This window comes from Salmo salar, chromosome ssa10 (assembly GCF_905237065.1).
Source record: "Salmo salar chromosome ssa10, Ssal_v3.1, whole genome shotgun sequence".
Lineage (NCBI taxonomy): Eukaryota > Metazoa > Chordata > Actinopteri > Salmoniformes > Salmonidae > Salmo > Salmo salar.
Genome location: NC_059451.1, coordinates 93,548,358 through 93,620,446, shown reverse-complemented (window position 1 = coordinate 93,620,446; position 72,089 = coordinate 93,548,358). Strand labels below are relative to the sequence as shown.

Sequence of the window (72,089 nt, the reverse complement as noted above, 5' to 3'; positions counted from 1 at the left end):
AAGAAAGTCATTGCTTAAAGAAAAGAATAAGCAACACCTTTGGTGCACGCCAAAAGGCATGTGGAGACTCCCCAAACATATGGAAAAAGGTACTCTGGTCAGATGAGACTAAATTGAGCTTTTGGGCCATCAAGGAAAACACTATGTCTGGCACAAATCTAACACCTGTCATCACCACAAGAACACCATGCCAACAGTGAAGCACGGTGGTGGCAGCATCATGCTGTGGGGATGTTTTCATCGGCAGGGACTGGGAAACTAGTCAGAATTGAAGGAATGATGGATGGCGCTAAACACAGGGAAATTCTTGAGGAAACCTGTTTCACTCTTTCAGAGATTTGAGACTGGGACAGAGGTTCACCTTCCAGCAGGACAATGACCCGAAGCATACTGCTAAAGTAACACTCGAGTGGTTTAAGGAAAACATTTAAATGTCTTGGAATGGCCTAGTCAAGCCCAGACCTCAATCCAATTGAGAATCTGTGGTATGACTTAAAGATTGCTGTACACCAGCGGAACCCATCCAACTTGTAGGAGCTGGAGCAGTTTTGCCTTGAAGAACGGGCAAAAATCCCAGTGGCTAGATGTGCCAAGCTTATAGAGACGTACCCCAAGAGACTTGCAGCTGTAATTTCTGCAAAATGTGGCTCTACAAAGTATTCACTTTGAATCGTTATGTAGTTTTCTGTTTTTTTTCTATTATTTCTTGTTTTTTTCACAATAAAAAATATTTAGCATCTTCAATGTAGTTGGCATGTTGTGTAAATCAAATGATACAAACCCCTAATAATCCATTTTAATTCCAGGTTGTAAGGCAACAAAATAGGAAAAATGCCAAGGGGGGTGAATACTTTCGCAAGCCACTGTATATTCTTATATAGTGTACAATGAGGAATTCAACTACAAAATACTAGATTTCTCCCATTTTTTTAACCATTGCCCCCACCCACCCACAAGGTGTATAAACAACAACAATAAATAAGAATAAAATAAGGTAATACATACAAAACAAAAACCTGTAGAACATAAATCAATCAACTCTAATTAGCACATGTAGGACAGTATGCAAATGTGTGTGCATGGACTTTGCAGATGTATTTCTCACATGTGCAGCACATAGTATTTGTTTTACAGTCCTTCTTTGGGGGGAAGAATTGGCATCTCCTCCTCTTGCCTGCCCCAGCTGCAGCTTCAGGTGGATTAGGACAAGATTCAGCTCCCCTGAACAGCTTTCACAAGTGCTGCAGAGGCTGCTGTGCAGGGGAGGCACTCCCTTCTTTGAATGTGTGGGGTTACAAGTGCCTTTCCCAGCTGCTCCAGGAACACCCTTCTCTTGTTCCGCTTATCAGGAATCCAGGTAGGATTGATCTTGTTCCGTATCACGAAGGCATTGTAAGTGGAGACATCAATGATGTTATGGAAGATGACCAGAGGCCAGCGGGCAGTCATCCTCCTGCAGCTGTAAGTTCCAATCACCTTGTCCAGGTTGTCCACACCTCCTTTGTTGTGGTTGTAGTCCAGGATGATGGCTGGCTTCCTGTCTTCACGATCACTGATCTCAGACGTTTTGTGGAGTGTGCTCAGGAGGACCACATTCTTGTTCCTCTTTGGGAGGTAAGAAACTAGAGTGGTGGTGGGGGTGAAGGCAACTTTGATGAGAAGGCCTCTCTCCCCCTTGTTGCGAGGAGTGCAGGGGGGAGCTCAGGCTTGTTTTTTCTAACTGTGCCAACCATGGTGATCTTCCTCTTCAGGAGCTGCTGGCTGAGTTCATAAGAGGTGAAGAAATTGTCACACGTGACATTGTGCCCCCCTCAGTCCATCTTTTTATAACTGCTGGGTCAAAAATGACAATCTTTGATGCTGGTGGTGTACAGCTTTCATGGAAATATGAACAAAGGCGATGTTTCACTTTTTCTAATGTCGGGGTCACTAGGAAAAGACATCAAATTTAAAGTTGAAAAAATATCATTTAGGGTGTTTTCTCTGCTGTTAAACATAGAGACGGGTCATTTTTTACCCTTAAGACAGCACAAGGGTTAATGCAGTTCAAAAGACAAGACAATTACATTATGTACAATGCTTTTAAGGCGTCTGAAACTCGAGGTCTGTAGTATGAGTCCTGTGGTTTAAATATCTCTCCTCCTGTCTGTCTCAGAACTCATTGTGCACCCACACAAACTAAATTATTTGCCTTGTGTACGTTTAAGAAACATTGCCCTGTGCCTTGAAATTCCATTACCAAAAACCCTCATATCTTTAATATAGTTTATAATTTCTCTCCCTCATGAGGATGGAGAATAATGAAAGTTCACAGAAGAAACAAGTAAAGGCAGACCTACCAATTAGTTACAGTGTTTTTACTGGTATCTATTTGGTTTATTAAATTGGTAGCAAAATTGCAAAACAAAAATGGTAATGGAATTACTGCAACTGAATTGGCTACAATGGGAAGTCATAGTAGTCACAAACCACAGTTGTGTCACCTGCTACTGTCCTCCCTTCCACTGGCATACTGTTATATTCAGCTCAGAACTGTTTTCTTTCTCTTTCTGTCGTCTGGTGGTCAAACCAAGTCTGAAAATCCTTCCCTCTCTCTCCCACTTTCTGCCTCTTTCTCATCCTTCTCTCTCTCTCTCCCCAGTTAATGTCATCTCTCCCTGCTCTTACTGACACCTACTCATGAGCCCCCTCTCTTTTTCCATTTACTGTAACCAGCATCCTTACCCACTAAGCACCGACCGACATTGGACGTCCATAGACGTTGGAAAGTAGTTGAAATTTGATCAGTCTGTCTACAGACGTCATTTTTTGGTACGATCTGGACCAGCTTTAATTTCAACGTCCATCATCCACAGATGTAGATTGGTCTGGGCCAGGACCGTTATTGATTTGGGCCAAACATAGAAGTCCATGATTGGTTCAGACTGAACTCTACTGTAAAAAGACATTTTCAAAATATTGTCACATACTCCAGATAGGTGCAGTGAAAATGTGTTGTTTGGTACTGTACTATACTTTACTCTACTGTGCTGTACTGTACTGATACGGTACTTTGCTGTACTCTACTGTGCTGTATTTTGATCTCCAAACTTGTGAAACATAGAGGTCTATGATTGGTTCAGATTAGGTCCGGTCCAGACCAACCAAATCTGTTTGGGGAAGGAGATCATTAAAATAAGTACCTTACTGTAATGTTTTCAATTAAAATGGTCAAAAATTAACAAAAATAGCTTCTTAGCAAAGAGGAATTCTCAAGCAAGAATTTTGCTAGGACTCTCTGAGAATGATCTGAATGGGGAGGGGAAAACTGAAAACTAACTGTTATTGGCAGAGAGGTTTGGAACTCTCTTTCTTATCGGTCTATTAACTAATTTACCCATCAAAACAGGCTGAAATTGTAGGCAGTCTTTTCAAACAGCTCTTACACTAAAAAGGCATTTTCATAATTTTCACAATTTCACAGTATTATTCCAAACTCAATTGTGAGGAAATATAAATAAAACATAGGAAACCACGTTTTTGATTGCACTTGGCCTTTAAACCAAGAGTTAATATTGTAATCATAGAGAGCACTTTCATCAGCCATATAGCCCTCTCTATCTCTCTCTCTCTTCCCTCTCCGTCCTTCCTTCATTCCCTCCCTCCTACATGTATGAGCAGTCAGCAGTCAGCCAGGCATGATGGTCCGTGACAGTAGCTGTGTGCTACGGGTCGTTAAGCAGACAGGAGCCATGGCAGTCACGCTGCTCTCTGCCTCTAGATGAGACACCAAGGGGCAATACTCGCAAACTTTTTCTTAGATCCAAGGTTTAGACCGGTGGTCTAAAATGGCTAGCTGCTATCTTTTCTCATAGGGCAACCTGGCACAATAAGCCACTATGCTGAGGACGACCAACTGAGCACATGATTATATCCGATAACAGATTCCGTATCAGCCAATTAAAATCGTTGATGTAGCTGGACGTGATCCAAAACTTTTTCACAAAATGAACTACACTGAACAAAAATATAAACACAACATGCAACAATTTTAAAGATTTTACTGAGTTACAGTTCATATAAGGAAATCAGTTAATTGAAATAAATTAATTAGAACCTTATCTATAGATTTCACATGACTGGGAATACAGATATGCATTTGTTGGTCACAGATACCTTAAAAAAGTAGGGTGTGGATCAGAAAACCAGTCAGTATCTGGTGTGACCACCATTTGCCTCATGCAGGCTGTTGATTGTGGCCTGTGAAATATTGTCCCACTCCTCTTCAATGGCTGTGTGAAGTTGTTGGATATTGGCAGGTACTGGAACACTCTGTCGTACACGACGATCCAGAGCATCCCAAACATGCTCAATGAATGGGTTACATGTCTAGTGAGTATGCAGGCCGTGAAAGAACTGGGAAATGTTCAGCTTCCAGAAATTGTGTACAGATCCTTACCACAAGGGGCCGTGCATTTTCATGATGAAACAGGAGGTGATGGTGGCGGATGAATGACACAACATTGTCCTCAGGATATCATCACGGTATCTCTATGCATTCAAATAGCCATTGATAAAATGCAATTGTGTTCGTTGTCCGTAGCTTATGCCTGCCTATACCATAACCCCACCACCACCGTGGGGCACTCTGTTCACAACGTTGACATCAGAAAACCTCTCGCCCACACGACGCCATACACGCTGTCTGCCATCTGCCTGATACAGTTGAAACTGGGATTCATCCGTGAAGAGCATACTTCTCCAGCATGCCAGTGGCCATCGAAGGTGAGCATTCACCCACTGAAGTCGGTTAGGACGCCAAACTGCAGTCAGGTCAAGCCCCTGGTGAGGACGATGAGCACTCAGATGAGCTTCCCTGAGATGGTTTCTGATAGTTTGTGCAGAAAATCTTCAGTTGTTAAAATCCGCCGTTTCATCAGCTGTCCGGGTGGCACGTCTGAGACCATCCTGCAGGTGAAGAAGCTGGATGTGGAGGTCCTGGGCTGGCGTGTTTATACGTGGTCTGCGGATGTGAAGCCGGTTGGACGTACTGCCAAATTCTCTAAAATGACAATGGAGGTAGTTTATGGTAGAGAAATTAAGATTAAATTCTCTGGCAACTATCCTGCAGTCAGCATGCCAATTGCAGGCTCCCTCAAAACATGAGACATCTGTGGCATTGTGTTGTGTGGCAAAACTGCACATTTTAGAGTGGCATTTTATTGTCCCCAGCACAAGGTGCACCTGTGTACTGATCATGGTGTTTAATCAGCTTATTGATATGCCACACCTGTCAGGTGGATGGAGGAATGCTCACTAACAAGGATGTAAACAAATTTGTGAACCAAATTTGAGAGAAATAAGCTTTTTGTGCATATGGAACATTTCTGGGATCTTTTATTTCAGCTCAAGAAACAATGAACCCCACTTTACATGTTGCGTTTATATTTTTGTTCAGTATAGATCATGAGTGACTGCACAAAAGCTGTCACGACTCCCACCGAAGGTGGCTCCCCCTCCTGCTCGGGTGGCGCTCGGCGGTCGTCGTCACCGGCCTATTAGCTGCCACTGATTCCCTTTTTGTTTTCCCTCCTTTTCGTTATTAGGTGCACCTGTTCTTAGTTGGGCTAATTAGCTGGCTTTATTAGCCAGCAGGCCCGCCTGCTCTGTGTGCGGGATTATTTTTCCATTGTATGCTGTGCGTGATTACACACGGTTTGTTGCACATTCTTCAGTGGTGCGTATGTTTGCGCAAGCTGTGTTTTGTCCCGTGTGTTTGGGGCACTTTGCTTTGTTGTGCGCTCTGTGCGCTGTTTGGGGTTGGCTGTCGTTTTGTGTGGAAGCGTATTAAAGCCCATACACTGAATCGCTGTTCTCACCTTACAAAAGCTCACAGTGTAGAGTACCCAGCATAGATTTGAATCTCTAATGGATGTATTTTTTCCCCTTTTGAAATGTAGAATTACATTTATGTTGTTAGGGTGTTGAAGGGAAGTGGAATTAACACCTTGAAAATAAAGTTTAAGAATGATTTAATAAGGAGCTACAGTTGAAGTCGAAACTTTACATACACTTAATCCAAATATACTCAGTTTTTCACAATTCCTGACATTAAATTATAGTAAAAATTCCCTGTCTTAGGTCAGTTAGGATCACCACTTTATTTTAAGAATGTGAAATGTCAGAATAATAGTAGAGAGAATGATTTATTTCAGCTTTTATTTCTTTCATCACATTCCCAGTGGGTCAGACGTTTACATACGCTCAATTAGTATTTAGTAGCATTGCCTTTAAATTGTTTAAATTGGGTCAAACGTTTCAGGTAGCCTTCCATAAGCTTCCCACAATAAATTGGGTGAATTTCGGCCCATTCCTCCTGACAGAGCTGGTGTAACAGAATCAGGTTGTAGGCCTCCTTGCTTGCACACACTTTTTCAGTTCTACCCACACATTTTCTATAGGATTGAGGTCAGGGCTTTGTTATGGCCACTCCAATGCCTTGACTTTGTTGTCCTTAAGCCATTTTGCCACAACTTTGGAAGTATGCTTGGGGTCATTGTCCATTTGGAAGACCCATTTGCGACCAAGCTTTAACTTCCTGACTGATGTCTTGAGATGTTGCTTCAATATATCCACATAATTTTCCTCCTCATGATGCCATCTCTTTTGTGAAGTGCACCAGTCCCTCCTGCAGCAAAGCACACCCACAACATGATGCTGCCACCCCGTGTTTCACAGTTGGGATGGTGTTCTTCGGCTTGCAAGCATCCCCCTTTTTCCTCCAAACATAGCAATGGTCATTATGGCCAAAAGGTCTATTTTTGTTTCCCAAGGAGGATCCAGACTTGTGGAGGTATACAATTTTTTTCTGAGGTCTCGGCTGAATTTTGGGGGATTTTCCCATAATGTCAAGCAAAGAGGCACAAGCAAAGAGGAAATACATTCACAGGTACACCTCCAGTTGACTCGAATGATGTCAATTAGCCTATCAGAAGCTTCTAAAGCCATGACATAATTTTCAGAAATTTTGCAAGCTGTTTAAAGGCACAGTCAACTTAGTGTATGTAAACTTCTGACCCACTGGAATTGTGATACAGTGAGTTATAAGTGAAATAATGTGTCTGTAAACAAATTACTTTTGTCATGCAGAAAGTAGATGTCCTAACCGACTTGCCAAAACTATAGTTTGTTAATAACAAGAAATTTGGGGAGTAGTTGAAAAACAAGTTTTAATGACTCCAACCTAAGTGTATGTAAACTTCCGACTTCAACTGTACATATTTTTTCAGCCTTGTAGAGAAACACACTGATATGATAGGGCCTAATAATTATATTACATTTTACATATAGGCCTACATTGTTTTCTATGCATTGGTATAATTATGTACTTTGTCACATATGCGTTATTTGACCTGAGGACCAGGAGTGGAGTGTTATTTCCTTTAAACAACAAATGACCCCAAGTGGGGTTTGAACTTACAGCTGTGGTATCTCTCAAACTTCAGGCAAACTGTCTTAGCATACTGCAACACCAATTTGGAATAGTAGTAGGGATGAAATACAGCTATTTGACAAGACCACCATCTTCTTTTACTATTTTTTACAGTGTAGCTACAAATATACAAGTATAATCCTTTTACTTGTTTTATCACTAAAAGCAAATCGATGTGTGTGAAACAGTAAGCAAAAAGTTTGCATTTTCTCATATATGCAAAAACGTGCCTTTAGAATTTTGTGTAACATCAGTAGCCTAGTCAAGGAAGCGTCATGTAATGTATATTATATATTATTATTATTATTATTATTATTATATTATATATTATATATATCGGGCAGCCGAGCGGAAATGGAGGAAAACTCGCCTCCCTGCGGACCTGGCATCCTTTCACTCACTCCTCTCTACATTCTCCTCTTCTGTCTCTGCTGCTAAAGCCACTTTCTACCACTCTAAATTCCAAGCATCTGCCTCTAACCCTAGGAAGCTCTTTGCTACCTTCTCCTCCCCTCCTGAATCCTCCTCCCCCTCCCCCTCCTCCCTCTCTGCGGATGACTTCGTCAACCATTTTGAAAAGAAGGTTGACGATATCCGATCCTCGTTTGCTAAGTCAAACGACACCGCTGGTCCTGCTCACACTGCCCTACCCTGTGCTTTGACCTCTTTCTCCCCTCTCTCTCCAGATGAAATCTCGCGTCTTGTGACGGCCGGCCGCCCAACAACCTGCCCACTTGACCCTATCCCCTCCTCTCTTCTCCAGACCATTTCCGGAGACCTTCTCCCCTTCCTCACCTCGCTCATCAACTCATCCTTGACCGCTGGCTACGTCCCTTCCGTCTTCAAGAGAGCGAGAGTTGCACCCCTTCTGAAAAAAACCTACACTCGATCCCTCCGATGTCAACAACTACAGACCAGTATCCCTTCTTTCTTTTCTCTCCAAAACTCTTGAACGTGCCGTCCTTGGCCAGCTCTCCTGCTATCTCTCTCAGAATGACCTTCTTGATCCTAATCAGTCAGGTTTCAAGACTGGGCATTCAACTGAGACTGCTCTTCTCTGTGTCACGGAGGCTCTCCGCACTGCTAATGCTAACTCTCTCTCCTCTGCTCTCATCCTTCTAGACCTATCTGCTGCCTTTGATACTGTGAACCATCAGATCCTCCTCTCCACCCTCTCCGAGTTGGGCATCTCCGGCGCGGCCCACGCTTGGATTGCGTCCCTACCTGACAGGTCGCTCCTACCAGGTGGCGTGGCGAGAATCTGTCTCCGCACCATGCGCTCTCACCACTGGTGTCCCCCAGGGCTCTGTTCTAGGCCCTCTCCTATTCTCGCTATACACCAAGTCACTTGGCTCTGTCATATCCTCACATGGTCTCTCCTATCATTGCTATGCAGACGACACACAATTAATCTTCTCCTTTCCCCCTTCTGATAACCAGGCGGCGAATCGCATCTCTGCATGTCTGTCAGACATATCAGTGTGGATGACGGATCACCAGCTCAAGCTGAACCTCGGCAAGACGGAGCTGCTCTTCCTCCCGGGGAAGGACTGCCCCTTCCATGATCTCGCCATCACGGTTGACAACTCCCTTGTGTCCTCCTCCCAGAGTGCTAAGAACCTTGGCGTGATCCTGGACAACACCCTGTCGTTCTCCACTAACATCAAGGCGGTGACCCGATCCTGTAGGTTCATGCTCTACAACATTCGCAGAGTACGACCCTGCCTCACACAGGAAGCGGCACAGGTCCTAATCCAGGCACTTGTCATCTCCTGTCTGGATTACTGCAACTCGCTGTTGGCTGGGCTCCCTGCCTGTGCCATTAAACCCCTACAACTCATCCAGAACGCCGCAGCCCGTCTGGTGTTCAACCTTCCCAAGTTCTCTCACGTCACCCCGCTCCTCCGCTCTCTCCACTGGCTTCCAGTTGAAGCTCGCATCCGCTACAAGACCATGGTGATTGCCTACGGAGCTGTGAAGGGAACGGCACCTCCATACCTTCAGGCTCTGATCAGGCCCTACACCCAAACAAGGGCACTGCGTTCATCCACCACTGGCCTGCTGGCCCCCCTACCTCTGAGGAAGCACAGTTCCCGCTCAGCCCAGTCAAAACTGTTCGCTGCTCTGGCACCCCAATGGTGGAACAAGCTCCCTCACGACGCCAGGACAGCGGAGTCAATCACCACCTTCCGGAGACACCTGAAACCCCACCTCTTTAAGGAATACCTAGGATAGGATAAAGTAATCCTTCTAACCCCCCCCTTAAAAGATTTAGATGCACTATTGTAAAGTGGTTGTTCCACTGGATATCATAAGGTGAATGCACCATTTTGTAAGTCGCTCTGGATAAGAGCGTCTGCTAAATGACTTAAATGTAATGTAAATGTAAATGTATATTTGCACACTGCACCTATGACTGAGACATGGGTAAAAGAAAGAAACCTTGAAGTTGGAGGTTTTAAAATCTCCCTCTGGTGGCCAAGTTGACCTGTTTACAGTTTTTTTTACAATCACTAGGACCCATTTCTCAATACTTAGGTCACTTTTTCAAAACTCTTCACACAGTTCTCCTAACTAACTTTCAGCTTGGCACAGCAGTTCATTTCACTTTCAAAATGCCCTAAAACTACCAAAACACTTCATTACATGTCTCACATCAACTCGTTCTTCCATAACACTAGCAAAGTTTGTCACCCAACAAGCACACATTGTCACTCATAAAACAACAACCTAAACAACACTAACAACAGGTAGCATTACACAATGTCTTCTTTACAAAACAGGAATGACACCTCGCTACTGTTTAGAATTCACTGCAGTATATGTTACAGGAATGTATCAGACATGATGCAATATGCTTCAATATGTTTTATGTCATTTTATGGCATTGAGTGATTCCAAAATGCAATAATTTGTATATACACCATCTACTGATACAGATTCAGTAGCAATACTAGTCAACCCTGTCATATGCATTCGGCCACATGTTCTCATCCATGTCACATCTTTTGTCATCTTGGGCAATACACCTAGGAAAGAATCTTTTGGCATGCCTGGTCCATCCCTGGCAATCTTCTGCAGATATGTCCAGGCATCCAGCATTCATTGCGTCCAGGAGGGACATTTGATCATGTGGATGGTGGTCATAAACCTTCCACCTCCATGAGGAAAATAATTCCTCTGTGGGGTTGAGGAATAGAGAGTAAGGAAGGAGGAAAAGTGACATCATCCTGGGATGGGCTGCAAACCACTCTGTGACTGCACGGGAGTGGTGAAATGCCACATTGTCCCATACAATTACGTTGGCCAATTTCGCCTCACTGCAACCCTTTCCTCACCTGGCACAACCCTTCCATAGAGGTCATCCAGGAATGAAATGAGATGCTCGGTGTTGTGTGGCCCAATAAGCGGTTTGTGTAACAGCAATCCATCAGAGGATATTGCTGCACACATTGTGATGTTGGCACCCCTCTGGCCCGGGACATCCACTCTGGCTCTTTTCCCAATCACATTCCTTCCTCACCGCCGTGTTTTGGCCAAGTTGAAACCAACCTCATCCACAAAGATGAATATGTGGGGTGTTTGCCTGGCTTCAATCTCCATGACTCTCTAAAATAAATCCACAAGGCAACACAAGAGTTAGGCTATTACGGTAGTTGACATTATACCTTAAAACATGCCATTGTGTGCCGCTGCCCTGTTTGGTTTGGTTCAAAACCAGTTGTGTATTTTATAGTCATCTTACCTGGACTTATTGGTTCCTAAGTTGCTTGACTCGTTCAGAGTTCCTCTCAAAGGGGACAGTGTACAACTGCTTCATCCTGACTTGATGTTGTTTCAGGACTCTATAAATATTTGTTATGCTTACATTGTCTGCCAACACTCGTCCCGAATCTCTGTGAGTTTTATGCCATTGCTTCTGATGACCATATCAATGATTGCAGTTTCCTGCACAGCAGTGAAAATCCTACCTCTCCCGCCTGTAGGAGGTAATCGTTGGGTCCTAAGCAGAAGTACAAAAACAATTACAATTACACACAAGTAGGTTTGGAGGCTTTGCTCAATTTACTTCTGTAATGTGCAGTTCAGTCAGATGCCCTTGCAGAATATACATCTTACCTGTTGTTTTGACGGAAATTTCTCAGAATAGATGCCACTGTTGAGCGTTGCAGATTTGGCTGCACTCTCAGACCAGCCTCTCTCATTGATAGATCATGATTTATTAGATGATCAATTATAGTAGCCCTAATCTCATCTGAGACTACAGCTCTTGATCTTTCACTCTGTCTTCTTCCACCACGCATATGTACTCCTCTCCCTCTCCCAGCCACTCTTCTTCCTCTGTCAGCCACTTCTCTATCTCTGGCTGGGTCCATGTTTACATTACAGTACAGCATTATTCCTAAGATGTCCCCTTTTGTATAGATGGTAATGTAACTGACAGACTAACACCTGTGTAGGTGTTCAGCTACAATGGGAATCAGCTGTGGTTGGTCTAATTGTTTTGATAGTATTTAATTTTTTAGATTTGGAATATATTTCAATACGGTATTACTGTAGAAATGTAGCAAATTCTTATTCAATTTTGTGTTATTTTAAGTTTTGAACTTAAGTTTAACAGTTTTGAAAAGAGTATGTAAACATGTGCAAATTGGCCTGTAGGTACATAGAGTTTTGGTGGTGGTTGTGTCTGAGTGAGAAAAGAGTTCATGAAAATTGTAGTCATGTAGTCATTGAATGCATTTTGTGCCAAAGCAATGAAAAATTATCCATAGTTTAGCCCACATTGACTGCTGTTGTCACGTCCTGACCAATATTTAGGTATTATTTGTATTATATTTGGTCAGGACGTGGCAGAGGTATATTTGTTTTGTATTATGGGGTTTTGTGTGTGGTGTAGTGGGGGTGTTAGTTTTGGTATAGGTTCTAGGTTTGTTTTTCTATGTGTAGTTTTGGGTGCTGGACTCTCAATTGGAGGCAGGTGTTTGTAGTTGCCTCTGATTGGGAGTCCTATAAGTAGGTGTGTATTTGTTTGGTAGGTTGTGGGTAGTTGTATTTTGCACTGCGTTTATTTATGCCTGTAAAACTGTCACTAGTCTTATTTCGTTTTCCCGTGTGCACATTCATTTAATAAATTAAGTTGATGAGCACTAACTCCTCTGCGACTTGGTCCACGTTCTCCAACGATGATTTCGCTATATCGTCTGACGACGAAGAAATCTGTGACAGCTGTTATGTTCACTGTGTGAAGAGTTTTGAAAATAGTTACCTAAGTATTGAGAAATGGGTCCTAGCGATTGTAAAAAGTAATAAAAATAAATAAAAAATTTAACAAATGCAATTGGATGGTGGCTCTATCATGTAAGGTATCTGGTAGGTTGATTCGTTATGCTGTTACAGGATATAATCATGTGCTCAGCTGGTTGGCCTCAGCATAGTGCCAGGTTACTTATTGTGCCAGGTTGGCCTATGAGAAAAGATAGCAGCTAGCTATTTTAAACCACAAGTATAAACCTCAGGTCTAAGCAAATGTTTGCGAGTACGGCCCCCACACGTCTGCTGGGACACCGGTGGCTGTGTGTGTGTGTGTGTGTTGTGCATGTCAGCAGTAGCATGTAGAACTCACACAACAGAAAATGTCAATTCTGTGTATTTTCTGCTGGCTGTAACTTCTTAAATGCTACATCAATGGATTCAGCATTTAATCCCCTCTCCCTCTCTCTCCCTTCCAGCTCCATCCCTTGCGTTTCAGTGTCTCTCAGGCATGCCTCTGTTTAAGTGTGTTTGGGTGCATAGTGGCTTATGTGGGGAATGATGTGGGTGCAGGGCTATAAGAGCAGCCAACATTAAAGACACCGTCAGTCAGGGAGAACCCTGCTCTAGCACAGCATCACTGCTGTGACATACACACAGCCCTGCATCTGCAGTGAAAGGTGACAGCTAGAGCGGTGTTTGTTAGACCATGCAACCTCTTCTCACAAAATTGTCTGTAGCGTCCGAACGGTTTGGACTACAAAATATGGAAAGAAGATATTCTAAGGGAAGATTAAACTCTCACAAACACGGTGGTGTTCTCCGTTTTGCTCTACGATCCCCACAAGCGTCTTGGGACTTGACAGAAGTCGGTACAGCCAATCTGCCAACATCTGTCTGTAGCATCTGAATAGTTTAGGATACACACTGATGACCCCTCTGTGGACTCTCATGAACACGTACACTACCGGTCAAAAGTTTTAGAACACCTACTCATTCAAGGGTTTTTCTTTATTGTTAATATTTTCAACATTGTAGAATAATAGTGAAGACATCAAAACTATGAAATAACACATATGGAATCATGTAGTAACCAAAAAGTGTTGAAAAAATCAAAATATATTTTATATTTGAGATTATTCAAGTAGCCACCCTTTGCCTTGATGACAGCTTTGCACACTCTTGGCATTCTCTCAACCAGCTTCACCTGGAATGATTTTCCAACAGTCTTAAGGAGTTCCCACATATGCTGAGCACTTGTTGGCTGTTTTTGCTTCACTCTGCGGTCTGACTCATCCCAAACCATCTCTGTTTGGTTGAGGTCGGGGGGATTGTGGGACCAAGAGACTGAAAAACAGCTTCTATCTCAAAGCCATCAGACTGTTAAATAGCCATCACTAGCACAGAGAGGCTGCTGCCTACATACACGTACTTTAAATCATTGGCCACTTTAATAAATGGAACACCAGTCACTTTAATAATGTTTACATATCTTGCAATACTCATCTCATGCAGTATGCAAATACTGTACTGTATTCTATACTATCGACTGTATCTTAGTCTATGACGCTCTGACATTGCTCATCCATATATTTATATATTCTTAATTCCATTCCTTTACTTAGATGTGTGTATTAGGTATTTGTTCTGAAATTGTTAGACATTACTTGTTAAATATTGCTGCACTGTCGGAACTAGAAGCACAAGCATTTCGCTACACCTGCAATAACATCTGCTAAACATGTGTAAGTGACCAATAACATTTGATTTGATTTGTGGAGGCCAGGTCATCTGATGCAGCACTCCACTCTCCTTCTTGGTCAAATAGCCCTTACACAGTCTGCAGGTGTGTTGGGTCATTGTCCTGTTGAAAAACAAATTAAGCGTTAAGCGCAAACTAGATGGGATGGCACATCACTGCAGAATGCTGTGGTAGCCATGCTGGTTAAGTGTGACTTGAATTCTAAATAAATCACAGTGTCACCAGCAAAGCACCCCCACACCATCACACCTCCTCTTCCATGCTTTAAGGTGGGAATTACACATGCGGAGATCATCCGTTCACCCTTACCGCGTCTCACAAAGACAAGGTGGTTCGACCCAAAATTCTCCAATTTGGACTCCAGACCAAAGGACAAATTTCCACCGGTCTAATGTCCATTGCTCGTGTTTCTTGGCCCAAGCAAGTCTCTTCTTATTATTGGTGTCCTTTACTAGTGGTTTCTTTGCAGCAATTCGACCATGAAGGCCTGATTCACACAGTTTCCTCTGAACAGTGGACGTTGAGATGTGTCTGTTACTTGAACTCTGTGAAGCATTTATTTGGACTGCAATTTCTGGACTTCTATTCCTGTGGCGGTCCTCATTAGAGCCACTTTCATCATAGCGCTTGATGATTTTTGCAACTGCACTTTCAATATTGACTGACCTTCATGTCTTAAAAGTGATGGACTGTCGTATCTCTTTGCTTATATGAGCTTGTCTTGCCATAATATGGACTTGTTTTTTTTCCAAATAGGGCTATCTTCTGTATACCTCCCTACCTTGTCACGACACAACTGATTGGCTCAAACACATTGAGGAAAGAAATTCCACAAATTAACTTTTAAGAAGGCTCATCTGTTAATTGAAATGCAATCTAGGTGACTACCTAATGTAGCTGGTTGAGAGAATGCCAAGAGTGTGCAAAGCTGTCATCAAGGCAAAGGGTGGCTATTTGAAGAATCTCAAATATAAAATGTTTTGGTTACTACATGATTCCATATCCGTTATTTCATAGTTTTGAGGTCTTCACTATTATTCTACAATTTAGAAAATAGTAACAATGAAGAAAAACCCTTGAATGAGTAGGCGTTCTAAAACTTTTGACCAGTAGTGTACATGTCGGTTGTTTTGCTCTAGAACACCCACAGGCTTCACAACACTCGTCTGAAGGTCCCCCGTGATCAGGTGAAAAAATGAATGGAAGTATACATGGAGACTGTTTAGTTCCAAAAATAAGAGATTACATCTCTCAGATATAGGACATACACTTCATGACAAACCTTTTTGGGGCACTATCTGCTGTTCCATGTAGTGAATATGTATTCAATGCGTTTGTATGGACTAATAGCAGTAGGGACAAATAAAAATGTTAATTTTTTTTCATTTCAAGGGGTCTTAAAATTCTAAATCAAATAGCAAAATGATCCCCCTCCTCCAATTTAGCAAGGGCTTAGACTTATGGTTTAAATCTTATTCTTCCTCCACATATTGCCTGTACACTATCACCACCTAGTGGACACTGCAGCCGAGTTCCCGCATTTTATTAGGATCTCCACTAGCTGATGCGAATGCAGCAGCTATTCTTCCTGGGGTCCACAAAAAACATAAAACATGATTCCAAAGATAATTGCTGGTCTTGGAATAAGCTAGACAGGTGATACCTCTCACAGCACTTCAGTCTAACTAGCTTGGAAACAATACTATCATTTAGGATTCAACTGAGGAGGGTTTGACCAGCGTCTGCAGCTCGTCCGCCATGGAGGTGAAACATGGAAGATATAAATTCCAGACTGGGAGTAGTCTATTGATGAGATACACTTCAGAGAGCAGCTTCATAACCAACTACAAACGTGCCTACTCAGCAAACAAATTGCTTCTGCCAGGCCGCTTGTATAGTACAAAGTCAAAATGAAAATCCACAACAAATCCTCGCTCTGCAATAACAATTTTAAACAGTACATTTAGACACAAATGCTAATGCTGCACTTAGTGCCTACCTTTTTAATTGTCTTGTCCTATGTATGTCAGCATTGGTGCTTTTAATGAGCTTGATATGTGACCCACGTGTCAAAGACAATTTCCTTCTGTTCATTTTATGGACGCTTTCTGAAGCAAATGTAATGTTAGACACCTGTAGAAGCCTAGGCCCTACTGTTATAACACCATGCAACAAATTCTCCCCGAAAGGTTGAAATGGAAATTAGGTCTTATGATTACACTCCCAACCACCTAATGCTTATTAAATAGACAAACTCATTGTGCCATGCCGTAATATACTGTAACACTAATACATAGTATTCAATGATTAACTTACAGATACATTGAGAAAGGAGCACGGTGTAGGCTGTTACAGGTATATGATAGTACTGTATTGAAATTGAGTATTCAAATTAAAAACAATACATGTACAGTAGCCTAGAGTATACAGGTACAGTAGCCTAGAGTATACAGGTACAGATAATGTAACATTGTATAGCAGCATCACACACACACACACACACAGAATACAACTTCACTAAATGTTCAAATACAAATGCATGAAATATAAGAAAAGCTATAAAATGGGCCTACTTGTCTGACCCCTCACATTCCCAGGTGAAATAGTCAGACCAACATGTCATAGATATAGAGGCTAATACTTCCACAATGATAACATAAAAATACAGTACACCTCCATTTAGGTAACAGTTTGCAGTAACAGATTCTGTGAAAGTTAATTTCCAGAGTAGATAGTTACTGGATGTCTGCCAGAGGCTGTGGGAGGGGAGGGAATATAACTCACTCCAATAGAATTCACACACACACACAATCAGTCATACTGGCCTGTGGTAAGGAGTTATGTGTGTTTATCAAACAGAATACATTACTGCAGTAAGAGAGGCGGGGAGGAGAGAAGTGGAAATAGAAAGGAGGGGAGAGGGTAAGAGGACACTGGTAAGGCTTGGAGTTGCAATCCATTCCCTTTTACCTTTAAAATACTGTACATATAGAGAAATAAAACATATTTACATTCAATGGCTTCAGATTGATCTTTCCATATTCCTAAAAGGCCAACTTCACCATCCTCTCACAGGTCTATAAGACCAGTATCACATTCCGAGTGTTAGAGTCACACTCGGCAAACTATTTACACTGTGACACTTATTGGCATAGTACAGTATATAATGCCCTCATAAGGCCATAAGAAGTACAGAGTTGTGCTTTAGTGACCTTGACAGTGCCCTACAGAAGAACACTACAGAAGTGGAGAGCTACTGCCTTTTGATTTTCAGTACATTCAAGTAACTTCAGGAATCAAGTGTAGGGGAGATTGGGGTAGGTTGAGCCATTTCTTTTTACATTCAGCATCACTATGTCAAGGGAAAAATAGTATTGTTTCTACCAAAGATATCTACATATACACTATATATACACAAAAGTATGTGGACACCCCTTCAAATGAGTGGATTTGGCTATTTCAGCCACACCCATTGCTGACAGGTGTATAAAATCAATCACATAGCCATGCAATCTCCATAAACAAACATTGGCAGTAGAATGGCTTACTGAAGAGCTCAGTAACTGTCAATGTGGCACCATCATACAGTAGGATGCCACCTTTCCAACAAGTCAGTTCATCCCATTTCTGCTCTGCTAGAGCTGCCCCGGTCAACTGTATGTGCTGTTATTGTGAAGTACAAAATTCTAGGAGCAATAATGGCTCAGCCACAAAGTGGTAAGCCACACAAGCTCAAAGAACGGGACCACCGAGTGATGAAGCTCGTAACACTTAAAAATCATCTGTCCTTGGTTGCAACACTCACTACAGAGTTCCAAACTACCTCTGGAAGCAACGTCAGCACAATAACTGTTCGTCGGGAGCTTCATGAAATGGGTTTCCATGGCCGAGTAGGCACACACAAGCCTAAGATCATCATGTGCAATGCCAAGCATCAGCTGGAGTAGTGTAAAACTTGCCGCCATTGAACTCTGGAGCAGTGGAATCGCGTTCTCTGTAGTGATGAATCACGCTTCACCATCTGGCAGTCCGACGAACAAATCTGTGTTCGGCGGATGCCAGGAGAACAATACCTGCTTGAATGCAGAGTGCCAACTGTAAAGATTGGTGGAGGAGAAATAATGGTCTTGGGCTGTTTTTCATGATTAGCGCTAGGCTCCTTAGTTACAGTGAAGGGAAATCTTAATGCTACAGCTTCTGTGCTTCCAACTTTTCGGCAACAGTTTGGGGAAGGCCCTTTCCTGTTTCAGCATGACAATGCCCCCGTGCACAAAGCTAGGTCCATACAGAAATGGTTTGTCGAGATCGGTATGGAAGAACTTGACTCGCCTGCACAGTGCCCTGACCTCAACCCCATCGAACACCTTCGGGATGAATTGGAATGCCGACTGCAAGCCAAGCCTAATCGCTCAACATCAGTGCCCAACCTCACTAATGCTCTTGTGGCTGAGGCGAAGCAAGTCCAAGCAGCAACCTTCCACTAGATGTTGGAACGCCTTCGCAGAAGAGTGTAGGCTTTTATAGCAGCAAAGGGGTAACAACTCTATATTAATGCCCATGATTTTCGAATGAGATGTTTGATGAGCACACTTCCGTAGTGTATTTCAGGTAGTTGTGTATCCCTGGAAAAATAACAGCTTTGAAAACATAGCTTGTCCAAAAAAAGTGGTATTTTGGCACATCTTACCCCGGGTATGTGGTAAGTTGAGCATAGGAACAAGGTCAGTTGAGCCGCCTTGAGGTAAGTGGGGATGGTGACCTGTGAGAGTGGGGGATGGTGACCTGTGAGAGTGGGGGATGGTGACCTGTGAGAGTGGGGGATGGTGACCTGTGAGAGTGGGGGATGGTGACCTGTGAGAGTGGGGGATGGTGACCTGTGATAGTGGGGGATGGTGACCTGTGATAGTGGGGGATGGTGACCTGTGATAGTGGGGGATGGTGACCTGTGATAGTGGGTGATAGTGCTGGTAGGTCAAAGTTTAATTAATGGAATGGGGGTGTGGTATAGTGTATATCTTCATTCAGACATAGCTCTCTCTGTTCAATATCACTGACCCTTTCATTTCTTAACCAGTTGCCTGGGATAGAGATGTTGCTTCAATGTGCCAATTCGTATGTGCCAGTTGTGGTAGTTCTCTGCATTTAAGGCTAAGCCCATGAAACTGGTCTGCCAGATTCTTGATATGATCCGCAAGCTGAGACTCCATGTCATCAGATGAGACCTTGTGTGCCTCCGCTACTCTGTCATAGCCAATGTACCTCTTCAGTGTCATAAGGACTATTTTTTCCATCCTTTGCTGCTTCTCAAATTGACTTCTTCCCTTCTCTCACTTCCTTGGCTGCTCTCTCAAGAAACTCAAGGCGGCTAGACCCCTGCTTGTTTTACGTTTGTATACAAGGGGCATGATGATGTCTGCTCTGTAATAATACAAATGCACTATCATGAGTTTATATGCATGACACATTGCAAAAATACTATGCGTAATATGCATAAAATTGACAAAATGTAATCATCATTTGTATGGGGTATGGTGGCCATTGGCTCAACTTACCCCAAGGCAAACATTTTGATTATATTAGCCCACACAGCTACAAGGATGCACTTTCATGCTAGGTTTAGGACCTCATATTGTAGCTTATAGAGACCCCAACTGATGTACATCTACTTTGGTTTAGATACAAGCATCATAAAACCTGTAACACAATACATTCAGTTTACTTTGTGGGGTGGTTTCTTCCTTCTGACTCCATGAAATGACCTCTTCCTAAAAATGTGGTCACATTATTCATTTTGTATATGGTTTCCTAGAAACAAGGGGTGTCTCAATTTACCCCACTCTCCCCTATTACCACATTGTCTACAGCTTCTTACTGATTGCGTACAATATGTGTCCTGAACATCCAAACCTTACCAGCTTCAGGACATGGTGGTTGGCCAACCACATATCCACACCTCTGTTGTCCTTAGTAGCATGTTTGTAATACTACATATTTATATTATCTAAAGGATCGATCCAGCAGTCTGATCAACACAATTACATTCCACTTCACAGGTCCACTCCAAAGACATATAGAAGCCCATGAGTCTGAATTCCAGAATCAAGTTTGGAGTTGCGCTTGATATTTTTCTGTATGGCTGGAGTTTTCCCCCTTTCAAATGCACAGGGACTCAGTTGGTCCTTACGTGACTGAGCCACAGGTAAGAGTAGAGACAACAATGTGTATCTATATCAAGGGGGGGTCAAGTGAGTCTCTGATTGATGATGGGATAAAGGTTTATCTCTATTTTGATATTTAGTTGATCTGAGGGTCGTGCCTAGTTGATCTGAGGGTCGTGCCTAGTTGATCTGAGGTTCGGGGTAGTGTCGGAACACCTTGTGGATCCACTGGGTGTAGAAGGGGACGTTGATGAAGATGCCAGGCCGATTGGCACGGGCACAGCCTCTGCCATGGACACTGACCCCCACTATGACCCTGCTCTCTCCTTCCTGGCACACCAAGGGGCCGCCATAGTCCCTCTGACAGGGGGAGAGACATAATGCATACATTAGGAAAAACATACAGTCAACTCCTGATGAGAGAGAACTGTTCCAAGTGTTTCAGTGCATATTTCATTCACAGTTCACCAGCTTCCTTACCTCACAGACCCCCTCGTCCTTCCTCCCCCCAGCGCAAATCTTGGTGTCTGTGATGTGGAGGTTCCCTCTGTGTTGTTCTCTACACCTCTCATTACTGACCATGGGCAGATGGACCACCTTCAGTACACCTTCATGACCCGTACCTGAGTGATAGGTGAGAGGAGGGGAGATTATAGTCATGACAACAAGACATCAGTACAGCTAATGAGTAACCAGTCCCTTTCCTAGATGACATAATTTTGATGGATGTGATGGTATGTGTGTGTACCTTTGGTCTCGCCCCAGCCATGCATGCTACACATCGAGCCATCAGGAATGGAGCACCCAGCCACCGGCAGCTGAATGGTGTGGACACTGTCTGCAGGGAGGGCAGGCCTGAGTGAGAGAAATATTTTTGTTGTTATTGAAAAATACAAGACTAGAAAACGTATGATATACGACCAGGAGTGTTTGTATATTTATGTTCAGGCACTCACTGGGCCAGCCGTATGAGGGCCAGGTTGGAGCCCTCAGGACCACAGATCACATGGGAGATGGAGACTTCCTGTCTGAAGGAGCTGTTAGGAGCCAAGCCACGAAGGTCTGATACACCCAACCACACACGATACTCACTCAGGTCTGGAACACTGTGTGGAGACAGGTGGACATAAGCATAGTAAAGACAAAGAGGCAGAGGAAGAAAGGTAAAGAGCAAGAGAGAGCGAGGTGCAGTTACCATGAGGAGAAGCATTGTCTGTCAGTGAGGACCCACTCCTCTCGTATGAGAGAACCTCCACACCAGTGACTGGACCTGGGAGGGAACACACCACACATGATATTACACACTGGGAATGGACCTTTGCTAACTCCAACACTATCTGCCACTAGAGCAGAGTTTATACCTACAGTAGATAACACAGAGAAGCAAAGCCAGGCATATATATATATGTGTGTGTGTGTGTGTGTGTGTGTGTGTGTGTGTGTGTGTGTGTGTGTGTGTGTGTGTGTACCGTTTCTGTATGCTGACCATCCAGCTTCCGTCTGTGATGGCGACTGGAGCTCCTCCTACTATCCTGGTCGTCTTATGGATGAAACATGACACCTCCACTGACAAGTTGAGAAAGAGGAAACTATGTTGAAACAACCATTTTATACCCAGAGAGAAGTACAAGATGAAAACATGAAAACCAGAAGGCGGAGTAGAGCGACTGACCTCGCTGTGGAATGGTGTACTCTGATGGTTCACCTGTATGACAGAGGATGAAACACAAGATAGAGGTCTCAGTGACAACACAGTGACAATGCCACTACAGCAGTGGTGTGTGTGTGTGTATGACTCACATGGTTTGACGCTGCAGTAGTCCCAGGGTATCGCAGTGCTGTTAGTGTAACACCAGGGGCCGTGTGTGTCTCTGTCTGGGTTCCTACAGAAACTCCCCTCCTGTCCCACAGTCAGCACCGCTGCATCTCTGTCCCAACTATACACAAAAAAAAGCAAAGGAGAGTATGAGAGACGGTTAAAGACAGACTGTCAGCCCATCATAATGAGAGGAGCCACAGCTGTATATGGCCTCTCTCTTTACCCATCTCTTTCTCTCACACACACACCTACACTGACACAGGGCAGCGATCGTAATGTTTGGAACGTCTCCAACAGAATTCCTTCCCAGACATTCCAGGATGATAATAGGGGAATTCAGAGGAGGACCAATCACCGACGCACATTGTGCGTGTGCGTGTGTGCTGAGAGAGTGATCCCTCTGAGTCTCTCTAACATAAACAATAACTGCTGACCTCTGACCTCTGGGCGGGAGCCAAGCAGAGGAACCGATTGGCTTTGAAGTATTCCGAGAAGGAAAGAGGCTCAGGGTCAGAGGAAGCCTGCAGCGTGTCCTCCAGATGCTTTATTACACACCCACTCAACCATCCGTTACAGTGGAGTAATGGACCAGTTTTTCTCTCCTTGAGAACAGCCAGGCTCTGACTCTTTGTTAGACCAATATGACTTGACCACATGTCAGCTACAGGTTAACTCCCCCATGACCTCTTAGGTTCAACCATGTGTTTCTGAATAGAGAACTCCATCTTAGGGCTGTTACGGTGACCGTATTTCCGCCACACCGGCAGTCATAATTCATGACCGCAGTCAAATTCCAAACTTGCTAACTGCCTGGTACTCCACACCATATTGTCCCTCTAATCACTCTGACATCAATGTAAATGTGATCGAAAGTCAAATCAAACACTTCATGAGGGCCCATTAGCTCATGTTGTGCAACATTTCTATAGCTATGCAATTGATGGCCTCTATTATAAAGAGGAGGATTCCATCAGCTTTCTATAGGCTAGGCCTACTATATTTATTTCTCAGCTTTCCTAATATTAAGCACATTGCTTCAGTTTAAAACAGGAGTATAGCCTACCTGGCTGGCATGAAAATGAACCATGGGAAAAGCGTCCTCCATTCGCTATTTAAGTGCATAGATGACATGTATTTTACCCCCTGCCTCTGTTCTGAGACAGGTGCATGATAATGGTCCATTCTAAATCAAAACTAATTTCACACATTATTTAGTATACAGTACCAGTCAAAGGTTGGGACACACCAACTCATTCAAGGGTTTTTCTTTATTTTTACTATTTTCTACATTGTAGAATAATAGTGAAAGGATCAAAACAATGAAATAACACATATGGAATCATGTAGTAACCAAAAAATATATTTTACATTTGAGATTCTTCAAAGTAGCCACCCTTTGTCTTGATGACAGCTTTGCACACCCTTGGCATCCTCTCAACCACCTTCACCTGGAATGCTTCTCCAAAAGTCTTGAAGGAGTCCCCACATACACTACCATTCAAAATTATGGCAATGTTGAAGAGCCGACTCCGGGATGCTTGCCTTCTAGGCAGAGTTGCAAAGAAAAATACATATCTCAGACTGGCCAATAAAAATAAAAGATTAAGAAGGGTAAAAGAACACAGACACTGGACAGAGGAACTCTGCCTAGAAGGCCAGCATCCCGGAGTCACCTCTTCACTGTTGACGTTGAGACTGGTGTTTTGCGGGTACTATTTAATGAAACTGCCAGTTGAGGCGTCTGTTTCTCAAACTAGACACTAATGTACTTGTCCTCCCGCTCCTCTTTCTATTCTGGTTAGAGCCAGTTTGCGCTGTTCTGTGAAGGGAGTAGTACGATATCTTCCGTTTCTCGCATGGAATAGCCTTCATTTCTCAGAACAAGAATAGACTTACAAGTTTCAGAAGAAAGTTATTTGTTTCTGGCCATTTTGAGCCTGTAATCGAACCCACAACTAGTCTAAAGAAGGCCAGATTTATTGCTTCTTTAATGAGAACAACAGTTTTCAGCTGTGCAAACATAATTGCAAAATGGTTTTCTAAGGATCAATTAGCCTTTTAAAATGATAAACTTGGATTAGTTAACAAAACGTGCCATTGGAACACAGGAGTGATGGTTGCTGATAATTGGCCTATGTAGATATTGCATAAAAAATCTGCCGTTTCCAGCTACAATAGTCATTTACAACATTAACAATGTCTACACTGTACTTCTGATCAATTTGATGTTATTTTAACGAACAAAAAAAAAATGCTTTTCTTTTAAAAACAAGGACACTTCTAAAAAAAAAAAAAAAATTATTTAACCAGGTAGGCCAGTTGAGAACAAGTTTCTCATTTACAACTGCGACCTGGCCAAGATAAAGCAAGGCAGTGCGACAAAAAAAACAGAGTTACACATGGGATAAGCAAACGTACAGTCAATAACACAATAGAAACATCTATGTACAGTGTGTGCAAAAGTAGTAAGACCCAAAACTTTTGAACGGTAGTATGCTGAGCACTTGTTGGCTGCTTTTCCTTCCCTGCGTTCCAACTCATCCCAAACTATCTCAATTGGGTTAAAGTGGAGCCCAGGTCATCTGATGCAGCACTCCATCACTCTCCTTCTTAGTCAAATAGCCCTTACACAGTCTGGAGGTGTGTTTTGGGTCATTGTTCTGTTGAAAAACAAATGATAGTCCCACTAAGCGGACACCAGATGGGATGGCCTATCGCTGCAGAATGCTGTGGTAGCCATGCTGGTTAAGTTTACCTTGAATTCTAAATAAGTCACAGACACTGTCACCAACAAAGCACCACCACACCATCACACCTCCTCCTCCATGCGTCACAGTGGGAACCACACATGCGGAGATCATCCGTATGTCATCAGACCAAAGGACAGATTTCCACTGGTCTAATGTTCATTGCTTGTGTTTCTTGTCCCAAACAAGTCTCTTCTTCTTATTGGTGTCCTTTAGTACTGGTTTCTTTGCAGCAGTTCGACCATGAAGGCCTGATTCACGCAGTCTTCTCTGAACAGTTGATGTTGAGATGTGTCTGTTACTTGAACTCTGTGAAGCATTTATTTGGGCTGCAATCTGAGGTGCAGTTGATTGCTGATTTCTGAGGCTGGTAACTCTAAATAACTCTGCGTCTTCCTTTCCTGTGGCGGTCCTCATGAGAGCCAGTTACATCATAGCGCTTGATGGTTTTTGCGACTGCACTTGAAGAAGCTTTCAACGTTTTTGAAATGTTCCAGATTGACTGACCTTCATGTCTTAAATAATGATGGACTGTCGTTTCTGTGTGCTTATTTGAGCTGTTCTTGCCATAATATGAACTTGGTCTTTTACCAAATAGGGATATCCTCTGTATACCACCCCTTTCTTTTCACACAACTGATTGGATCAAATGCAATAAGAAGGAAATAAATTCCACAAATTAACTTTTAACGAGACACACCTGTTAATCGAAATGCATTCCAGGTGACTACCTCATGAAGCTGGTTGAGAGAATGCCAAGAGTGTGCAAAGCTGTCATCAAGGCAAAGGGTGGCTACTTTGAAGAATTTGTTTAACTATTTTTTGGTTACTACATTATTCCATAGTGTTGATGTGTTCACTATTATTCTACATGTAGAAAACAGCAAAAATAAAGAAAAACCCTGGAATGAGTAGGTGTCCAAACGTTTGACTGGTACTGTATGTAAAGACAAGATTAAATTAAGAATAGTCTGATGGGTGACAATATTATCCTATCACTTGTGAAATATATATTATCACTTGTGAATGATGCACAGCATGTGCAGTTATGCAAGAAACAGCGCATTACTTCTTTTGCGACTTTTTCAAAGGTTAGTCGCACACCTCATGTAGCCTAGCCCATAGGCCCATTTGTTTTGATAAGGTTTGTATCACAACTAAAGTGGCCAAATATCTACTTAAAATTAGGCACATTAATCCACTTTATAACCGGTGTAGAGTCTAACTGGCTCATAGTCGGCGTGTGAGTTTCAAGTTTGGGGAAGATAATTTTTACCATAAAAATGGAGCTTATAATAAAGCATTACATGCATAATCACATTTGAGGTCACTTTGGAGAATGTGTTTTCCCGCTAATTGCATTTTGGAACATTCGCACTTATAGCCTACTGCCGTGTGAGCACTGCTGGCTTATAATGTGAACAAATAGCCTAATAGTTTAACTTTTTAAGCTAAACATTCTGATCTGTTGCATCAGCCTCATTGCTTTTACTTTTTTTATGCAGTGGTTGTATTAATTTGGGATCTATCGCATCCCACAACTGTCCCAGACTATGTTTGGAATATTTATTTCTCGCACAGAAGGACAAGTTGACCAATAGAGTAGGTCACGTTATGTACTATGGGGGACAGTAGATTGACATAAGCTAGAGCTTTTGCTGTTTGTTAGACCAACTCATCTTGTTGGCTGATAAAAAGTAAATGTGGACAGGTCTTCTAACATCTCCAATATGCGCTTCGGAATTCTATAAGAAGGCAGTTGCCCGATGTGTCTGTCTTCACTTGTAGCCTACTTCGGAGCTCAGATGCCTGTGAGAAGGACCCAATCAGGTGATGGGCATTGGCTAATAAGAATTGAGATATCTGAGAGAGCCATGTGAGAGATGCTTCGGAGCACGCAGCCGGTAGAAGGGAATAATAATTATTATATTCAGCCCAAAAGGCACAACGGCCACTTTGGCCGCAAAAGGCATAGCATTTTTTAGGGGGCATTACAGCCACACATGTGGGATGCTGTCGGGAAATTCGAGGCCTTGTGAGAATATTATCAAGTGCTTGACAAATTGTGAATGAGAGACTGATGAATTGTGCACAGCCTGCACAAGAAACAAAGAGTGCATGCCTTTGATGCAACTTTTTATGTATTACAAATCAAAACATATAGCCCAACGTTTGTATCACAACTAAAGTTGCATAAATAACTCTAAATTAAGCATACAGGAGGACCTGTTTTTTTATCATTGAGAAAATATCCTTTCTATTTTATTCAATCAAATTGAATCAAATGTATTTATAAAGCCCTTTTTATATCAGCCGATGTCACAAAGTGCTATACAGAAACCCAGCCTAAGACCCCAAACAGCAAGCAATGCAGATGTTGAAGCACGGTGGCTATAAAAAACTCCCTAGAAAGGCTGGAACCTAGGAAGAAACCTAGAGAGGAACCAGGCTCTGAGGGGTGGCCAGTCCTCTTCTGGCTGTGTAATAATAATCACAGTGGTTGTAGAGGGTGCAACAGGTCAGCACCTCAGGAGTAAATGTCAGTTGGCTTTTCATAGCCGATCATTTAGAGTTAGAGACAGCAGGTGCGGTAGAGAAAGAGTCGAAAACAGCAGTTCAAGGTAGCACGTCTGGTGAACAGGTCAGGGTTCTATAGCCGCAGGCAGAACAGCATTCGGCATGTTCAATTGTATTCTTCATACTATAAAATAATACCACAGCATTCTAAGCAAATCTTGTCTGTTAAATGAACTAGTGTAGCCTACAGCCATATGGCATAGCTACATTAGCGCCTAACGTAAGCACAACTCATAGTGCACTATCCTGTTCTTCTGAAATAAACTACATTTTCTTCATATCACGTTTCTCACAATAAATCCAAAATAAATAATGGATTTATTGTGATGGTGTAGGCTATATTAAACGGATTTATTAGACTTTTGAAAATATTGATTTTCCAAAGATCTGCATCAGTGGCTTGTAGGCAATGCGTGGAAGCCAGGTTATGCTAAACGTGTTTATGTTAATTTACGGTCAATTACCGTGAGACCGGCAGTTATTTGCTCAACAATCACCAGCTTACAAAATGTCATGACCACCACAGCCCTACTCCCATCTATGCCCCACCCCACAACACACAAGCAGATGTGTAGCATGTGGTTTTGTTACCTGTGGTCTCTCCAGAGGGAACAGGGAAGACCTGACCTGGTCCTTGACACCTCTCCTCTGTAGCTCTCTCCATTGCCCTCGTAGCAGTCTGGAACGCACACACACATACAGTATGATACCAGGATAATAAAATATGAAAACATATTTATGTTACTGTAATACAAGTCAGAATGCTACAGACCACACCAACCCCAGGGAAATATGGTATTAAAACTATACAATCTCTGGTGTCCTGACTAGTATACCAGAACATGACCACAAAACACCAGTCACAAAACTGTCCCAACTCTGAGATTCTCATCTGAGTGTGGGAAAAACACAACCCTAAAGAATCTGTATTCCAGATCCACTTACTATCCAATGGGACACAGCTTCCTTGTACTCTCTATCCAATGGGACAGAGCGATGTTGTAACGCTGTCAGAGCTAGTTTATTTATGTGCAGTGGGCTGTGATTCCCAGAGTCCTTCAGTAATACTTCTATAGAAACATACTTTATAAGTTGCTCAGGAGATTATACTTCAGAGACAACACTGAACTAATGCCAAGTATATTATTATTCAGAGAAAACATATCTGCATCAGGAATCCATCTATTTTGCATGGTCAAAATAAAAATGTTTAGGAGCCAGAAGCCTATTACATTGACATCATTTAGCAGACGCTCTCATCCAGAGCAACTTACAGGTGCAATTATGGTTAAGTGCCTTACTCAAGGGCACATCGGCAGATTTTTCTCACCTAGTCACACAGGATTTGAACCAGTGAGCGTTTGATTACTGGCCCAATGCTATAACCGCTAGGCTACCCACCACCCCTTCACATGTTAGTTTAACCAAAAGCAGTAAATGTCCATTGCACTACCATTGTCTGAGACATGAAGACCTGTATTAGTTCCTGGAGCTATAGGCTTTAGCTCAGGGGACTACTGTGGTTTTGATTATGCTAGGCTCTCACCATGGGGTTCAGAATTCTGTGTGTCACAGCGGGGGATGTTGGTGCAGAATGCCTTGCGAACGTTAGGGTCTGAAGTGAAGCACCATGGGAGGTCAAGGCCGTCAGGGTTCCTACAGTAGTTCTCCCTCAGGTCTCTGCAACACACACACACAATTAAGATATATTCTCTAAACAAGTTAAAGTGCAACTCCACCCTTTTTCAACCTCCTATTCATTATCTCCAGCACCAAACCAGTGTCTACATATGTGAAAGAGGCATGTTTCTACGACCTGTGGTCAAAAAGATGGGAAGAAAGGTTTTAAAAAAAGAATTCTCTGTGATATCAAAGGGTAGGATTAAAAGTAAGACAAACGGTGATTTCCAAAACCTGCAGTGAGTTTCTAGCCAGAGGGAGGGTATTTTCTGGCTCCCCACGTCACCACGAATCTCATAGTTTTTGAAAATCATGATGTCACTGGGAATAACTTGTTAACGTTATATTTGAAAATGAGATTGAAAAGTGGTGAAGTTGCCCTTCAACATGTAATATAGTGTGTGTAGGGTTGTCGATGTGTGTCCGTACAAGTGTGGGTCACTCACTTGCAGCGATAGTCCTGGGGTATATATGTGTGGTTGTGGGGGTACTGTGAGTCCCAGCGTTGACAGGTCACCCCACTGGGTGTTACTGCTACTGTCCCTCTGTAGCCCTCACCTCGACCCCGGAAACAGCTGGTAGTCACATCTACCTCTCCCACACTGTCTGAGGCTGAGAGGGAGAGACAGAGAGACAGTGAAGGAGAGAGAGAGAGTGAAGGAGAGAGACAGAGAGACAGTGAAGGAGAGAGAGACAGTGAAGGAGAGAGAGACAGAGAGACAGTGAAGGAGAGAGAGACAGTGAAGGAGAGACAGACAGACAGAGAGACAGTGAAGGAGAGACAGAGAAGGACAGACAGACAGACAGACAGACAGACAGACAGACAGACAGACAGACAGACAGACAGACAGACAGACAGACAGACAGACAGACAGACAGACAGACAGACAGACAGACAGACAGAGAGATGCACCATGGTTAGATATAGCCATATCACCTGCACCATCTGTTAAACTACACCAGCTTCTCCTTGAGGCCACTGTGCCACTCAGACACAGTAGCAAGAACAAGACTGACTTGGACTAAAACGCCTATATTGTCTATAGATTATATTGCAGTCATGTAGTTGATTAAACTGAAATAACAAGGAAACAACGCTGATTAATTTTGTACACAAGTATACACGGCAGCTTTTGTCGCTCCACAATCTGCAGTATTTTGTGGATCTGTCTAAAAATAGAGTGCTACTGGTGAGGATTATAAAGACAGGACCAGGGAATAGAAAAGGCCAAAACAATACAACTCTTTCTTTCTGCCTTGGTTTCATTAACACAACGTTTAAGGGTTAGACCATAAAACTGGACTGGGTTGACTTCCAAGGCCTGTACCACAGAGACAAAGAGAGAGAGTCCAACCAGTAACATGCTATCTGGTAAAGTCCCAGTTCCAGTGCTGCTGATGACTAGCAGAGAAGAGCCAAACAACGAAACAACACTCACACAGCTTTAAAGTGTTGTTCTCCGTCAACCTTCTATAGGCTCACTTTTTTAAAACCTTTATTTAACTAGGAAAGTCAATTAAGAACAAATTCTTATTTACAATGACAGTCTACACCGGCCAAACACAGACAATGCTGGGCCAATTGTGCGCCGCCCTATGGGACTCCCAATAACGACCGGTTGTGATACAGCCTAAAATAAACACAGTCTATTAACCATGACATAACTGGGAATGAGTGTGTGTGTGTGTGTTGCTCAAAACCACATTCCTCTGCCTTATCCAATCAGAGAGAGAGGAGGGGGTGGAATGACAGGTACAGGAAGCTGTACATTTGGAGTAGTTAGTCACACCACACACACATACATACGCATGCACACACACACACACTCACGGCAGGCTGTGATGTTGCAGTACTCCCAGGATGTGTGTGCATCCAGGGTGAAACACCACGGTCGTTGACGTCCATCTGGGTTCCTACAATAGTTGTCATCTAGGCCTTTATCAGGATACCTACATCCCAAACAGAAGAGAAGGATTTCAACAAGTCATTGGGAAAGATGTAGATACATACAGTTGAAGTCAGAAGTTTACATACACTTAGGTTGGAGTCATTAAAACTTGTTTTTCAACTACTCCACAAATTTCTTGTTAACAAACTATAGTTTTGGAAAGTCTGTTAGGACATCTACTTTGTGCATGACAACAAATTTTTCCAACAATTGTTTACAGACAGATTATTTCACTGGATCACAATTCCAGTGGGTCAGAAGTGTACATACACTAAGTTGACTGTACCTTTAAACAGCTTGGAAGATTCTGATAGGCTAATTGACATAATTTGAGTCAATTGGAGGTGTACCTGTGGATGTATTTCAAGGCCGACCTTCAAACTCAGTGCCTCTTTGCTTGACATCATGGGAAAATCAAAAGAAATCAGCCAAGACCTCAGAAAAAAAATGGTAGAACTCCACAAGTCTGGTTCATCCTTGGGAGCAATTTCCAAACGCCTGAAGGTACCATGTTCATCTGTACAAACAATAGTACACAAGTATAAACACCATGGGACCACGCAGCTGTCATACCGCTCAGGAAGGAGACGCGTTCTGTCTCCTAGAGATGAACGTACTTTGGTGCGATAAGTGCAAATCAATTCCAGAACAACAGCAAAGGACCTTGTAAAGATGCTGGAGGAAACAGGTACAAAAGTATCTATATCCACATTAAAACAATTCCATTATCGTCATAACCTGAAAGGCCGCTCAGCAAGGAAGAAGCCACTGCTCCAAAACCGCCATAAAAAAGCCAGACTAAGGTTTGCAACTGCACATAGGGTCAAAGATCATACTTTTTGGAGAAATGTTCTCTGGTCTGATGAAACAAAAATATAACTGTTTGGTCATGATGACCATCGTTAGGTTTGGAGGAAAAAGGGGGAGGCTTGCAAGCCGAAGGACACCATCCCAACCATGAAGCACGGTGGTGGCAGCATCATGTTGTGGGTGTGCTTTGCTGCAGGAGGGACTGGTGCACTTCACAAAAGAGATGGCATCATGAGGAGGAAAATTATGTGGATATATTGAAGCAACATCTCAAGACATCAGTCAGGAAGTTAAAGCTTGGTCACAAATGGGTCTTCCAAATGGACAATGACCCCAAGCATACTTCCAAAGTTGTGGCAAAATGGCTCAAGGACAACAAAGTCAAGGTATTGGAGCGGCCATCACAAAGCCCTGACCTCAATCATATAGACAATTTGTGGTCAGAACTGAAAAAGTGTGTGTGCGAGCAAGGAGGCCTACAAACCTGACTTAGTTACACCAGCTCTGTCAGGAGGAATGGGCCAAAATTTACCCAACTTATTGTGGGAAGCTTGTGGAAGGCTACCCGAAACGTTTAACCCAAGTTAAGCAATTTAAAGGCAATGCTACCAAATACTAATTGAGTGTATGTAAACTTCTGACCCACTGGGAATGTGATGAAAAAAATAAAAGCTGAAATAAATCATTCTCTCTACTATTATTCTGACATTTCACATTCTTAAAATAAAGTGGTGATCCTAACTGACCTAAAACAGGGGATTTTTACTAGGATTAAATGTCAGGAATTGTGAAAAACTGAGTTTAAATGTATTTGGCTAAGGTGTATGTAAACGTCCGACTTCAAAAATACGAGCAGTGAGCAAACTGGGAATGTCGGTGTGTGTGCGTGCTTCTCCATCAGTTTAAGCGTGCATTTATACGTTTCTGTGTGTGTGTGTGTATCTATAAGTATGTGTGTGTTGGCCATAGGGCCTCCATGGGCAGAGTATACTGGTCCACTGCAGTTGTTTTGCATCTCATTCCTCCTCCAGGCATACTAACAGAGCCTCAGAGGTACTGAGAACCTCTTCATCACAGCGTTGAAGGGTGTGTGTGCATCCTGCCCCAGCCGCAGGTGGTGTGGATTAGTGTTAGACTCGTTAACACGTCTTTAGTCATCCTTGTGTTTCTGTAATTAATATTCAACCTCATACTGAGTGTGTGTGTGTGTGTGCGCGTGTATACGTGTGTGTGTGTTACCTCTTGGGGTGGAGGTGGTGTTTGTGTGGTTCCTCTAGGTCCCAGCGTTGACACTCCCGTCCCGTCTCGGTGTGATCCATGGGACCTCTGTAGCTTTCCCCATTACAGCTCACACACTCCACTGGACACACACACACACACACACATGCCATGGACATTATTTATGCAGATACTACATGTAATACCAAAATAGTTTCTGTATAATTGTCCCATCTATTTAAACGTTCATGTAAAACGTCTCCCCTTAAGTCCAATGAGTCAACATTCAGTGTGTATGTGTGTGTGTGTGGAGCAGTGTAAACAGCAGAGCAGAGCAGATTAGAAACAGATGTTTATGAGTCTACTATTCCCATTATGTGTGTGTGTGTGTGTGTGTGTGTGTGTGTGATGTCCCAGTGTTCCTCATTACTGGAAACTTTCTTTCAAATCAACCTTTCCAGTCATTTTTCTTTGGACCAAAACACACATTCCCATTACAACACAGACCCATTAGATTTCCTCTGACTCTTATAACAACCTTGTGGATTCCTCCCTCCCACACACATCTCTGGTAGTACTGTGTATTTCATACACATCTTATCACATCACTGTCAGCTGTTTATTAACTAGATACATTGTATTATCCACAGAGGACATTTATCCTCTAGACACTATCTGAGAAACAGTGATTCTCCTGTGACAGTTTGCGTCATCCAGTTCTAGATACCACAGGCCATGATCCAGTGCCACAGGGAGAAGGGATCACAGTACAGTTAAATGGTGCACTGTAAAAGAACATGGCCTGTGGTGCGAACACTGCTCCATGCCTAAAGTTAAAGCCATTTAACTGACCTACTAGAGTAAGAATCCCCACTAGGAACAGGGGTTATGTATAGACTGAAAAGCAAAAAAGCAGACGGAGTCCCTTTGGGTTGAAATAGTTAACAAAGCCAGAGAAGGATGAAATGAGAATCGACAACATAAACTGAGTCACACTTCTGCATGCAGCAATTCAGGTCAATACCATCACAAACAGTTGGATAATTACTACATTACTGAGAACGCACCTGATATTCCACTTGGCTGCAGTTTGCCACAGTTAAGTGGAGACCAATGAGGGGCATTGAGGGAGAGAATCCACCATGTTAGAGCCACTAGTTGTTGGCAGTGGTCAATGTGTGTGTGTGTGTGTGTGTGTGTGTGTGTGTGTGTGTGCGCGCGCGTCCTACCTTGTAAGCACTCAGGTACTCCACAGTCCTGGTGTCTGACATTGGGGTCTGTAGTGAAGCACCATGGTCCTGAAATAGCGTTGTCAGGGTTACGGCAGTAGTTGTTTGTCAGTTCCTTCTTCCTGTTCCTCCTCGGTAGGAAACTGGAGGGAGAGAAGAACTTCAGTGTTCATCAATATTTCACTCAATCACAAACATATTCTCATTCTATCTGGTGCAGAGTTGAAAGGCAGAAGGGAAATCTCCGAGGTGGAGCGTAGAACAGGCCATGTGTTACTAAATAACCTTGAGTCATACACATCTACGTATTGACTGAGGAACAATTCAATTGTGGTTTTGTTTGCTGACTCACATGATCAATTGGAAGGATTTATATGGGTCACAGCTGAAACAATTTGGAAGGCACAGAGCTAGGCAACATAATGCAACATATGGTAATGTGTGGGTGCCCCAGTGTAAACTCACTGATAAAGCACACATGCACACAATTTAGCTGTTATTGCTTGACATACCAAGCCTTAACAGAACTCTGACACATCCTACGAGCGTCAGAGCCGGTGTAGTAGGATTTAATCTTAGTCCTGTATTTACGCTTTTCCTGTTTGATGGTTCATCTGAGGGCATAGCGGGATTTCTTAGAAGTGTCCAGATTAGTGTCCCGCTCCTTGAAAGTGGCAGCTCTAGCCTTTAGCTAGGTGCGGATGTTGCCTGTAATCCATGGTTTCTGGTTGGGATATGTAAGTACGGTCAATTTGGGGACAAAGTCCTCAATGCATTAATTGACGAAGCCGGTGACTGTGGTGGTGTACTCCTCAATGCCATCGGATGAATCACGGAACATATTCCAGTCTGTGCTAGCAAAACAGTCCTGTAGCATAGCATCCTCGTCATCGGGCCACTTCCATATTGAGCGAGTCATTGGTACTTCCTTGTGATGGTGCCGGAGGGGAAGGTTGCCATCTTATCGGCTCTTAACCAACCAGGCTATTTCGTTTGTTTTTTCACATTGTTCGTAACTTGTTGTGTACATAATGTTGCTGCTACCGTCTCTTATGACCAAAAAGAGCTTCTGGACATCAGAACTGCGATTGCTCACCTCAAACTGGACAAAGAGTTCTTCTTCAATGAGTCAGACGGGAGGGATATAATACAGACACACAACCAGGCCCAGATCCCTGTTATTCGCTGGAGAAGGAAATCAGGGTGCGTTGTGAGGATCAGGCGACGAGTGATTAATGTGCTCATGCCTTCCATCCTGCTAGTTAACGTTCAATCACTGGAAAATAAATGGGACATACTCAAAGTACGTTTATCCTACCAACGAGACATTAAAAACTGTAATATCTTATACTTCACCGAGTCGTGGTTGAACAACGACATTAAGAACATACAGCTGGCGGGTTATATACTATCGGCAGGACAAAACAGCAGCCTCTGGTAAGACACGGCGCGGGTCCTATGCATTTATGTAAACAACAGCTGGTGCACGATATCTACGGAAGTCTCGAGGTTTTCCTTGCCTGAGGTAGAGTAACTCATGATAAGCTGTAGACAACACTATCTACCAAGAAAGTTTTCATCTGTATTTTCGTAGCTGTCTACATACCACCACAGGCTGATGCTGCCACTAAAACCGCACTCAATGAGCTGTATACTGCCATAAGCAAACAGGAAAACGCTCATCCAGAGGCGGCGCTCCTAGTGGCTGGGGACTTTAATGCCGGGAAACATAATTCAGTTTTACCTAATTTCTATCAGCATATTAAATTAACAACCAGAAGGAAAACAATTCTAGACCACCTTTACTCCACACACAGAGACGCATACGAAGCTCTCCCGTGCCCTACATTTGGCAAATCTGACCATAGTTCTATCCTCCTGATTCCAGATTACAAGCAAATTTCAAGCAGGAGGCACCAGTGACTCAGTCTATAAAAAGTGATCAGATGAAGCAGATGCTAAACTACAGGACTGTTTTGCTAGCACAAAATGGAATATGTTCCGGGACTCTTCCGATGGCATTGAGGAGTACACCACATCAGTCACTGGCATATCCCAACCAGAAGCCAAGGACTACAAGCAACATCCGCACCCAGCTAAAGGCTAGAGCTGCTGCTTTCAAGAAGCAGGACTCGATCCCGGAAGCTTCTAAGAAATCCCGCTATGTCGTCCGATGAACCATCAAACAGGCAAAGCATCAATACAGGACTAAGATCGAATCGTACTACACCGGCTAGGACGCTCGTCAGATGTGGCAGGGCCTGTAAAGTATTACAGACTACAAAGGGAAGTACAGCCGAGAGCTGCCCAGTGACACGAGCCTACCAGACGAGCTAAATAACTTCTATGCTCGTTTTGAGACAATAAACACTGAAACATGCATGAAAGCATCATCTGTTCTGGACGACTGTGTGATCACGCTCTCCGCGGCTGATGTGAGTAAGACCTTTAAACAGGTCAACATTCACAAGGCCAGACGGATTACCAGGACGTGTACTCAGAGCATACGCTGACCAACTGGCAAGTGTCTTTATTGACATTTTCAACCTCTCCCTGTCTGAGTCTGTAATACCAACATGTTTTAAGCAGACCACCATAGTCCCTGTGCCCAAGAACACTAAGGTAACCTGACTAAATGACTACCGACCTGTAGCACTCACATCTGTAGCCATGAAATGCTTTGAAAAGCTGGTCATGGCTCACATCAACACCATTATCCCAGAAACCCTAGACCCACTCCAATTTGCATACCGCACCAACAGATCCACAGATGATGCAACCTGTGGTGTGGTGCCAGGACAACAACCTCTCCCTCAACGTGATCAAGACAAAGGAGAAGATTGTGGACTACAGGAAAAGGATGACTGAGCATGCCCCCATTCTCATCGACGGGGCTTTAGTGGAGCAGGTTGAGAACGTCAAGTTCCTTGGCGTCCATATCACCAACAAACTAACATGGTCCAAGTACGCCAAGACAGTCGTGAAGAGGGCACGACAAAACCTATTCCCCCTCAGCAGACTGAAAAGATTTGGCATGGGTCCTCAGATCCTCAAAAGGTTTTACAGCTGCACCATTGAGAGCATCCTGACAGGTTGCATCACTGCCTGGTATGGCAACTGCTCGGCCTCCGACCGCAAGGCACTACAGAGTACAAGAGTAACTGTGTACAGCCCAGTACATCACCGGGGCCAAGCGTCCTGCCATACAGGACCTCTATACCATGCGGTGTCAGAGGAAGGCCCTAAAAATTGTCAAAGACTCCAGTCACCCAAGTCATAGCTGGAACGCTGCTGCTACTCTCTGTTATTATCTATGCATAGTCACTTATAACTCTACCTACATGTACATATTACCTCAATTACCTCGACACCGGTGCCCCCGCACATTGACTCTGTACCGGTACCCCCTGTATATAGCCCCACTATTGTTATTTACTGCTGCTCTTTAATCATTTGTTATTCTTATCTCTTACTTTTTTTTAGGTATTTTATTAAAACTGCATTGTTGGTTAAGGGCTTGTAAGTAAGCATTTCACTGTATTCGACGCATGTGACAAATACCATTTTTTTATATGTATGTGTGTGTATGTATATATACTGCTCAAAAAATAAAGGGAACACTAAAATAACACATCCTAGATCTGAATGAATTAAATAATCTTATGAAATACTTTTTTCTTTACATAGTTGAATGTGCTGACAACAAAATCACACAAAAATAATCAATGGAAATCCAATTTATCAACCCATGGAGGTCTGGATTTGGAGTCACACTCAAAATTAAAGTGGAAAACCACACTACAGGCTGATCCAACTTTGATGTAATGTCCTTAAAACAAGTCAAAATGAGGCTCAGTAGTGTGTGTGGCCTCCACGTGCCTGTATGACCTCCCCTACAACGCCTGGGCATGCTCCTGACGAGGTGGCGGATGGTCTCCTGAGGGATCTCCTCCCAGACCTGGACTAAAGCATCCGCCAACTCCTGGACAGTCTGTGGTGCAACGTGGCGTTGGTGGATGGAGCGAGACATGATGTCCCAGATGTGCTCAATTGGATTCAGGTCTGGGGAACGGGCGGGCCAGTCCATAGCATCAATGCCTTCCTCTTGCAGGAACTGCTGACACACTCCAGCCACATGAGGTCTAGCATTGTCTTGCATTAGGAGGAACCCAGGGCCAACCGCACCAGCATATGGTCTCACAAGGGGTCTGAGGATCTCATCTCGGTACCTAATGGCAGTCAGGCTACCTCTGGCGAGCACATGGAGGGCTGTGCGGCCCCCCAAAGAAATGCCACCCCACACCATGACTGACCCACCGCCAAACCGGTCATGCTGGAGGATGTTGCAGGCAGCAGAACGTTCTCCATGGCGTCTCCAGACTCTGTCACGTCTGTCACATGTGCTCTGTGTGAACCTGCTTTCATCTGTGAAGAGCACAGGGCGCCAGTGGCGAATTTGCCAATCTTGGTGTTCTCTGGCAAATGCCAAACGTCCTGCACGGTGTTGGGCTGTAAGCAAAACCCCCACCTGTGGACGTCGGGCCCTCATACCACCCTCATGGAGTCTGTTTCTGACCGTTTGAGCAGACACATGCACATTTGTGGCCTGCTGGAGGTCATTTTGCAGGGCTCTGGCAGTGCTTCTCCTGCTCCTCCTTGCACAAAGGCGGAGGTAGCGGTCCTGCTGCTGGGTTGTTGCCCTACTACGGCCTCCTCCACGTCTCCTGATGTACTGGCCTGTCTCCTGGTAGCACCTCCATGCTCTGGACACTACGCTGACAGACACAGCAAACCTTCTTGCCACAGCTCACATTGATGTGCCATCCTGGATGAGCTGCACTACCTGAGCCACTTGTGTGGGTTGTAGACTCCGTCTCATGCTACCACTAGAGTGAAAGCACCGCCAGCATTCAAAAGTGACCAAAACATCAGCCAGGAAGCATAGGAACTGAGAAGTGGTCTGTGGTCCCCACCTGCAGAACCACTCCTTTATTGGGGGTGTCTTGCTAATTGCCTATAATTTCCACCTGTTGTCTATTCCATTTGCACAACAGCATGTGAAATGTATTGTCAATCAGTGTTGCTTCCTAAGTGCACAGTTTGATTTCACAGAAGTGTGATTGACTTGGAGTTACATTGTGTTGTTTAAGTGTTCCCTTTATTTTTTTGAGCAGTGTATATATATATATATATATATATATATATATATGCTTGTAAGCAGGTGGATAGAGTTATGGTCAGATTTTCCAAATGGAGGGCGAGGGAGAGCTTTGTCCAGTTCGAGGTAAGTAATCGCTGTTCTGATGTCCAGAAGCTCTTTTCGCTCATAAAGTTGCTGCTACCGTCTCTTATGTACATAATACGTTACAAACAATGTGAAAAAACGAACAAAAAAGCACAGCTGGTTAGGAGCCCATAAAACGGCAGTCATCCCGTCTGGCGCCATTCATAAGTAAGTTCATTAGAATTTCATTTGAAATATTAGTTATTTTTCAATTTTTTTCACTTTTATTGATTTATTGTTTACTTCCGTTTATTTAGTAAATGCTTTCTTAACACTTATTTTTTTCTTAAAACTGCATTGTTTGTTAAGGGCTTGTAAGTAAGCATTTCACTGTAAGGTGTTGTATTTGGCGCATGTGACAAATAACATTTGATTGCACAGGGAAGAAAGGTAAAAACGTCAGGAGAAAAGAGGAGAAGGGCGAGGTAAGAGGAGAACGAGAGGAAGAACGAGGAGGAGGTGGATGGTTGTGTTACTAATGAACTTCTGTCACGAGCTGTCTCTCACCCTGAGTCCTCTCTCACACACCCTGTGTCCTCTCTCTCACACCCTGTGTCCTCTCTCTCACACCCTGTGTCCTCTCTCTCACACCCTGTGTCCTCTCTCTCTCACACCCTGTGTCCTCTCTCTCTCACACCCTGTGTCCTCTCTCTCTCACACCCTGTGTCCTCTCTCTCTCACACCCTGTGTCCTCTCTCTCTCACACCCTGTGTCCTCTCTCTCTCACACCCTGTGTCCTCTCTCTCTCTCACCCTGTGTCCTCTCTCTCTCACCCTGTGTCCTCTCTCTCTCACCCTGTGTCCTCTCTCTCTCTCCCTGTGTCCTCTCTCTCTCCCTGTGTCCTCTCTCTCTCCCTGTGTCCTCTCTCTCCCTGTATCCCTGTGTTCTCTCTCCCCATCTCTCTCCCTGTATCCGTGTGTTCTCTCTCCCCATCTCTCTCCCTGTGCTCTCTCTCTCAGGTTTTTATCACTTAATTAACAGGTTTTACTACAGTATAAACTCTCCTGAACACACACCCAACATAAACAGTGAGACTACAACAGGAAGTGATCCCTGACTGTGTAAAGTGTTAGAGTGAGGTCAGAGAGGACTAGTACTGATGAATGACTGGCCCCTTAAGACTAATCACCAGCTAATGTATCACTCTAGACACATGCACACAGGCGCACACACACAACACATGCACAAACACAGGTTCTAGCTTACTTGTGTTCATGAGGGAAAGGAGAGGCCCAGGCTTGGCACCTGATTCCACTGGCCGTTACAGACCTCCTCCCTCTGTAGTTCACGCCTGTCCCCACTATGCACTCCTGCACATAGGCTAGAAAGAGCACGAGAGAGAGAAAGAGCACGAGAGAGAGAAAGAGAGAGAGAGAGAGAAAGAGGACAGCCAACAAAAAAAGGACTGTGTTTGTAAGAACATTTCTGTGTTTCTCATCTGACAGAGCATGTTAGGACGGGTCTCACATCCCCCATACTGTTCCATTTGACTCTACACATACATAACATTACTAACCCAGGTACCAAACTCTGATGAGAACAAGGAGAAAGAGAAACTTTAGACACTTGTAAGCAGTGCCTTTCTACTGCCGGAGAGAGAGAGAAGGGGGAGAGGGCTGGAGGACAGAAAGAGAGAGAGACAGGGAGATAGTGTACAATACCTTTCTTCTGGTAGAGTTGGTAGTTGAAGTCGTGTTGGCTTTGGACTCCTGGTGAGTTCCTGTCAAACGACAACCACTGGCATTTCCTGTTTTTCTGATCATACAAGAACGCTCTAGATGGAGAGAGAGAAAGAGAGAAGGAAGGGATGGAGGGAAATATTGATTGATTTATGTAATATAACCATTTAGCAGGCATGTTTATCCAAAGCGACTTATAATTAACATGCAGATAATACAGTACGTGTCCTGAATTGAAATAGGATTTACCCCAAGCCTGCTACTGCTGAAAGGAGACTGCAGAGAGGACTGAGTCTGTCATGGGAAACCTAGACATGCATACCAGACTCATTTTGCTGCTGAAAGACACTAAGGGAAACCAAACCTGTCATTACAGTGTGGTAGGGTATTACAGTAAGCAGGGTTGGGAACAATTCCATTTAGGAGCCAATCAAAAGAAAACCAAATTCCAATTCCAAATGTTCCTCATTGAAAAGCATTCAAGAGAATTTGAATTTCAGTGTACTTCCTGAATTGACTGGAATTGAAATGGAATTGGCTCCAACCCTCACATGTTACCTATATAGAGTTTGGGCTGCTGCCAAAGAAGGCCAGGGGATGGTGTCATACTGGCTTGGACAACAAATACAGTATATTGTCGCTGTCTGATGAAAACGTATTTTCTCCAAAACATAAACTTTCCAGGAAATTTAAAAAGTACCAGATTTTCCCATTATTGAAAATAGAATTATGAAAATTCAGAAGCTATTTTGAATACATTTTCTTAGATCTAGAGTCATGAAATGAATGGAGTTACTGCATTTAATGAATTAAAAACTTGACAGCGACAATATCTAACTACAGGTGGAAAGCAACTCGACAGTTGTCATAGACCATATTTACATACGGACAGTGTTCCGGATAGTAGCTCATATCCCACTTAAGGTCTTATTTTGGATAAGCCGTTTGCACCTTTGATATCCCACTCATGAGTATTCCTGTCCATGAATAAACAGAATATTCCTCATTTAAGTTCATATGGGTTAAATGGAATAGTAACTGAAATCTGGACACTGACTGTAGGCCTATAACCTCTCACATGTAGCCTAATATAATATTAACTCCTGCAGAATTAGGCTATGCATTTCCTGGAGTGAAATTATACAACATATGTTAATTTTGTCTCAGGAACAGGAGTGGAGAAATATATATTTTTCAGCATCTCTATAGACAAAATGTGAATGCGCATGTAATGTGCTTTCTTTGAAATTGTTTTCCAAGCAAAAAGTATTTCAACCACATACAATATGCATCCAAGACTAACTGAAGTCGTCGTTTTCTCAGCTTTTAATTTCCTTAAAACGGATGGCATTTGGACATTTCGCACAGGACCAATCTTTCCATTGTTTTGCAGTTATTACGTTTTCTCCCCGGTCCCTAAATGAAACACACAACTTTACTGGTCAGTGGAGGCTCTTCAGAGGAGGAAGGGGAAGTGATTTTCATTTAAAAAAAACAGTGAAACATTAACCTCATAAGGATCCGCCCCTTTTTTTCAGTTATCGCCTAAAATGACATACCCAAATCTAACTGCCTGCAGCCCAGGATATGCATATTCATGGTACCATTTGAAAGGAAACACTTTGAATATTGTGGAAATGTGAAAGGAATGTAGGATAATATAACACAGATCTGGTAAAAGACAATACAAAGAAGAAAAAAAACGTTCTTTTGTATTCATTTTGTATTATTTTCCTATTTTCTTTCCTTACAACCTGGAATTAAAATAGATTTTTTGGGGGGGTTTGCATCATTTGATTTACACAACATGCTTACTACTTTGAAGATTCCATATATGTTTTATTGTTAAATAAACAAGAAATAAGACAACAAAAACTTAACTTGAGCATTCATAACTATTCACCCCCCAAAGAATACTTTGTAGAGCCACCCTTTGCAGCAATTACAGCTGCAAGTCTCTTGGGGTATGTCTCTATAAGCTTGGCACATCTAGCCACTGGGATTTGTGCCCTTTCTTCAAGGCAAATCTGTTCAAGCTCCTTCAAGTTGGATGGGTTCCGCTGGTGTACAGCAATCTTTAAGTCATACCACAGATTCTCAATTGGATTGAGGTCTGGGCTTTGACTAGGCCATTCCAATCCATTTAAATGTATTTAGCGCCATCCATCATTCCTTCAATTCTGACCAGTTCCCCAGTCACTGACGATGAAAAAAGAACTGTGATTGCGAGTGATCAGGGGTGTATTCATACTGCAAAGTCTGGCGAAAAACATTTCTTAAATGGAAGCAAACTGAATGAAACAGGCATAAACATACCTGAATCTGTCCAATAGAAACTCTCGTTTGCAACTTTTGGACAAATGATTACACACTAGATCAGCTAGATGCAGGCAAGATTGTGCTAGGCGGTATTTAATGTGTCAATGTCTGTCACCTTGATTACTAATTTTCTCTTGACCTGTGCACCTACATTGTAAACTTTCATTCATAGGCTAGGTTGTAGCAACCTCATGATGGGTATAGGGAAAATGTTAGTACCGTGCAGTAGCCGAAACCTATTGATGTTACATTGAGCTGGGTGAATGGAATATGAATGACAGTCATCCAATATCATGTAATAGAAATAAGGCCATGCTCATAAAAAAATGATCGTCCTCCCTCATCTTAAACGGTACCTACCGCCACTGTTACCGGTGAGCACTACTTTATTTAGTCTTCTGGGGCAACAAGTTATGACTGAAGAGAAGTTCCATGTTTCAGACTATATTTGACAAACAAATTACCTACCAAATGTCGGAAATTATAATATGGCCTACCAAATGTTGTAAATTATAAGTAGAAACGTGTCTAAATTAGGGGTGAAAGTTGCTAGTAGTAAATTAATTATAGTAGGCTAAATTATTATGGAATTATTATGAGGGATAAAACTGTGCAGGTAGCATACTTTTTGAAGTGGTTTGACAATCAGATAAAACATCATCACACAACACACATGATATGTGAAACTAAAACAACAGTAAACAGGATAAGATGTTTTACATCCCACACTATCCCATCTTAGATCAGCCTATCCCAGGCATTTGTCCAGGTTTCTCATAACCGAGATACAAACTATTTTGGGTTATTGTAAACGGGATAGGTTTATTTGCATCAACTCAAAAACAGAATACTTCAGTATCCCGAATAATTACGGGATAGTGGTTTGCATGAAAACATGGTCACAGACACACAGCATGTGAAGCTGCAGGCACAGAAATTGTTGCTATACCCAGGAGTTGGTCACAGATGCACCACACCTACCTGCAGGTGAAGAGCAGTATCTTGTCGCGGCTGCAACCACGGGCACACTTCACAATGCTCAACTTCCTGCTTTTGGTATGGAGGGCAGAGTCTGGCAGTTGGACCAATCTCACGCCATCACTCCTCTGGTAGTCCTGTAATGCATTCCTCCTGCACTCTAACATACACACAGTATGAAATTAAGGTGTTGAATGCAGTGTCCAGCCCCTGGCCAGTGAGGCTGTATTGATTTTCCCATCAGGACTGAGACAAACCCAGCAGCATCATGATGTTTAAATTATCATGGTTTTAACCCCATTAATATGAATCTCTTAATGGGATGCACACTCATCACTCCTTGTCCCCTTACTGACATACTCACTGACAGACTGATAACTCTCTTCTCCTCTCCTCCGTTTCAGCTGGGACACACTCACCTACCCCCCTACCCTTTCTCTTCTCCCCCCCACAATGCAGTGTTGACTCACACGTAAACAGCCCAGTAGCAGACAGTCAGGCTATATCTCTGTTTAGTCTTAATGTATTCTCCTCCTCAATAAATGTAACAGAGAAAAAAGTGTAATAAGAGCCACAATATGGAAGAATACCTATACAAGTAGTATCAATAGCCTATAGCAACCATTACTTTCTTTCTAAATAGTGAAAGCTGGCTGGGATCAGCGAGTTCACGTCAGACTCGTCTAGAAGCTTTAGAATGACTGTTTACTCTGAGTGAAACCTGTATGAATTTAGCCTATTTCCACCAACACATCAAGCGGAATATCGACATGAGAGCGGAGAGAGTTACGTCTGGCGCTTCAGCTCCATATACATCGTTTTACATAAAACGTACAGGTGCTCCTCTTAATTAGCTTTAAAAAATCATGTTACGCAAGTTTTCTGTAGAACCATCACAGAACGTCTAGAGATGGGCTCCAAAGTTTCTATATTCCTCACAGAAAGCTGTGCGGAATGTTATAAAAAAATTTACAGTTTAAACTTGCCAAGCTAACTTGAACGGTAACGGATTTAAACAGGTTATTATGATGTGATTTTCAACAAAACAACACATCCACCATTCTACATTAGGCTAGCAGGGCCTACCCACGTAAAATAAGATTTTGCAACGTGCCAGGTGAGGAGAGGGAGGGGAGAAAAGTTAAACAACAAACTGCTGAATCTCAATTAGCCTACAACTAGAAAGTCTGAAATGCCCTGGCGACTGTCTCCCAAACTTACCTGAATAACGGACGATTAAGAGAGTAAAAATAATGTTGTAAATCCACATAGTTCCTGCAAAGGCTGTTCACGATATAAACGATTATTGATATCCCAATAATAGTAACGGTGTTGTCGTTCGTTGACAAGGTCCAGACAGCGGGACGGAGGGACTGGGGTTGTTCACTCAGCTACAGCACAGATGCCTCTTAGTAGAAACACACTATGGATCTCTCTCTCCCCCTCATCTCAGCGCTCTCCTCCCACTTTATTCCTCTACTACACTCACTCACTGTTTAACAACACATTGAGTACCGTAGTCAAGGTACACTGAGTGTACAAAACATTAGGAACAGCTGCTCTTTCCATGACATAGACTGACCATGTGCATCCAGGTGAAAGCTATGATCCCCTATTATTGTCAGCTGTTAAATCCACTTCAATCAGTGTAGGTGAAGGGGAGGACACAGGTTAAAGAATATGTTTTTTACTTTGAGAGATGGATCATGTACGTGTGCCATTCAGAAGGTGAATTGGCAAGACAAAATATTTAAGTGCATTTGAACGGGGTATGGTAGTAGGTAAGTATGTCAAGTAATGCAATAATGCTAGGTTTTTCACGCTCAACAATTTCTCATGTGTATCAAGAATGGACCTTCCACCCAAGTACATCCAGCCAACTTGACACAACTGTGGGAAGCATTGGAGTCAACATGGGCCAGTGTCCCTGTAGAGTTCATGCCCCTGACGAATTGCGGCTGTTCTAAAGGGGCAAAACGGGATGCAACTCAATATTAGGTAAAAGTGTTCCTAATGTTTTGTACACTCAGTTTATATCTCAGTGAAAAAGTTATGAAGAAAATCATTAGGTATTAATTAGTGGAAAAGTTCCCCTGATGACAGCATCAGACCCATGAGCCAGAGTGTCAGGATTTATCTCAGCTTTTACAAACAGCTCTGTCTTCATGGAGGACACACAGCATCCTAAACCTCCGCTCTTCCATATCTCCTGGGACATGGGGAATCTCATCACGTCATCGCCCCCTCATCATGTCATCGCCCCTAAATGCGCACACACACACACACACACACACACACACACGCATTCTATGCATCTCCATGTCTCTCTCTCTCTCTCTCTATTCTCTCTCTCTGCAGATGACTAATAGGAGGTTTTGTATTATTATTATAAACCAGTCATGCTCTTTGATAATAAACCATCCATACGAATGAATCAGGGTCTTAAACTCTCATAACCACACACACACACACGTAACTACTGTAGCAGCAGATGTGTTGGGATCATTCAGATGTTATGGTTTGAGTAAATCTCCATTAGTCCTTTATAACGATCTGATATAGAAGTGTTTGTGTGTGTGTTTTGAAATTAGACTAAGATTAGATTTCTAAACTCAGCAAAAAAATAAATGTCCTCTCACTGTCAACTGCGTTTATTTTCAGCAAACTTAACATGTGTAAATATTTGTATGAACATAAGATTCAACAACTGAGACATAAGCTGAACAAGTTCCACAGACATGTGACTAACAGAAATGGAATAATGTGTCCCTGAACAAAGGGGGGTCAAAATCAAAAGTAACAGTCAGTATCTGGTGTAGCCACCAGCTGCATTAAGTACTGCAATGCATCTCCTCCTCATGTACTGCACCAGATTTGCCAGTTCTTTCTGTGAGATGTTACCCCACTCTTCCACCAAGGCACCTGCAAGTTCCCAGACATTTCTGGGGGGAATGGCCCTAGCCCTCACCCTCCGATGCAACAGGTCCAAGATATGCTCAATGGGATTGAGATCCGGGCTCTTTGCTGGCAATGTCAGAACAGTCACATTCCTGTCTTGCAGGAAATCACTCACAGAACGAGCAGTATGGCTGGTGGCATTGTCATGCTGGAGGGTCATGTCAGGATGAGCCTGCAGGAAGGGTACCACATGAGGGAGGAGGATGTCTTCCCTGTAACGCACAGAGTTGAGATTGCCTGCGATGACAACAAGCTCAGTCCGATGATGCTGTGACACACCGCCCCAGACCGTGACGGACCCTCCACCTCCAAATTGAACCCCGCTCCAGAGTACAGGACTCGGTATAACGCTCATTCCTTCGACGATAAACGTGAATACGACCATCATCCCCGGTTAGACAAAACAGCGGCTCGTCAGTGAAGAGCACTTTTATCCAGTCCTGTCTGGTCCAGCAATGGTGGGTTTGTGCCCATAGGCGACGTTGTTGCCGGTGATGTCTGGTAAGGACCTGCCTTACAACAGTTCTACAAGCCCTCAGTCTAGCCTCTCTCAGCCTATTGCGGACTGTCTGAGCACTGATGGATGGATTGTGCATTCCTGGTGTAACTTGGGCAGTTGTTGTTGCCATCCTGTCCCGCAGGTGTGATGTTCGGATGTACCGGTCCTGTACAGGTGTTGATACACTTGGTCTGCCCCTGCGAGGGCGATCAGCTGTCCGTCCTGTCTCCCTGTAGCGCTGTCTTAGGCGTCTCACAGTACGGACATTGCAATTTATTGCCCTGGCCACATCTGCAGTCCTCATGCCTCCTTGCAGCATGCCTAAGGCACGTTCACGCAGATGAGCAGAGACCCTGGGCATCTTTCTTTTGTGTTTTTCATTTTCCTCTTCATGATGCCATCTCTTTTGTGAAGTGCACCAGTCCCTCCTGCAGAAAAGCACCCCCACAACATGATGCTGCCACTCCCGTGCTTCACGGTTGGGATGGTGTCCTTCGGCTTGCAAGCCTCCCCATTTTTCCTCCAAACATAACGATGGTCATTATGGCCAAACAGTTCTATTTTGTTTCATCAGACCAGAGGACATTTCTCCAAAAAGTACGATCTTTGTCCCCATGTGCAGTTGCAAACTGTAGTCTGGCTGTTTTATGGCGGTTTTGGAGCAGTGGCTTCTTCCTTGCTGAGCGACCTTTCAGGTTTTGTCGACATAGGACTCGTTTTACTGTGGATATAGATACTTTTGTACCTGTTTCCTCCAGCTTCTAAAGCCATGACATTATTTTCTGGAATTTTCCAAGCTGTTTAAATGCACAGTCAACTTAGTGTATGTAAACTTCTGATTGTGATAAGTGAAATAATCTGTCTGTAAACAATTGTTAGGAAAAATTACTTGTGTCATGTACAAAGTAGATGTCCTAACCGACTTGCCAAAACTATAGTTTGTTAACAAGAAATTTGTGGAGTGGTTGAAAAATGAGTTTTAATGACTCCAACCTAAGTGTATGTAAACCTCCGACTTCAACTGTGTAGTAGGCCTATATTAAAAAACAGCTCCTCAACCTGCACTTTGTAAGCATCCAGTTCAACCTACCACATTTGCAAGTTAATAAGGGTGCAGGCACATTCTTAAAATGTTGGTTGGAACGATGCATCACTGGTGTAGAGGGGGTAGGTGTAGAGGGGGTAGGGGGTAATAGGATCGATGGGCTAATTTGATTTCCTCCAAATTTGCCAGGCACCAGGGTAATTTGTGTGTTTGCGTGGCTTGTGTGCATGTAGATGTCATGTTTCATCTGCTACAAATTTTCTTGACCTTTTTATTTATTTATTTATTTATTTTACCTTTATTTTACCAGGTAAGTCAACTGAGAATACATTCTCATTTACTGCAATGACCTGGGGAATACCTCAAGCTGACCTTTACCCCTTCTCCCTCTCTCCCTCTCTCTCTCTCTTCCTTAAGCCATCTTTCTTCATTCTTCGCTTCATCTTTTCTCTTCTCTCTCGTCAGACCTAGGGTGACCCAACAGGCCTGTTGAGGGAGGGAAGGAAGAAGGCAGATGGGGAGTGAGATTAGGCTAGTGGCCAATACTGAAAAAGGGCTTTCATTTTTTAGATACCCATACCCAAGGTAGAACAAAATACAACCAAGTTTTTCCCACATCTCTAATATCTCTCATTTATGAAATGGATGGTTGTGAAAAAGGTAATGTAGCCCAATATTACAAGCTCTGATATTGCTAAAATTGTACAAGTAGTTAGTTCACTACATACAAAAATAAACAGCATTGGGATATCGTAATGCATCTTAGAAATATATACCTGTTAATACATATGCAGAAATATCAACTAGGAATATTTCTGATGAATGTAAGCTAACTCTTTTTGGTAACTGATTAATATAAAACTTTCCAAGTCAAATGTGCTCTTATTCAAAAAATGTGTACAGTTAAACATGTTTTTTTAATGTTGTGGCTATTGTAGTCTAATAGGTACTAAGGAAAACAGGTGGGCTCAGACAGTAAAAATTGACATTTATTTTCAGTCAAAGGTTGCTCTTTGGATTTTATACTGAATAAAAATATAAACGCAACCTGCAACAATTTCATATACGGAAATTAGTCCATTTAAATCAAATCATTAGGCCCTAATCTATGGATTTCACATGACTGGGCACGAGTGCAGCCATTGGAGGGTACAGGCCCACCCACTGGGGAGGCAGGCCCAGCCACTTAGAATGAGTTTTTCATCACAAAAGTTTTTTTTATAACAGACAGAAATATTGAGGGAGAGGTTGTTGTCCTAGCACTACACTGCCAGGTCTCTGACCTCCTGCCTATAGGCTGTCTCATCGTTGTCTGTGATCAGGCCTACCACTGTTGTGTCGTCAGCAAACTTAATGATGGTGTTGGAGTCGTGCTTGGCCACGCAGTCGTGGATGAACAGGGAGTACAGGAGGGGACAAAGCACACACCCCTGAGGGACCCCAGTGTTGAGGATCAGCGTGGCAGATGTGTTTTTGCCTACCCTTACCACCAGGAGGCGGCCCGTCAGGAAGTCCTGGATCCAGTTGCAGAGGGAGGTGTTTAGTCCCAGAGTCCTTAGCTTAGTGATGAGCTTTATTGGCACTATGGTGTTGAACGCTGAGCTGTAGTCAATGAACAGCATTCTCACATAGGTGTTCCTTTTGTCCAGGTGGAAAAGGGCAGTGTAGAGTGCGATTGAGATTGCATCATCTGTGGATCTGTTGGGGCGGTATGCCAATTGGAGTGGGTCTAGGGTTTCCCGCATGATGGTGCTGATGTGAGCCATGACTAGCCGGGGCGGTAATCATTTATGCGGGTTACCTTCGCTTTCTTGGGCACAGGGACTATGGCGGTCTGTTTGAAACATGTAGGTATTACAGCCTCGGTCAGGGAGACGTTGAAAATGTCAGTGAAGACACTTGCCAGTTGGTCCATGCATGCTTTGAGTACACGTCCTGGTAATCTGTCTGGCCCCACGGCTTTGTGAATGTTGACCTGCTTAACTTCTTTGGGATAGGGGGCAGTATTTTCACGGCCGGATAAAAACATACCCGATTTAATCTGGTTACTACTCCTGCCCAGAAACTAGAATATGCATATAATTAGTGGATTTGGATAGAAAACACTCTAAAGTTTCTAAAACTGTTTGAATGGTGTCTGTGAGTATAACAGAACTCATATGGCAGGCCAAAACCTGAGAAGATTCCATACAGGAAGTGCCCTGTCTGACAATTTGTTGTCATTCTGTTGCATCTCTATCAACATTACAGCATCTGTGCTGTAACGTGACACTTTCTAAGCCTTCCATTGGCTCTCTAAAGCCGCCAGAAAGTGGAATGGGGTGTCTGCTGTCTCTGGGCAAAGTACAACAGCAGAGTTTGTAAGTGGTCAGCCTGGGGACAGTGAGACTGGAGATGCGCGTTCACGAGAACTCGCCATGTTTTTCTTTCAGTCTTTGAATGAATACAACGTTGCCCGGTTGGAATATTATCGCTATTATACGAGAAAAATAGCATAAAAATTGATTTTAAACAGCGTTTGATATGCTTCTAAGTACAGTAATGAAATATTTCAATTTTTCTGTCACGAAATGCGCTCGCGTTACCCTTCGGATAGTGACCTGAACGCACAAACAAAACGGAGGTATTTGGATATAACTATGGATTATTTGGAACCAAAACAACATTTGTTGTTGAAGTAGAAGTCCTGGGAGTGCATTCTGACGAAGAACAGCAAAGGTAATCCAATTTTTCTAATAGTAATTCTGAGTTTAGGTGACCCCGAAGTTGGCGGACGTCAAAATAGCTAGCCGTGATGGCCGGGCTATGTACTCAGAATATTGCAAAATGTGCTTTCGCCAAAAAGCTATTTTAAAATCGGACATAGCGATTGCATAAAGGTGTCACGTCCTGACCAGTATTAGGGATTATTTGTAATTGTAGTTTGGTCAGGACGTGGCAGAGGGTATTTTGTTTATGTAGTTCGGGGTGGTGGTTTATTTAGTAGGGTGTTTGGTTAGTTAGTTCCGGGTTTTGGGGGTTATGTTCTGTATTAGTATTTCTATGTTCTTTCTGGTTAGTTGTATATCAATGTCTAGTTAATTGGGGTTGGACTCTCAATTGGAGGCAGGTGTTTTCTAGTTGCCTCTGATTGAGAGTCCTATATATGGGTATGTGTTTGGTTTAGTGTTTGTGGGAGATTGTTTCTTGTTTTGCTGTGTGTGCCTGACAAGACTGTCTAGTTCGTTTTGTGTTTTTGTATACGTGTTTATTTTGTTTTTTTCCTTTGTCCGTAATAAAGAAGATGAGTATACACTTCCCTGCTGCATTTTGGTCCTCTCCTTACGACAAGCGTGACAAAAGGAATTCTGTATCTATAATTCTTAAAATAATTATGTATTTTGTCAATGTTTATCGTGAGTAATTTAGTAAATTCACCGGAAGTTTTCGGTGGGTATGCTAGTTCTGAACATCACATGCTAATGTAAAAAGCTGGTTTTTGATATAAATATGAACTTGATTGAACAAAACATGCATGTATTGTATAACATAATGTCCTAGGAGTGTCATCTGATAAAGATCATCAAAGGTTAGTGCTGCATTTAGCTGTGGTTTGGGTTTATGTGACATATATGCTTGCTTGGAAAATGGCTGTGTGATTATTTGTGTCTAAGTACTCTCCTAACATAATCTAATGTTTTGCTTTTGCTGTAAAGCCTTTTTGAAATCGGACAATGTGGTTAGATTAACGAGAGTCTTATCTTTAAAATAGTGTAAAATAGTTGATTGTTTGAGAAAATTGAATTGTGGTATTTTAGTTGGTTTTGTATTTCGCGCCGTGCAATGCCATTGGCTGTTGGCTAGGGGTTCCGCAGGCGGAACGTCTGTCCTCAACAGGTTAACTGTCTTGCTCATATTGGCTATGGAGAGCGTGATCACGCAGTCATCCTCAACAGCTGGTGCTCTCATGCATGCTTCAGTGTTGCTTGCCTCGAAGCGAGCATAAAAGGCATTTAGCTCATCTGGTAGGCTCACGTCACTGGGCAGCTATGAGGCGTACCGGTTTCCCTTTGTTGTCCGTTATATTTTTCAAGTCGTGCCACATCTGACGAGCGTCAGAGCCGGTGTAGTAGGATTCAATCTTAGTCCTGTATTGACGCCTTGGCTGTTTGATGGTTCGTCTGAGGGCATAGCAGGATTTCTTGTAAGCATCCAGATTAGTGTCCCGCTCCTTGAAAGCGGCAGCTCTAGCCTTTAGATCGGTGCGGATGTTGCCTGTAATCAATGGCTTCAGGTTTGGAAATGTACGTACGGTTACTGTGAGGACGACGTCGTCAATGCACTTATTGATGAAGCCGGTGACTGAGGGAGTATACTCCTCAATGACATTGGATGAATCCCGTAACATATTCCAGTCCGTGCTTGCAAAAAAAGTCCTGTAGCATAGCATCCGTGTAATCTGACCACGGCACACCTGTTAAATGAAATGCATTCCAGGTGACTACCTTATGAAGCTGGTTGAGACAATACCAAGAGTGTGCAAAACTGTCATCAAGGCAAAGGTTGTCTACTTTGAAGAATCTTAAACATAAAATACATTTTGATTTGTTTAACACTTTTTGGTTACTACATGATTCCATATGGGTTATTTCATAGTTTTGATGTCTTCACTATTATTCTACAATATAGAAAATTGTACAAATTAAGAAAAACCCTTGAATGAGTAGGTGTGTCCAAACTTTTGACTGATACTGTACATGTTTTTAATCAAAGACATCTTTCAGATTTGTGTACTCTAATTATGACCTGTACGCAATACAATTTTTGTGTAATTCAACTATGTTGGGAATCCAATAGGCCTGCCATAATTACACTCAAACACCATTGTCTGGATATAGAAAAACCAGCAGACTGCATGGCATGGCAACACAAAGAATTCCAAGTCACAAGCCTCTAAGGATCAATGAGGAAACTCAGAGGCTCCAATGAAAGGAAAGAGAAACCTGGATACCATCTCCCTAGCTCTACAACTTGCCCCCCACTGTGGGATAACTTGTGCCTCCAGGATTGGGCTCTTAAGTCACCTCCATATTATTTACAAGTAAGCTTTGATTTATTGCTAGTCCAAAACAGCTGCCTGAATCCAACATGACTTTTCGCTGGCTCACTACATTTGTGTACCACATTGGTGTATGCGCTCTTATGCTGTTCGGGTTGAGCTGGCACATTGTTTTTTTCCCCCAAAATAATGTCCACCACCCTGTCTTTCTGCCCTGGAGCTGCCGTATGAGTTGACTTGGTGACATTATGGTGTATGGGGAGGATGCAAAAACACATGATGACAAGCGCATACGGCAGGTGTTCACTACAATGATCCAACACAACCTGACACTTATTGACAAGAAATGCCATTAACTTAGTGGACCTTCACATGTCATAGAAAATTGTGCAGCTCCTGAATCTCCCAAGACTGTCCTTGATAGGCCCACTCCACCATCAGTCCCCCTCTGGCAGTTAAAGACAGAGACGCCGTGGATCTGGACTGCCACATGTCAGGAGGGCATTCAACAGCCAAAATGCCATCTGGAAAGTTCTGCCGTGCATTGCCTTAAGATGCTGTATGTCGTCGTGTATGATGGTTGGGGATTGACTGTGAGTGAGTGGCCTTTGTGCACCATGTTTGATCAGTTCCACCTACCCTGCAACACCTTTACTTTCCATCAAATCCCAGGGACCATCAAATGTGTATCTGTGTGGAGCTGTGTACGTCCCTCATAACCAACATATTCATAGTCTATGACCTACACTCTAAGTAACCTCTAGGTAACCTGAGATTACCCTCACAGGTTCTGTCACTCTCCTCATCTCCTGCTGGGCCTGCCCGAAACCAGAATCCCAGCCAACTACCAACAGTAAATATAGGCCAAATAATCATCCTACCCGACTGCCTTCAGAAAGTATTTATACCCCTTGACTTATTCCACATCTTGTTTTGTTACAGCCAGAATTTAAAATGGATCAAATTGATTTGTTTGTTACATATCGATGCACAATACATAATGACAAAGTGAAAACATGTTTGTAGAAAATTTGGCAAATGCATTGAAAATTAAATACATAAATATGTAATTTACGTAAGTATTCACACACCTGGGTCAATACATGTTAAAATCATCTTTGGCAGTGATTAGTCTTTCTGGGGTAAGTCTAAGAGCTTTGCAGACCTGAATTGTACAATATTTGCACATTATTTTTTTTTAATAAAAATTCTTTAAGCTCTGTCAAATTGGTGGTTGATCATTGCTAGACAGCCATTTTCAAGTCTTGCCATAGATTTTCAAGCCAATTTAAGTCAAAACTGTAAATTGGCCACTCAGGAACACTCAATATCATCCTGGTAAGCAACTCTAGTGTAGGACCTCAGATTCGCGCGAAGTTTCACCTTCCAAAAGGACAACGTCTGTCACAATCTTCACCTTCATCTGAAGATATCTTGAAATCACTGTCAGACCAATACTCAGCGAGCAGGTTGCGTGCTCCACATCATTTTATTTAAATATGATGTACACGAAAAAAAACCAATAAACACTACAGATGACAGTTTCACAGGCTGAACAGACAGCAATGCAAAAGATAACTACCCACAAACTACAAACCAAACACATACCTACTTATAGGACTCTCAATCAGAGGCAACTAGAAACACCTGCCTCCAATTGAGAGTCCAGCACCCAAACCTACACATAGAAAAAAATTACCTAGAACATTCTAACCCAGAACATACACCCAAAACCCAGGAACACATAAATAAAACACCCCTCTACACCACACACAAAAAAAACCACCATACAAAACAAATACCCCTGCCACATCCTGACCAAATATAATACCTAAATACTGGTCAGGACGTGACATTACCCCCCCCTAAAGGTGCATACACCGAATGCACCTAAACAAAGACAACCCCCCCAAAAAAAAACGAAACTAAAGGGAGGGAAGGGAGGGTGGCTGCCAACAACGACGGCACCTGTGCTACACCCCCCCTCCCCAACCCACCTAAACTGGAGGTGGTTCCGGCTCAGGCCTACTGCACTCCAGACTGTAGACAGACTTGCTCAGGCAGACTCCCCTCATTCCGGATTGTAGGCAGACCCATTCCGTTCCAGATCGTAGGCAGACCCATTCCATTCCATGCTGTAAGCAAACTCATTTTGTACACAGTTAATCACATTTAGTTCCGGGTCGCCAACAGACTTACTCAGTTCCGGGTCGCAGGCAGTCTCCCCAGGTTCCGGGTCGCAGGCAGTCTCCCCAGGTTCCGGGTCGCAGGCAGTCTCCCCAGGTTCCGGACTAGACACTGTTGCCGGATACTCTGGACTGCACACTGGTGCCGGATACTCTGGACTGCACACTGGTGCCGGATACTCTGGATGGGGCACAGTCTCCGAACTCTCGAGGCTGGGCTGACGCACTGGAAGCCTGGTGCGTGGGGCTGGTAGAGGAGGTACCAGGCTGAAGACACGCACCCTAGGGCTAGTGCGGGAAGCAGGAACCGGCCGAGAGGAATTACTCTTATGCACTATAGGCCTAATGCGTGGTGCTGGTACTGGAACTGCCAGTTTTAAACCACACACCCCATGGCTAGTGCGAGGAGCGGGAATAGGCTGACTAGGACTAGGCTGACCCATGGGAAGCTTAATCCGTGGTGCTGGTACTGGTTGTGCCAGACTGGAGGTACGCACTTCCGGGTCAGCACGAGAGGCGGGAACTGGAAAGACTGGGCCATGGAGGCGCACAGGTGGTCTTGCTCGCACCTCCTGCACAACCCGTCCTGGCTGGGTGGAACTAGCAGCCCTGTACGAGCGGGGTGCTAGTACAGGTCGAACTGGGCTGTGTAAGGGCTTGATAGTTACCGTGCGTAGAGCGGGCGTAGTGTAGCCTGGTCCTATGAGGCGTACCGGCGACCAGACGCGCTGCGCAGGCATCCTCCTACCAGGCTGGATGCCCACTCTAGCACGGCATCTGCGAGGGGCTGGAATAGCTCGCACGGGACTGTGCGAGCGTATGGGCGAGATCGTGCGCACTTCTCCAAACTTCGGCGCCCTCCACTCCATACGTCTCTCCATGTAAGCACACTAAAAAAAAACACCATACATAACAAATATACCTCTGCCACGTCCTGACCAAATATAATACAAATAATACCTAAATACTGGTCAGGATGTGACAACGTCCCTAAGCACACAGCCAAGACAACGCAGGATTGGCTTCAGGACAAGTCTCTGAATGTCCTTGAGTGGCATTCAGTGCCCGGACTTGAACCTGATCAAACATCTCTGGAAAGACCTGAAAATAGCTGTGCAGTGACGCTCCCCATCCAACCTGAGAGAGCTTGAGAGGATCTGCTGAGAATAATTAGAGAAGGTCCCCAAATACAGGTGTGCCGAGCTTGTAGCGTCATACCCAAGAAGACTTGAGGCTGTAATCGCTGCCAAAGGTGCTTCAACAAAGTACTGAGTAAAGGATCTGAATACTTATGTAAATGCGATTTAATTTGAATTATTTAGCAAACATTTCTAAAAAAAACTTTTTGCTGTGCCATTATGGGATATTGTGTGTAGATTGATGAGGGGGAAAACCAATTTAATCAATCAACAAGGCTATAACATAACAAAATGTGGAAAAAGTCAAGGGGTCTGAATAATTTCCGAATACTCTGTATTTGGCCTTTTGTTTTAGGTTATTGTCATGCTGAATGGTGAATTTGTCTCCCAGTGTTTGTTGGAAAGCAGACTGAACCAGGTCTTCCTTTCGGACTTTACCTGCTTTGATCTATTCCATTTCTTTTATCCCCAAAAAGTCCCTAGTCCTTGCCAATGACAAGCTCCCAAGCGGCGCAGTGATCTAAGGCACTGCATCTCAGTGCTTGCGGGCATCACTACAGACCTTGGTTCAATTCCAAGCTCTATCACAACCAGCCGTGATTGGGAGTTCCATACAGTGGTGCACAATTGGCCTAGTGTCGTCAGGGTTAATGTTTGGCCTACTTAAATAAAGATTTTAAAAATACCCAGAACATGAAAATATGAAGACTGGTACTCAGTGATGTGTTGGATTTGCCCCAAACATTATGCTTTGTATCCAGGACATAAAGATTCTTTGCCACATTTTGTGCAGTTTTACTTTATTGCCTTATTCAAAACAGGATGCATGTTTTAGAATATTTTTATTCTGTACAGGCTTCCTTCTTTTCACTCAGTCATTTGGGATAGTATTGTGGAGTATCTACAATGTTGTTGATCCATCCTCAGTTTTCTCCTATCACAGCCATTAAACTCTGTAACTGTTTTAAAGACACCATGGTTAAATCCCTGAGCAGTTTCCTACCTCTCCGGCTACGGAGTTAGGAAGGATACCTTTATCTTTGTAGTGGCTGGGTGTATTGATACTCCATCCAAAGTGTAATTAATAACTTCACCATGCTCAAAGAGATATTAAATGTCTGCTTTATTTAAATTATTTTCCATCTACCAATAGGTGCGCTTCTTTGCAAGCCATTGGAAAACCTCCCTAGTCTTCCTGGTTGAATCTATGTTTGAAATGCCTTGCTTGACTGAGGGACCTTACAGATAATTGTATGTGTAGGGGTACAGAGATGAGGTAGTCATAAAAAAAATCACATTTAACACTATTATTGCACACAAAGTGAGTTCATGCAACTTATTATGCGACTTGCTAAGCACATTTTTACTCCTGAACTGAATACTTATTGACTCAAGACATTTCAGCTTTTCATTTTTTATTAATTTGCAAACATTTCTAAAAACATAATTCCACTTTGACATTATGGGGTTTTTGTGTGTAGGCCAGTGACACGCTGCAAAAGTCATCAACGCAAGGGCATTTCGTATTCTTTTCACTTTTTCTCCCCAATTGGTAGTTACAGTCTTGTCCCATCGCTGCAACTCTCGTCACGGGAGAGTCGAAGGTCAAGAGCCTTGCTCCCCCAAAACATGGCCCTGCCACACCACACTGCTCACTTAACTCAGAAGCCAGCCGCACCATTGTGTCAGAGGAAACACCGTACAACTGGTGACCGAAATAGGTATGCATGAGCACGGACTGCCACAGGAGTAGCTAGAGCAGACCCTCCCCTAACCCAGACAGTCAAACCCTCCCCTAACCCAGACGACACTGGGCCAATTGTGCGCCACCTCATGGATCTCCTGGTAACAGCCGGCTGCGATACAGCCTGGGATCAATCCCGGGTCTGTAGTGACACCTCTAGCACTGCAATGCAGTGCCTTAGACCACTGTGCCACTCAGGAAGCCCTATTTCTCACCCAGATTTTAACCTAAATATGATATTACATTTTTGTTGTTGATTTCACATTGAATTCACGTTATTTGACATCTCAACCAAATGTAAATCAAAACTAGACGTTGAACTGACGTCTGTGCCCAGTGGCTATGTGCTTGTATCGTGAAAAACCTGAACACACATTGAAAAGATAGTTGGCTTCAGCTATTCAAACACACTCATAGTCCTAGTTATACCAAGAGCCTTATGGAAACCCTTTTAAAGACAGAATAACACAACACAAATTAAACCAGGGCAGTTTCTTTGTAGGTGAACGAGTAAATTCAGTTGGCCATATTTGAAGCAGAATCTATTTTCTTTACACCACAACAGTCTTTATGGGCATGAGTGTTGTATACAATTTAAAAATATATATGCCTCATTTACAAAATGTATATTTACACGTGATTTAACCTCCACAAATGGTATTATGACAGCTATATTGGATTTTTGATGTCATATTGGATTTGAGGCCAAATCCAGGCTGACCCCAAATATAATCTGTGGTAGACCCGCTGACTAAATTGCAAGAGTAAGGGGTAAAGATACAAAATCCTTCAAGGAACCTTGAACCCCAAAAATGTAATTTCGATGTCTGAGCCCACTTGTTTTCCTTAGAGCCGATTACAATAACCACAATGTCAAAATACATGTGTAACTGTATGTATTTTTGTCAGGTGGGACCATACAGCACTGATTGAGAGCACACTTGACTTGGAAGTTGTCTATTAGAGCTTGCGATATAGGATTACATTAGTTTATGTGGCCCATCCCCTCCATCCTGGCATTATTCTGCACTGTTTGAGTTTAGGGCAGGGGTTACCAAACTTTTTTGGCCCAGGACCCCTGGGCTACCCTTCACCAGTTATGAGCTGGTGAAGGGTAGCCTACCATGAATTTTATGGTGATTTCAAGACAACTGGAAACTCGTAAAAATACGAGATCAAATCATGACGTCAGTGAACTTCAGGTTGGAAAGTCAGAGCTCTAGAAAGAGGCCCAAGTTCCCGAGCTGGAATTCCGAGTTGGATGACTGTTCAAAAAAAAAATCCCAGTAGGAGGTTGTTTCTTTATGAGTTCCCAGTTATCTTGAATGCACTGAAATCTAAAGTCAGAGATTCCCGAGTTTCCAGTTCCAAGTTCCCAGTTGTTTAGAACGCAGCATTAATGCTCAGAGGGAGAAGGAAGCGTATTCCCTTTGACCTGCCCGCCGTCCCGTGATAGATGGAGCCCCATCTGTGCAAAAGCCCATGTGGAATCCCATGTGGAATCCCATGTGGAATCTGTTTTTCGTCAATATAGCCAGGCAGCACACTGAACATCCCATATGCCGTTTTATGCTCAGGAATCGTGAGACAGAACAAGATGTCCTTGTGAATAGCATCCCCTGACATGTATAGCGAACATAAGTCAATGCATGGGCATCTCGGCCTTCACAGCTAAAGTCCATTTGGAGAGCATAAACTGTGGAGTTTGAGTCGTTCAGTCAGTGTTTTTGTATTTAAACAGTGATATCTGACAAGGTATTGTTGTAAGTTTCTGTGCCTCTGCCTCCCCACACATTGTTTTCACCATATCAATTGTGGATGGTAATATCAGGGTCTCTGCAACAGTGTATGGTTTCATAGCGTAGCGGGCCTAGCCATTCACGGTGGGAATGATTCAAGTGCAAAGGTCAAGTGCAGCCTTCTCCCATGATCTAAGGGCACTCTCTGGTTGAATTTTATCTTCGAGATTTTAATAATTTTTCTTTATATTTTTAAGGTTAAGCACATTACAATGATTTTGAGATACAAAGACAATATTATAATATTTTTGTATTTGTATATATTATTTTTCTTCAGGGTTTTGGAAATTCTCCTCTGACCCCATTTTCCTATCAGCCAACCCCACATGGGGTCGTCACCCCTAGATTGGAAACTGCTGGTTTAGGGGTGTGTCACAATATCTATAAATGTAACCAATTTTGCAGCAATTTATTTCATAAAAAGGTGGCATTAGAGACGTGAAGAAAACAAATAAAAAAATGTGGAGGCCTTGCCACTAGCCTAGACTGGGTGATTCTGAAGGATGAGGGGTTTGGGGAGTGGGGTCTCAGATATGTACCTCTAATTGGGGGTAAAGGAAATAAAAACATCCTTTTATAAACATATTCCTGTGTCCTGCTGTGTGTGTGTGTGTGTGTGTGTGTGTTTGTTTAGAGGGCGTAAACACAGACACAGTGTCAGACGATCCTGCTGTAAACAAACACACACATCCTGTCAGACCACCACTGCTAATTAAAACGTGCTGACAGGCACAGTCCACACACACACACACACACTCACATTCTTTTGCTACATAAACATGGTATGTTGTTCTGTAGCTAACTATAAATTAAACTACTACATTTTGATGTTGCAATCATTATATACATTGTCAAACCTCCTTCCAGTCTGTAAACCAAGGCCCTTAGACTTTTAACTGTTGCCAGACACACACACACACTCCCTAATGATATACAGCAGCTCCTTTTCAATCCACCAGATACACACACACACATGCATACGTGCATGCACAGACACACACACAGACAGGGGCGTCATGAACCCATTATTTCAGAGGGGGCACGAAGTACTTGAGGATGGAACAGTTTTATCATTATGACAAATTCTGTCAAAAATATATTTTTCTGCAAAGGTCAGTGGTTCCCAAACTCGGAATTGAAATGGGGTCCCCTGAGAAAAACTATAATCTTATCAAACAAAGTAAAAACTTGTTTCTCTCAAATGGGTATAGAATACAACCTTTTAGTTTCAACTAAGGGCCTTTTACAGTCTTATAATACATTTCTGTGTCATTATTATGTGTTGGAGAAGCCTGCGAGACCTAAAACTGAGAGAATATGAACACACAGAGTTAACTAGGGAATATCATTTTTTCAAAGTGGGATCCCCTGCATTTTCTAGTGTCAATTTGGTGTTGTGTCCAGAAAAAGTTTGGGAACCCCCTTGCATAGGTTATCTAAGCATACCTCTCAGGGTAGCCTAGTGGTTAGAGCATTGGACTAGTAACCAAAAGGTTGCAAGTTCAAATCCCTGAGCTGACAAGGTACAAATCTGTCGTTCTGCCCCTGAACAGGCAGTTAACCCACTGTTCCTAGACTGTCATTGAATATAAGAATTTGTTCTTAACTGACTTGCGTAGTTAAATAAAAACCTGTTAAATAGTCATTTTAGTTAGGATGTCATTCTGACTGTTCTAAATCAAACTTCTGAATATACTGCATTAACATTTTATTTATTTATTTTACCTTTATTTAACTAGGCAAGTCAGTTAAGAACAAATTCTTATTTTCAATGACGGTCTAGGAACAGTAGGTTAGCTGCCTTGTTCAGGGGCAGAACGACAGATTTCTACCTTGTCAGCTTGGGGATTCGATCTTGCAAACTTTCGGTTACAAGTCCAACGTTCTAACCACTAGGTTAACATGCCTAAGATATTAAATCGATGAAGGAAAAAGGAAACCGCACACTGCCCTTGATAGTATCACTCATCTTTAATAAGCTTTACGTATCGACGTCACAGCCTTCGTCAGAGCTTAATATTAAATCAAAATTACAACACAGGACATGGGATCATAACCCACATCATCTATACAGGCACATATCATGGCATCATAATTAATACACAAATATTATGATATTATCATAGGGAGTCAGATTACATTTAAACCAAGTATTTTTCTGCATATCTAAGCATACCTCTTGATCAGTCTGTATCCTCCTGACTGGTGGTTATTGTTTTAAAGGTACTAAATATGCAACTCTGCTAAAATCTGTGTAAAAGATTGAAAGAACTGTGAGTCTAATTCAGTACATGTAGTAATTGCTTGCTTTTCTAAAGTAGGCATGCCAGCTAAGGTAGTTAGACAAGCTACTCTAACTTCACTGAATGGCTTGGTAGCTAGTTATGAGGTCGGGAGAATGGGAACCTTTCCAGCTGGCAAGCTATAGCCAACTTCATAAAATTGTTAGGTGGCTAGTATTGCAGAGAAACAAAACTTTTTGGTGGTATTTATTCCCTTCATCGGCAGCTAAAATCAAGTCAACACTGTGTGTCACTCTACACTCACGCTCCTCCTCCACTGACAATACTGTCTGCATGCACTAGTGTCTAGCATCCTGACTAGCATATCTCGTGGTGCACCTTGGAAGGAACCACTTACTAGGGAGAATAGGGTGAGGTACTCTTTGCCTGATCCAGTCAGTGTGCCACCTCTGCAAAATAATGCTGACAGATCTTTCATAAATAATTATGATAAAACGTGGGCTTAAAAAGGAAGTTAAGTAATTAATTTAATATCTGAAAAATTTAAATACAGGACAAATCTGAGGGGGCATGTTCCCTTGTGCCCCCTATGGGCATGATGCATCTGCACACAGACACACACACACCCAAAGACAAACCTTATCAGTTATTCAGTGTTTGTCCTTTGTTGCGAGTGTTTCTGGGTGTTGATGTGAAACAATCCCCGAGTAGAATACCCTGTCCTTTTGTATATCCCACTAACCATAACGGTTTAACTCACACATCCTTTACCATTCTATACATATGTCACACACAGAGAGAATAGACCACATTTTACATACAAGACACAAGACCATTCCACGTTAAGAGGAAAGAAATAGAGTTGTTCCACTACTGTCGTGCCAGTTGATAAAGGTGTTATACCTGCAGTTTCCTCAAAACGGGACTTTGGTGATTAATGACTGGGATGACTTATCACTATAACACCGCCTCATGTTCATTTCACCATGGCATGTTGTAATGAGTATGTACCATCACCAGCCATACATCTGGGACAACCAACTTGTGTTGTCTGGTGGACATTGTTAATTCACCCTGTGGATAGGGTGGAGAGAGCAGTTTTTTTACCACGTGCGTGTGTATTTGTGTCAGAACTGATATTTGTAATTAGCATGTTGATAGTTAACATGATGCACGCTATGCCAAACAGGGTTCAGGTGGGGTCACGCACACACACCTGCTTTTGGTAGTGAACCCTCTGCAATGCCCGTGTGTGTGTGTGTCTGTGTGAGATTGATTACCCTCTGAAGAAGCGGGGACCCAGCAGCTGGGAATGATCTACTACACATGCTGGCACCCCCCCTCTACAAAATGAATCTCTGTTCAGTCTCCTGTGTGTGTGGGTGTGTGGGTGTGTGTGTGTGTTTGGTGGGAGAGGGGCGTCTAAGGGGACTTTACAGGGTGGTAGCCAGAGCGCTACACTCTGATGACTGCCATATACCTATAACCACCAACAGATGACTTATTACAGTGTCTAAATGGAACATGTTCCGCTGACAATATTCACCTGGAGAGGGTTCCCTGTTTTTCCACTGACAACAGAAACACACGCACGCGCAAACACATTTTAAATACTTTATTTGAATCCACCACACACAGACACGCGCACGCACGCACGCACGCACACACATTTGTTTTACTATCCTTGTGGGGACCAAGCAATTGATTCCCATTCAAAATCCTATTTTCCCTAACCCCTAACACTAACAGCTAACCCTACTTCTAACTCGAACCGTAATTGTAAACCTAACCCTTACTGTATGCCTAAAATATCATTTTTCCTTGTGGGGACCTGTGAAATGTCCCCACTTGTCTGAATTTTCCTTGTTTTACTATCCTTGTGATGACTTCTGGTCCCCACAAGGATAGTAAAACCAAACACAAACACACACCTGGGGACCCTGCATCCCGCTGATCCTGTAGGTCAGGTTGGGAACGTTGACTTTAATTCCAGCACCCACAGGAGAATCAAAGGAATACTGGGGAATGTTAGGATTTATTGTTGACTGATTCCAAATTGACTTCCAAAATGCTGGGTTATTCTATCTAGAACCTAAAAGGGTTCCTCAGCTGTCTCCATTGGAGAACCCTTTGAAGAACCCTTTCTGGTTCAAAGTTTGGGGTCCCGGTGTCCACGTACGATACATGTAGCTCAGTGTGTGGAAACATTTCATCACAGGTAAGATATTCAACTTGTTTAGTATAGTCCGTTTGTTACTCCACTCACTACATGTGGCTGTATAGTCCGTTTGTTACTCCACTCACTAAATGTGGCTGTATAGTCCGTTTGTTACTTCACTCACTACATGTGGCTGTATAGTCCGTTTGTTACTCCACTCACTACATGTGGCTGCATAGTCTGTTTGTTACTCCACTCACTACATGTGGCTGGATAGTCAGTTTGTTACTCCACTCACTACATGTGGCTGTATAGTCTGTTTGTTACTCCAATCACTACATGTGGCTGTATAGTCCGTTTGTTACTCCACTCACTACATGTGGCTGCATAGTCTGTTTGTTACTCCACTCACTACATGTGGCTGGATAGTCAGTTTGTTACTCCACTCACTACATGTGGCTGTATAGTCTGTTTGTTACTCCACTCACTACATGTGGCTGTATAGTCTGTTTGTTACTCCACTCACTACATGTGGCTGTATAGTCCGTTTGTTACTCCACTCACTACATGTGGCTGCATAGTCTGTTTGTTACTCCACTCACTACATGTGGCTGTATAGTCTGTTTGTTACTCCACTCACTACATGTGGCTGTATAGTCTGTTTGTTACTCCACTCACTACATGTGGCTGTATAGTCAGTTTGTTTGTGGTGTTGGTCTTGGCTAGCTTAATGTTCCGGATGGTAGTTAGCTAGCTTTCACTTACGTGGCTGCTAGTGCCGTCATGAAAAGGGGCATGAGGGAAGCACTATAATATTATGTTTTCTCAGTAAGTGAGAACGCTCATGAGCAGGCAATTTTGAAAAGTAATATTTAGACATGTTTAACTTAAATGTAGATTTGTAATTTACTAAAACAAACAGACAACAAGAAAATAGCTTTTGAAAAATGATGACCCTACTTATGGGAACAAACCCTCCCCTCTGCTCTGACTGGAACAACCAATCTACAACCAATTAAAATGAAGGTCAGAGGTCAACTAAATTAGGGCCACTTGATTAGAGATGTTTATTCAGGCTAGGTCTAATGGCCGTATGGTTAAGGTTAGGTTCATGGTCTTTCTTATGGCCTCAGGGTGGTTGTGGCCAGTTTACTAATGAGGATCAAATGTCTATATCAACGCACAGTGCTCTGATCAGAGACAGTGCTTGTCTTTCTCTCAGCTGAACATCCTAGTTCACACGTTCAATATAGCACAACTCAGAAACACATAGCAGTGTGCTGACTCTTTATGTGTAAGGTAATGTTATTTCAGTCAAAAATAAGGCTTTTTTCCTGTGACCATTTCTGAAGTTTAGGTAATTCCTTCACCCCCCCTCCTTCGCTCACTCTCTCTCTCTTCCTCAGTCTCCGTTAACTCTGAGCACTGGCATGTAAGGAGATAGCAGCCATGGTGAAGGCTATGAGCCCCATCAGTACAGACAAGGAGTCACATTACACACAGATCCCCCAGGCTAACCATCCCTTCACACACACACCAAGACCTGCCAGTCCAGCCCAACGTGATCCTTTTGAGCTTTCCTTTCCCAGTATAACAAACACAAAGCTCAAAAAATGAACAGTAGTTGAATTTATCCAAATATAACATGGGATAAACAACATAAACCTAAAGACACTCGGACCTGTCACAGCCGTGATGCTTGACCAGAGCCAAGTCGGTTTCTCCCGTCAAGACATCACAGAGAGAGGGGACTTGTGGGCCCATCCAGGGACACAGTCTAGTACAGGGGACATGCTATGTCACTACACATCTCTCTGTCTTTCATCTGCATGGACACCTGTCCACGGTAATGCTGTGTGGGTATGTGTGTGTTCGTGGGGCAAAGAAAGCAGCACTGCCATCACATTAGACTGAGGTATTAGAACAATCATTCTGATTGAAGAAAGAAGAAGGCATATGCACTATATTTCTCCAAAAGCATCTTAGATACAACATTTGCATCCACAAATATCCCATGATGTAAAGGGTGTTATCACAGTTTGCAGGCCTTTAGAGCGTGGCATCACTCTGTGGTTGAAGAATGTCCCATTGGTACCAGGTCATTCTCAGTGAGAACCCCTGTACTATGACTTTACCATGATATATCATCAGTTAGGGAGTCCAGTAGTGATAGTCACATTAACATTATGAGAAAATAAATATAAATTAATGTTGGCATAATGAATCCCAAGCCTTGAAGAAAGCACTGAAAATCTTTGCCACAGGCAGACTCACTGTAACTAATGGTTGGTCATAGTTGCATAATACCCTATTAGTCTATCAGAGAATCTGAGGAGCATTATTGCATTTTGAAAAACGTATTGTTATCAGTGTGCTAGAGAACACAAGAACATCTTATCATATTTTTGTTGTTGTATGTCTATTAGACAGCCATGGTCATTGCATGTCTGTCAGTACCTTATGATATTAAACCAAACACTGATAAGTGATTAGAATTGCATACAGTGACATTCATCATTAAGCAGACATTACAAGCCAGTGCTGTACAGTACATCCATGTAACTGCATGATTAGTTATTTACTAACCTGTCAGCGACGGTACAGTTGACTCTGTACCAAGGCTCCTAACACAGTGGAATGGCTGGGAGCCACTCTCTGTTGTTCTCGCAGAGCGATGGAAGAGTTGTCCTCTCCCCTCCCCTCATCTGTAGCAGTATCCTGACCTTGCTCTGCGCAGCTGAAAGATAATACCATGTTTGTCCTGATCTGTGACCCGCTGTTTGATCTCTCCAGCATGAACTATTATTAAATCATTATTGAAGTATTACTTGTGGGAACAGGGGACCTCAAACAGTAAGCGGTTCTTTTATGTCCATCTGCTGTGCCAAGCTGGATGTCCATAAAACACTCTCCTGTTGAACGAACAGCTAATCAATAGACCATAACAATACTATATGTTTATTGTGAATACATCATATTTGCACAAGAATCACCACCAAGTTATATAAACATTATATCTCCTTTTTTCAGTTTCTTTTTTTTTTTTTACAGTAAATATCATTATTGTACAAATGTATACAAAATGTAATCAGGCTAGTCAAGTTCCACAAAAGAGTAAGTCATGTATTAAAGCACAATCAAGGATTACCCCAGGGACATGCCTGTACCAGGGCTACATAATGTCCTTACGCGACTCCAATAAACAGGCATGATCCTGAACGCCAAACCAGTTAGTCACACGATGGCCATGGCAGAAAGGACAACACAGGCAGCGATAGGCCCTGATGTAAAAACAACATAACAGGAGCTGTTTGTTCATCATTTTGGGTTACAGTGCTGCTTTTTTTGTAATGTGTAGTTTACAGTGAACTTAACTTTGGTAAGGTTGGGATAAGAGTGGGGTAAGACTTGAAACTGTCTGTGGTTCAGGTCTGTGGTAACAGTGCCTGTACCTTGGTCCTCTCCATCATGGCCAAACAGTGACTTATCCATGGTTTGAGGAGCGTCCAACATCGAACAGACTTATTCCGTCACATTGCAGCATTCTGACACCGAGCTTTCAGCGTCTGGTTGACAGCACTTAGAGAGCAACACAAAGAAGAAACAAGCAGTAGAAGACGGAAAAGAAACAGTCTTTATACTGTATGTGCTGATATCATTCTCCAGTTGTCTGCTCACCAAGGCATGTGAAACAAACTCCTGTAGTCTTTTGGAAAGCTTTTCTGTCTTTCACTTTGCTGAAATCCTGAGTCTGGGGATCCAGAGGAAACTAACTTCAGGAGCACATTGTTCTACAGAGGTGGGTTCAAGTCTGTCTGGCAGACTGAAGGTGAATGAGACTGACCCCCAGGCTAGATAGATACCAGCTAGTTATGTAACATAAGAAACATATCTCTGAGCTACTGCTCCTGCTCTACTACTACACAAAGCATACTGTACGGCGTGCAACTGGGACACATTGAGACATCATTCCAATGATTCCCCATCAAAGATTAACTCTGGATATATGAATGGGATGTTGACGCTACATAGGCACTAGGAATCTGATGCATCAAATGAAGCTATACTGTATATGTATCTCTAAAGACCTGGGTCAAATAGATAGTGTATCACTTGAGTTGCACTCGATTTCGCTTTCCCGGTGCAATGGAACCAATGGAATAGTCCCAAAAGTACAACCATGCTCACTCAGCAAGTGAAGCTAAATGAAGCACACCAAAAGTATTTGGCTCAGGTCATAGATTGGCACCATGGCCATAACGATATTAAAGTATGATTTGACCCTACATGTTATCAGAGTCTCTTTCATGGGCCAACTATCCCCATTACTCTAAGGAGCTTTATTTGGTGTCATAGTAGTCAGCTCTCTGTTGAGTGAACCCTACTCTAGTCTACTGCATCTATTTACTCACTGCTGGTTGACCTGGAACAGTTGGATTATTGAGAACTTTGCTGTCCATTTCAGTTACAGTGTTCGTTGTCTTCATAATGATCTTTTTCTACATATAATAAATATCATAAGCAACAATAATACAAACAACTAGGCCTACACAAATAATCTGCTGTCAGTGAAAAATAATATGTTGGCATGAAGGACAGCCACTCAACCTCCCTCAGACTCAAACCAATACATAGATACTACAGAATTAAAGGGTTTGGTTAGCTCTTACTGTTGCACCATAGAATAGAATAGAATATCTCAGGCAATTGAAACATGGTGGAGAAGAGAAGTGACCGATGGGAGAGAGCACCCTTTGGCATTGGAAAATGATTGGAGAACAGGAGAGTGACTCCTCTTCCATACTGGCAGTGAGTTAACACATCAGTGATTACGTTCAGAGGATGGGGTGTCAGAAAACAGTCCAATGTAAAACACTGTCTAAGTGAGATGTGAGTGTGTATGTGTGTGCATTTGTGTGTTTGTGTAGGGGTCATGAGTGTCGGGAGCCAGTGAGGAGCCACAGCAGCAGTAGTTGGAGCCCCAACATGGGCCAGAGGGAGGGGCTTAGAGAGGTCCCGCTCCCACAGTCAGAATCATCCTCCTGTTGGACACAACAAACGTTAATCAGACAGGCAGCCAATGAGATAATTCAAACCAGATTATGTGGCAAATAACAGATTAAACACATATTACAAGGCTGCGTTCAGGAGAGTGCAACATCATTGAAATGTCGGTGTGTGTGTGTGTGTGTGTGTGTGTGTGTGTGTGTGTGTGTGTGTGTGTGTGTGTGTGTGTGTGTGTGTGTGTGTGTCCTCCTCCTGTTTGATGCCAGTGTTCAGGATATCTGTCAAAATAGGTCCCCACGTGTCGGACATACGCAACACCAACACAGGCTCTCCTCAGGGATGTGTTTTGTCCCCACTCCTGTACATCTTGTACACTAATAGTTGTACTAGTTCCCATCCTGACAGACACCTTGTTAAGTTCGCTGATGACACTGCCTTGATCAGCCTGTTGCATGATGACGAGGAACACCATGGCCCGGTCCTAAATGACTTTGTAGAGTGGTGTGACGAATCACACTTGGTCCTCAATACCAACAAGACCAAAGAGATGTGCATAGGCTTCAGGAAGCATACAACACCTACCTCTGCAACATCTATCAGAGGTCAGAACATAGAAATTGTAGAGGAATACAAATACCTGGGTGTCCTCTTGGACAATAAGCTTCAGTGGAGTAAATGTACAGACCTGATCTACAAAAAGAGCCAACAGATACTGTACTTTCTCAAAAAGCTGGGATCTTTTAATGTTGACTGTACTATACTGACTCTGTTTTACAAATCTTTTATTGAGAGTATTTTAACTTTTTGTATTGTTTGTTGGTTTGGCAATTCCACTGTCAGCCAGAGAAATATGCTGAGAAGGATTATCACCATAGCATGCAAGGTACTTGGAATCAAACAGACAGGCCTGGATGAGATCTTTAAGGTCAGGGCCCTCCGCAAGGCTCACAAAATCAATTTAGACCCAAGCCACCCCCTGTACCTGGACTTTGAACTACTCCCCTCTGGGTGCAGGTATAGGGCACCCCTCAGCAAGAAAAACAGAACTAGACAATCATTTTTGCCAGGTGTGATATCCCTCCTAAATAGCTTGGGCTAATGTTCCTATCGACCCAATAAGGCCAGCAGGCTAGTCTCTTTTTATTGGTATGTAACTGTTAAGAAAGTTGATTGTCAATTTATTTTGTTACTTAAACACCACTTTAAACGTGTACATGACACTGCAACAATAAAGTCAGTAAAGTAAATATCTGTGCATGCTCTTGGCCTTGGTGTGTGTGTATGTTTGTGTGTTTGTGTGTTGTACAGTACAGCACATCGTCAAAGGTAGGAAACCCATC

At 43.0% G+C, this 72,089-nt stretch overlaps 1 protein-coding gene and 1 long non-coding RNA gene across 2 annotated transcripts in view; both read right to left on the bottom strand.

The window, feature by feature from the left end:
- Positions 1-18,790: 18,790 nt before the first annotated feature.
- On the bottom strand, positions 18,791-46,499 carry LOC106561209 (hepatocyte growth factor). Its single transcript, XM_014124920.2, has 18 exons — positions 46,155-46,499; positions 44,937-45,093; positions 41,619-41,731; positions 41,164-41,278; positions 34,674-34,816; positions 33,466-33,586; positions 31,299-31,417; positions 29,914-30,079; positions 29,334-29,467; positions 28,379-28,466; positions 22,445-22,581; positions 22,317-22,349; positions 22,114-22,210; positions 21,840-21,914; positions 21,601-21,750; positions 21,393-21,499; positions 21,125-21,267; positions 18,791-21,004 (listed from the first exon to the last, which is right to left on the bottom strand). The coding sequence occupies exons 1-18, from the start codon at positions 46,201-46,203 to the stop codon at positions 20,825-20,827; spliced, it is 2,127 nt and encodes a 708-aa protein (XP_013980395.1). The 5' UTR covers positions 46,204-46,499; the 3' UTR covers positions 18,791-20,824.
- A 22,180-nt stretch (positions 46,500-68,679) lies between these two features.
- Positions 68,680-72,089, bottom strand: part of LOC123724466 (uncharacterized) — a 4,927-nt gene continuing 1,517 nt past the window's right edge. The window contains exon 2 of the long non-coding RNA XR_006757029.1: positions 68,680-70,784. This is a non-coding gene — a long non-coding RNA (uncharacterized lncRNA). The remainder of the gene's footprint in view (positions 70,785-72,089) is intronic.

Coding starts and splice junctions, on each gene's coding strand:
- LOC106561209 (XM_014124920.2), bottom strand. CDS start 46,203: ATGTGGATTTACAACATTATTTTTACTCTCTTAATCGTCCGTTATTCA. Junction 28,467..29,333: donor ACAGAATTCTGAACCCCATG/GTGAGAGCCTAG, acceptor TGTGCGTTCCAG/ACTGCTACGAGGGCAATGGA. Junction 21,751..21,839: donor AGACAATGCTTCTCCTCATG/GTAACTGCACCT, acceptor GTCTCCACACAG/TGTTCCAGACCTGAGTGAGT.